The sequence below is a fragment of the Ruditapes philippinarum genome, unplaced genomic scaffold (genome assembly GCF_026571515.1).
Source record: "Ruditapes philippinarum isolate M1 unplaced genomic scaffold, ASM2657151v2 ctg3325_1_1_1_1, whole genome shotgun sequence".
In the NCBI taxonomy this organism is placed as follows: domain Eukaryota; kingdom Metazoa; phylum Mollusca; class Bivalvia; order Venerida; family Veneridae; genus Ruditapes; species Ruditapes philippinarum.
Genome location: NW_026861347.1, coordinates 3837 through 75925, shown reverse-complemented (window position 1 = coordinate 75925; position 72089 = coordinate 3837). Strand labels below are relative to the sequence as shown.

General features: G+C 32.2%; 3 protein-coding genes across 3 annotated transcripts; 2 read left to right on the top strand and 1 right to left on the bottom strand.

The window, feature by feature from the left end:
* The first annotated feature begins 1094 nt into the window (after window positions 1–1094).
* LOC132715324 (26S proteasome non-ATPase regulatory subunit 4-like) lies at window positions 1095–26522 on the top strand. Its single transcript, XM_060698317.1, has 9 exons — window positions 1095–1233; window positions 4544–4684; window positions 5756–5867; window positions 12076–12162; window positions 16317–16385; window positions 17808–17869; window positions 22521–22924; window positions 25364–25449; window positions 26008–26522. Exons 1-9 carry the CDS (start codon window positions 1208–1210, stop codon window positions 26173–26175), a joined length of 1155 nt encoding a protein of 384 aa, XP_060554300.1. The 5' UTR covers window positions 1095–1207; the 3' UTR covers window positions 26176–26522.
* A 2453-nt stretch (window positions 26523–28975) lies between these two features.
* Window positions 28976–33356, bottom strand: LOC132715323 (uncharacterized). Its single transcript, XM_060698316.1, has 4 exons — window positions 33201–33356; window positions 31077–32068; window positions 30431–30682; window positions 28976–29484 (listed from the first exon to the last, which is right to left on the bottom strand). Exons 2-4 carry the CDS (start codon window positions 32061–32063, stop codon window positions 29095–29097), a joined length of 1629 nt encoding a protein of 542 aa, XP_060554299.1. The 5' UTR covers window positions 32064–32068; window positions 33201–33356; the 3' UTR covers window positions 28976–29094.
* An 11419-nt stretch (window positions 33357–44775) lies between these two features.
* Window positions 44776–68926, top strand: LOC132715322 (uncharacterized; the record flags this gene model as incomplete). The annotated part of the gene is given in 26 exon segments (XM_060698315.1): window positions 44776–45086; window positions 52088–53223; window positions 53531–53626; window positions 53875–53980; window positions 55138–55351; window positions 56452–56620; window positions 57516–57611; window positions 57896–58065; window positions 58359–58470; window positions 59359–59527; window positions 60207–60638; window positions 60900–61118; window positions 61481–61570; window positions 62206–62366; window positions 62617–62761; window positions 63200–63360; window positions 63831–63971; window positions 64573–64700; window positions 65001–65246; window positions 65556–65709; window positions 66046–66165; window positions 66367–66512; window positions 66915–67020; window positions 67393–67521; window positions 68232–68371; window positions 68726–68926. Coding segments are annotated over 26 exon segments (5141 nt in total), but the record flags the coding sequence as incomplete, so codon positions are not given.
* Between the last annotated feature and the right edge of the window lie 3163 nt (window positions 68927–72089).

The following is a 72089-nucleotide window of genomic DNA, read 5'->3' as shown; positions in this document are numbered from 1 at the left end:
TATTGAATGTGTTGACCATACATGTATGTTGTGCGGTAAATATATACGGTGTGCAATTAAATTTAAATCACATCATACACGAAATACATTTGTATGTTTGATAAATTCATGGAAATTGTGATTTGTGTTTAACGTCTGGTAGGATTATACGAGTATATTGTGTTTTTCTAACGGTCAATCAATCGTAGATATTTAAAAACTCATTAGATTATTACTCCAAAGCCCGGTATCTATACGTTCATGTTGTATTATCGGCAAAGATCAACTTCATTTTGCATGGAAATTCTCCGGACAGATAAACATATTCATCTAAAACATTTGAAACAGTGTTTTCTTGATTATTCTTGTTTCACAATTAAATTTCATAAAATACTGTTCAATAATAAATTTGCGATGATAAAATCCATATTCAAACTTTATTAGATCGAATTTTTATCAATTTTTAAGTTATTGGTAAATTGTTAATAAATTTTCAGCAACTTTATTCCTGGTTATATTCTTACTTGAAAAAAAATGTGGGCTATGTACACCTTAATTAATTAATATTCTCATCATGTCAGACAAATTTAGCGCGAGAACCGTCTGCATACTTATTTTTTATGTAACAGCTTAGTATTTTATATCATAAGAAAAGTCATTTTACTCATATTTTACATTAAAAATGAATTAACAAAACGTTTTCATTTTTTCTTGGTAAAAAGTTAACTTGGTGCTAGAAAACTATTGAAATACTACTGAGTTTTCTTTTTTTAAAGCAAAAAAATGAAAATCTGCTTATATTTCAAAAGTACGAAAATAAAGAACTTTCAAATGATATAAGAATCTAAAAAATCGATCCACCAATAATAAAGTTAGATCTATTAGAATTTAAAAATTCTGCTCCTAGGCCTAGCTATACTGTATAGGCTATATAATGAATATAAATATTGGTTGCTTGTGCAATGGGCTTATAATTAACAGCATGTGATTTCAAACCATGTTTTCGAATTTGCCAATGACCATATTACATGTCACAAAAACAAGTTTCATGCTAAAAATGCACATTAAAGACAACCAGTCATTTAAATACACAATAGTTACTATATCCATGAAATCCACCCTGGCCATTCGAAGTGGCTTCAATTACATTCGGAACTGCCTCGGCTATTATCTATAATTATCCGCACGGAAAGGGCCGAGTAGTTGCGATTGTAAACACCGTTTCAAGATGGTTCTCGAGAGCACAATAGTTTGGTAAATATTTTTTAACGTCCTGTACTGTGTCCATGCTATTTACATGTCACTAGTACTTAGTTTAACTAACTTAAATTGAGTTTCGATTGTAGAAACAACGTTAAACCCAAAATATTTTGCTGTAAAGTGAAAGTACTGACAACACTGATGTGACGAAGCATAAATCTCACTGTTGTAACTCAGTGGGTGGGGTACACTTTTCTCAACGACAATAATTTTATTGCTAGATCCTTGAACCAGAAGTGTATATAAGGTTTATATATTAGATATATATAATAATTATATGCCTGATTCGTGATTCGTGCCTTCCCATCGATTCGTGACCTAAATAAATGTCTGGTAAAACATTAGTTCTGGCTTCCAAAACTTTATAACGTTCACGTCATGTCATATATATAAACGGGTACGCTGAAGACCTTAAGCTAGTATAACATAGCCTAGGTCTGGCTTCCAAAACTTTATAAGCCGCTATTTAACATTTTTGTTTTTCATCTGATGCAGCATTAAAGTTTTGGATTAGACCCGTTACGAAACCTAACCAGATTAACATAAGTTGGTTTAAATGTGATTTAACCTTATTTTTCTCTTAAAAATACACTTGTCCTAATCAATTCTTGTGCATTTTACAATAAAACAATTCACGAATTCGAAAACCTAGCTAAATGCCGTTTTCCGGTACTTTCTGTACATAGCTCTGGGGAATTCACCTAATGGAGTGTAATAGCGAACTCGATGTTTTCGGCCTTTTTTAAAATTAGATTGAAATAAAACAGTTATTTCTTTATAAGAAAATAATTAAATATCATTGTATGAATAATTCCATAGAAAAAATAAAGTAAATACACAAGTTTACACCAAAAATATCCTTATTTATTATGGAAGATGCCACTACGTCTGTTTTAATTTTATTGATTTTCAATATAAACAATTTATTTTTTGAAAAATTTGTAAATGATTTTAAAGGAATATTGATAATTTTCAAATACATCAATTTTTTTCACCTTAAACGGTAGAATAAAGATAGAAAAATAGAAATATCATGTAACTGTGTTATGTACTTCTTTTGGTGTAATTCCCCAGAGCTAAATCCGTAAAGTACCGGAAAACGGTGTTTAGCAAGGTTTTCGAAAAGGTCAATTATTTTAATATTGTTCAATACCATTTAAGGTATCAAAATATTAATACCATCATTAAAATTGCCCTTCTAACTGTAAAACATCAATTAGGACGACTGTAGTCGGCCATGACATTTTGGTGCTACGCGAGACCTTGTATGAAATCAAGAAAATTTCAATTGGGAAGAGGCCTTTTTTCGGAGTCTGTTATATGAGTAGAAAAATCACTGACCATCATCTGGACGAATATAAACAACCCTCATCTGATTGGTTGATTTATTTCCCAAAAATATACCCATAAATTTCAACAAAAAAAACCTTACCAATCAGATGAAAATTCTGTCAATAAATGCTTGATTTGTGGTTGGGAATGTGTATTTTTAGCTGGCTTTATAATTTGCACAGCAACATGGTGGCTATGCTAGAAATTGCCGAGTTTGTTTCAAAAGGTTAAATAAAAAGAGAGCGATGTATGGGGAAAATTTGGAGTCAAAAGTAGTTTGTAAAGTTTGCCATCTAATTATGCTGTAGGGGTGTAACAATACAGCAAAAACCGTATTGCAATATATTGCCATTTTGCTGAAGCGTATTGCAATATATTGCAATACGTACTGTTGTGTATATGTTTTGATGGAGTAACATTCATATACTTTTATTATATGTTTATATTTTTAGTAGAAACTTAATAAAAATGTAAGGAATAAATTGAAAGTAAAGTGTCACACAATTTGATAAACAAAACTAGTCGCGTGTGACCTTTCACATCTGGGCCGCTTATGTAAATTATGCGGCCGCTTATTATTTTTAAGTGTACTAGTTGTCGAATACTTTTATCTTACGTTGGCGCCAACAAAATTCGCCAATTAAAGATTTTATGTGAAATTTGTACAAAATTAGAAGGCAATTAATTGAAAATTATGATTTTTATAAAATACCGGTTTTCCAAACATCGTACCGCGGTACGAAATTTATTTTTTCATATTGCAATATATCGGTATACCGGTAAACCGTTACACCCTTACCATACAGCAATGATTTTTTTCAGTGTATTTTACAGCCGAATAAAGGTTGTTTCCTCTAGCCCAAAATTGGTATATTTTCCCCTAAAATGCATATATTTTCCCCTACAATGCCTTGTGCTCTTCCTTACCAGAACCATGACTTAACAGCATCAGTTAGAAGACAGAAATCTGTCCATATAGATAGCCTCTGCTATGTACCAATTGAATTAATTTTTTTCCCCCATAAAATGTATGGGTAAATTCCATAAATTTGCAGTTGATGGAATTTGATTTCAGGTTTCCCCATTTTCTGATTTATCGCGCTATACTTTCCCCTTCAGAAAGCCACAGGTTGTTTTGAAAATTGGAAAAAAAATCACTGTACAGAGGCAATACTACCAGAAATTTAAGGTCACATATTGACAGAAAGCATTAGTCTGTGATGAGTCCAGTTCCCGCGAGTTATAAATAATTCTTATAGTCGTAAATTTTTTTCGGGATTATAAATAACAAGAGAACTCAAGTTTCATCTTGTTTTGTTGTACAGTTTATTTAAACCATGCATAACAAACAAAAAAAGACATTTTGGATAATTTATTCCAGTGTGTTTACATATCTAAAATTTGTTTCAGTATATCAAAGATATATACCCTTCGATATACCGATACAAAAAATTCTATCAATGACAGCCCCACAAGCAACTGTGACATTACTGTGACTATAAAAATAATTTTTACTTATAATAAGTATAAAAACCTATTGAACTTTTATGCTCCATTTCAGACTAAAATGAGATATTTATATTGTGTCACTCCATAAGAAAGGTCTTTAAATACAAAAAGTTCTTATAGTTATAACTGTTTATTCATATTATTCAGTGTCCTGACACTGTAACATATATATAACATGTCTTGCAGGCATATTTCTTTTACAGATTTATTTATATTAAAATGTGTTGAATTATTCTAGACTAATATGGCCTTGACTTTTAATTTACCTTGACCATCAAAGGCAAATTATTGAAACTGATTTTGTCATTTATTTATCTATTAACAAAAGAACATTAATTTTGACATGATGTTTAAATGTGACCTTTGAGTGACTCATATGGGAGAGGGAGGTTTATGGACATGTTTGCAGGGATGAGTATTAAATTATGTTAATATTTATGAAGCTTTTTTTCTTTCTTTTCAGTGTAGATAACAGTGATTATATGCGTAATGGAGATTTCTTACCAACACGTTTACAAGCTCAACAAGATGCTGTCAACTTAGTGTGTCATTCTAAAACAAGATCCAACCCTGAAAATAATGTTGGACTCATTGTTATGTCTAAGTAAGAACTTATTCACTTACATAAAATTAGGTACTTATTATCATGAGATTAGGGGTGTGACTGAGATTGGCATTACATTGCTTTATATGGTGATATGATAATTGTTATGTGATTTTTTAATTTGAACAGGGTGTTGAGTTTTGGTCTAAAATTGTGAAGGACTGTTAAAAGTGTTTTCGAATCAATGTGTTATTCAGTGTCCACTTATATTATAACAAAGAAAATAGCTGTAACACGAATAGCGCTTACCACAAAAGATTTTTCTTCCTTCATTAAGTTAGATTCACATGAAAGTCTTGAAAGTTATTTTCATAAAACAAAAGAAGATAGCACCTCAGATATTATATGCCATGCACATCTGCAGAAATTTGTTATATTTTGATGAATACAGTCATGTATAATGAATTTCAACAGTGGTGAATGATTTTGCAAGCTAAAATTCGAACCCTGACTGTATTCACAGTAGATTGAATTTTTTTTTTGCTGTTTGAAAGAAAGGCATTATTCTAGCTCTGAATTGTATTGTGTATATAAAAATCATATCTTTGTCACTGGAACTCTCACCACAGTGATTTTTTTTTGCAATTTTCAAAACAACTTGTGGCTTTCTGAAGGGGAAAACATAGCGCAATAAATCAGAAAATGGGGAAATCAAATACCAACAACTGAGAATGTAATTTACCCAACATTTTATAAAATTTTCAATTTCATTTCACTTTAACATGCATGGTACATAGCAGAGGATATCTATAGGAACAGCTTTATCTTCTAGCTGATATTAGTCAGATGCTTTTAAGTCATGGTTCTGGTGAAGAATGTGCACAGGGCATTTTAGGGGAAAATATTAGCATTTTTAGGGGAAAATATACCTATTTTTGGCTAGGGGAAACAGCCTTTATTCGGCCGTAAAATACACAAAAAAAATCACTCAATTTCATTAAATTACATGTTTAAAGATAATAGTATTCCACCAAGATTAAAATAATTTGAAATATGATAATGTTTAAAAGCCATCATGTGTTATAAGTCACTAAGTGATAGAATTAATGCTGATAATAAAATGTTTTACAGTGTAGAGGTATTGACCACTCTCACAGCTGATGTAGGAAGAATTTTGAGTAAGCTGCATCAGGTACAACCAAAGGGAGAAATCAAGTTCTGTACAGGTGTCAAAGTAGCACATGTAAGTATTACTTCGTAATGGAAAAAATGACATAAATTATTAAATATTGACTCATTTCGCTTATAAATCATCAGTTTTTCTTTCAAATACAGAGATTGATTAAATTGCATTTCGCTCAGCTGTGCACAAGTACTACTAAAAAAAGCTTTTTGATTGCAAGTTGTCTGTTGTTGTTACCCAAAATTTCCTTCAACAGTGTTTCCTCCATACTGGTTGGGGACCACCAAACCCGGACGGCCACCAAACCCTGACGGCCCTGAAAATGCTTAATTTAGTATTTTCTTTGTTCAGTGATTGTCTGTCACTTTTTTTATCAACATTAAATGTATGTTTCTTCTAAAATTAAGTAAATAAATTTATTTCAAGCTCCGTAAAAGGTAATATTTTATTTTAATGTCTATTTCAAGAATGTTGACATTGAAATTTGGGGGTCAAGAAAGCAATGCCTGATCTCATATACCAGCTATAATCATTTGCAGAGTAAACAATAGAATTTCCAAAACTTCAGCATTTGTTGCTGAAATAATGTACATGTATATTATATTAAAAATCAAAAATCAAAACACCCAAGCTTTGATCTGAATTAAATCACGCCATGTACATATCTGTCCGGACACATGGTACTGTAGAGTAGACAATTTAGGTAATTTTGATACCCTCCTTGACGAGCCTCAAGTGTCTATACAATTAGAAATAAACAAACTAGTTTGTTAGTTAGGATAAGAACCTAGCTGTACTGTGTCAAATTTTTAGGTCTCTGGGTTGGAAATTATGAAATCTTTATGAACAAATGTTCAAAAAGTGTCCGGTTGATGGTCTCCGACCAGTAGTGACCAGACTTCCAGACTTAAAAAAAAAAACTTGTCAGATATTTAGTCTAGCAAGCTCGAGACAGTAAAACAAATTTATTTAAAATGATTTCTAGTTAACTGATTTAATTCAGTTGTGTTTTATTTCTTAGGGGTGTCATGGTTAGTAAAAATGCTGAATGTTTATAACCATGTTAAACATTTAACCGACAGTACTAATAAAATTCTTAGATTTTTAACATTGACTTTGTTATGCTCCCGAAGGGTGAGCATATAGTCGCCGCTTTGTCTGTCCATCCGTCTGTCCATCAACAAGAGGTATCAACATGAAACTTTGTAGGTAGATAGATCTCATTGAGTAGGTGTGCAGTGCACAAGAACTGTAACTCTGCCTTGCCTAATACTTGAATTATTGCCCTTTGTTTATTTGTACACTTTGAACTTTGTGCAGGACATAACTCTAAAACAATAAGTTATCAACATGAAACTTTGCAGATAGATAGATCTCATTGAGAAGGTTTGCAGTGCACAAGAACCGTAACTCTGCTATACCTTATTTTTGAATTATTGCCCTTTGTTTATTTTTAGCTCACCTGTCACAAAGTGACAGGGTGAGCTTTTGTGATCGCTTTTCGTCCGGCGTCCTGCCGTAAACTTTTGCTTTAAATGACATCTCCTCATAAACCACTGAGCCAATTTCATCCAAACTTCACAGGAATGTTCCTTTGGTGGTCACCTTTAAAAATTGTTCAAAGAATTTAATTCCATGCAGAACTCTGGTTGCCATGGCAACCGAAAGAAAAATCTTTAAATATCTTCTTTTAAACAACCCTAAGAGCTAGAGCTTAGATATGCATATAGTAAAAACTTAAAAAATCTTCTTTTAAAGAACTGTAAGAACTAGAGCTTAGATATTTGGCATGAAACATCTTCTAGTGAATGTCTACCAAGTTTGTTCAAATAAAAGCCCTGGGGTCAAAATTGGCCCCGCCCCAGGGGGTCATTGATTTTCCCTATATGCATATAGTAAAAACTTAAAAAATCTTCTTTTAAAGAACCCAAAGAGCTAGAGCTAAGATATTTGGCATGAAACATTTTCTAGTGGGTGTCTACCAAGTTTGTTCAAGTAAAAGCCCTGGGGTCACAATTGGCCCTGCCCCAGGGGGTCATAGATTTTCCCTATATGCATATAGTAAAAAATCTTCTTTTAAAGAACCCAAAGAGCTAGAGCTAAGATATTTGGCATGAAACATCTTCTAGTGAATGTCTACCAAGTTTGTTCAAATAAAAGCCCTGGGGTCAAAATTGGCCCTGCCCCGGGGGGTCATTGATTTTCCCTATATGCATATAGTAAAAACTTAAAAAATCTTCTTTTAAAGAACTGTAAGAACTAGAGCTTAGATATTTGGCATGAAACATCTTCTAGTGAATGTCTACCAAGTTTGTTCAAATAAAAGCCCTGGGGTCAAAATTGGCCCCGCCCCAGGGGGTCATTGATTTTCCCTATATGCATATAGTAAAAACTTAAAAAATCTTCTTTTAAAGAACCCAAAGAGCTAGAGCTAAGATATTTAGCATGAAACATCTTCTAATGAGTGGCTACCAAGTTTGTTCAAATAAAAGCCCTGAGGTCAAAATTGGTCCTTCCCTATATGCATATAGTAAAAACTTAAAAAATCTTCTTTTAAAGAACCCAAAGAGCTAGAGCTAAGATATTTGGCATGAAAACATCTTTTAGTGAGTGTCTACCAAGTTTGTTCAAATAAAAGCCCTGGGGTCAAAATTGGCCCGCCGCGGGGGGTCATTGATTTTCCCTATATGCATATAGTAAAAACTTAAAAAATCTTCTTTTAAAGAACCCAAAGAGCTAGAGCTAAGATATTTAGCATGAAACATCTTCTAATGAGTGTCTTCCAAGTTTGTTCAAATAAAAGCCCTGGGGTCAAAATTGGCCCCGCCCCAGGGGGTCATTGATTTTCCCTATATGCATATAGTAAAAACTTAAAAAATCTTCTTTTAAAGAACTCAAAGAGCTAGAGCTAAGATATTTAGCATGAAACATGTTCTAATGGGTGTCTACCAAGTGTGTTCAAATAAAAGCCCTGGGGTCAAAACTGGCCCGGCCCCGGGGGTCATTGATTTTCCTTATATGTGTATAGCAAAAACTTAAAAATCTTCTTTGAAAAAACCCAAATAGCTTGATTTTAGATATTGAGCATGAAACATCTTTAAGTAAATATCTACAAAGTTTGTTCAAATAAAAGCCCGGGGGTCAAAACTGGCCCTGCCCCAGGGGTGTCATTGTTTTTAACTATATGTGTATAGTAAAAAACTTAAAAAAATCTTCTTTTAAAAAGCCCAATGAGCTAGAACTTAGATGTTTAGCATGAAACATCTTCTTATGGGTGTCTACCAAGTCTGTTCAAATAAACAAATAAAAGCCCTTGGGTAAAAATTGGCCCGGGGGGGGGGGGGTGGGGGCTATATACAGGTGAGCGACCTCAGGGCCATCATGGCCCTCTTGTTACACTTTGAACTTTGTCCGGGACATTTAACTCTAAAAGTATAAGAGATATCAACATGATACTTTTCGGGACATAACTCTGAAAGTATAAGAGATATCAAAATGAAACTTTGTAGGTAGATAGATCTCATTGAGTGGAAGTACATTGTTAAAGAACCATAACTCTGTCTTGCCTTATTTTGGAGTTATTGCCTTTTGTTCATTTTGACACTTTAAATTTGTTCGGGCCATTTCTCTAAAATTATAAGAGATATCAACATGAAACTTTGTAGGTAGATAGGTCTCATTGGGTAGAAGTGCAGTGCTAAAGAACCATAACTGTGCCATGCCTTATTTTGAAGTTATTGCCCTTTGTTTAGTTTTACTTTTGTCCGGGATATAACTATAACATTATTAGAGATATCAACATGAAACTTTGTAGGTAGATAGATTTCATTGGATAGAACTGCAATGCTAAAGAACCTAAACACAGCCTTGTCTATTTTTGGAGTTATTGCCCTTTGATTATTTTTGAATTTTCCGCGGGACATACATGTAAATCTAAAATTATAAGAGATATCAACATGAAACTTCATAGATAGATTGATCTCATTGAATAGAACAAGAAAGGATAAGTAAGAAGAAAATTACACGTCAACACCAGGGATGTTTATGTTATTTTATTATCTACCGGTTTCGACCTACCGTGAGGTCTTCATCAGGATAAATTTTGACAGAAATTTGGGCCTGAAGTATTAAAAATGTGTAGGATGGTAAGTCACATGACTGACCAAAATAGTAACAAAAAATCTAAAAATAGAATAAGATTTGGCTTATTGCCAGAATGTTGTTAAGTCCATGTGTAATAGTTAAATAAGTTAAAATATCATAGTTTTACAGAGTCCAGTGCTTTCTGATTATTGAAAAGTTCCATAAATAATAATACACAAATAAATTGTTCTTTTGTGTCACCATAAGTTTTACTATTTCTATGTTATGCACTTTTTTAATGTAAATATTTTTGGCATCAGTAGTTTTAATGTACAGTCTAGTATTGAGGTTACCATGTACATCTTTTAACTATTTAACATAAAAAGTGAGCTTCTTTCATGGCTGGCGATTTCATATGTAATTTTGATAAAGAAGTGAGAATCGTTCAAGTGGGCCAAGAAGGAATACCATTCCTCACAACGATGTGGCCAAATTGTAAAAATGTCATCAATATATCTGCACCATATGAGTGGTTCTATTTGTTGAGTGGCAAGAAATCTCTCTTCTAAGTACGCCATGGATACAATAGGATAATTCTGGGTATCAAAGTCAATATGTGCTTCTTCCCACTGTAATTGTGAAGTTGAGCTGATAACTGGTACTTTTGGTAAGAATGATTTAAGGATGGATTTTGTTCTGATGTACTTTTCTAAGTATAAAATATTATATTGTGGTCGGGTCTTTTGAACATGAAGTTTCTTTGAGAATTTAAATCTTGAGATTTTTGGTTCGTCAATTTTGCGCTGTTTCTGACCTTCCGTTGTTTGTTTTATCTTCGGATTTAATTTAGACCTTTCCTGTTCCGGAAGTGTTGCTATGGACGTTGTTGCCGAAAGTAAATGTAATTTGGTTTCTGATTGGTCGGATTGTGTGAGTGAATATATCTGGTTTCGTTTTCGATGCAATTTCCCTTTCCAAGGGCTCCGATGCTGCATTGAATAGAAGTGAAGTGCAAAAAAAACATAACTCTGCATTGCCTAATTTTGGAGTTTTTGCCCTTTGTTCATTTTTTTTTATACTTTCCCGTGTCTAAAACCTTCTCGGGGTACATCACCAGGTTCAACCCGTTCTTGTTTCTTTATGACAAGATATAACATTTTGTTCATATTTTGTTGTACTCAAAATGATTAGACACAATACATATCCGAATATGAAGTAACTATTTTCAGGGCTTTTTTTCCTTCTATAACAGGGGCCAATATAAGGCCCGCCCCTTCACAATTCAAAATTGCACCTTTTTTAGTGGCGAAAAAAAAATCACAATTTCAAAAGAAATTTCACAAAATTTTGGGACTTTGTCTTTGAAATACATTGTTTACCTTCCGGTAAAACATGATTTACGCCAATTTCAAGAACACAGAAATAGTTTTAATCAAGTTAAATGGTTTAAGCACATGTTAAGCTGGTTAAGTATGGACTTGAAGCAGATTTTCCAGTTTCATAATGTCGGTCAATGCCAAATAATATGGGTTTTTTTTCACAATTTTATGACAAATCACACTTTTTTCACAAAATGAACAGGTCCAGGCCCCTTCACAATTTTGACAAAAAATGCCCTAATTTTCCTTTAGGGCTGTCCTGTACTCGATCAGATTGGAAAAAAATACTTTGTTGAGTACAACTAAAATATGAACGAAATATCATATCTTGTTATAAAAGAAAATTTATGTATATATAATCAATTTTAATTATTTTGTTTGCCACTTTGTCAAATACTAATCTCGGTAAACGGTTATTAAATTTTATAACCTGTTTTTAGTTAAAGATGGACCAAACCCGTTTAAACGGATAAAAGTGACACCCTTATTATCTTTCATTTTCTTTTATAAAAAAATGTCAAACATGTGTTTAACAATGTTTTTATAATGGATTTAAATAGGAGCATGTTAAATGTATAATAACTGAAGAAAGTAACGCTGAATGTGCAGTACTGTGTCATAAAAAATAACAAATTGTAAACAAAGTAGTATTTTGACTTCCATACAAAATACTAGAATCTCTATAATAAAACAAAAATATCAGTCATGTTTGTGAGGAATAATGGGCCTTAAATTATTTATATCAATGTACATTCATACATTGTTAATGTAAAAGAATATACCAATATTAACATTGATAATTTCAGCTTGCTTTGAAGCATAGACAGGGTAAGAATCATCGTATGAGAATTGTTGTGTTTGTGGGTAGTCCAGTAGAGGATGATGAGAAAGAGGTAAGTTTACTAATGCAAGTTATTATGTCCAATATAGAGACAATGATGCTTTTAAACTCATCTGTCACAAATGAAGTAATGTTTTAACACATGCACTATTTCAGATACAAATATGAACTTTGTGATATCAGTTTAAGATCTAGATTTTATTTCTGCTTTTGTTTATAGTTTACCATATTACTTGTTCCTTGTCATGGAGAGATTTTATATTCAGGTGAGCGATTTTGGGGCCATCATGGCCCTTTTGTTAATGAGAATCCCTCAATATCTGTCCCCTAAAATTCAACCCTGTATGGATATATTTTACAACTTTTAGCTTGACAAAACAAAGTATATCGAGAGCTGTCCTACAGTTACTGTACCCCGGCGTCCATGTCTGCGTCCAGGTTTCAGTTTTTGTGCAGTAGAATATTTTTAACCATAATTTCTTTATTTCTTAAGGTATCAACTTAAAATATATGTTCCTTATCATCAACAATCCACCACCAACTTCCTAAATAAAGTATCTACTTCAGTTGCAACAAGTTCTAGAGGCAGTTCTCTAGAAATCATAAATTACTGGATATATTTAAAATGGAGCCTTAAGCCCAACATAATGCATTTAAACATGTTCATACAGTACAAACTTATTTCTGCTGAAAACAATGCAGTTTTTGTGTCACCTTGAAAAAGGCGACATTAAGGGGTTATTTTCATACATTATTTTTGTCCGGGCCATTTATCCTAAACTATAAAAGCTATGGACTTGAAACTTCATAGGATGATTGATCTCATTAAGAAGTGCAGTGCACAAAAACCGGTTCAGTGTACTTCTTATTTTTGAGTTATTGCCCTTTGTTTTTCATATTTCATTCTTGTCCGGGCCATTTCTCCAAGACTATAAAAGCTATGGACATGAAACTTTAAAGGATGATAGATCTCATTGAAGTGCATTGCATAAAAACTGGTACTCTGTACTTCATGATTTTAGAGTTATTGCCCTTTGTTAATTATTATACCCCCACCACAAAATGTGGGGGGGGCTATAATGGATTCGTTTTGTCGGGGTCGGCCCGGCCCGGTTCGGCCCCGGTGGGTTTCCGTCGGTCCGTCCCCATTTTCGTGCCCCGCTCTATAAGCTCCATACCAATTGAAGGATTTTCTTCAAACTTGGCTCAAATGTTCACCTCAACAAGGGATGTGCAGAACCCATGTTGCCCATGTGTCAGCTCAAGGTCAAGGTCACAATTGAAAGGTCAAATATCAAACAATCAAATATTACACAGTATGTCGTGTCCGCTCTGTAAAGTTCCTACACTAATTGAAAGATTTTCTTCAAACTTGGCTCAAATGTTCACCTCAACAAGAGGATGTGCAGAACCCATGTAGCCCATGTGTCAGTTGAAGGTCAAGGTCACAATTGAAGGTCAAATATCAAACAATCAAAATATTACACAGTATGTCCTGTCCGCTCTGTAAGTCATACACTAATTGAAGGATTTTCTTCAAACTTGGCTCAAATGTTCACCTCAACAAGGAGATGTGCAGAACCCATGTAGCCCATGTGTCAGCTCAAGGTCAGGGTCACAATTGAAGGTCAAATATCAAACAATCAAATATTACACTATATGTCGTGTCCGCTCTGTAAGTCCTACACTAATTGAAGGATTTTCTTCAAACTTGGCTCAAATGTTCACCTCAACAAGGGGATGTGCAGAACCGATGTTACCCATGTGTCAGCTGAAGGTCAAGGTCACAATTTGAAGGTCAAATATCAAACAATCAAATATTACACTATATGTCGTGTCCGCATCTGTAAGTCCTACACTAATTGAAGGATTTTCTTCAAACTTGGCTCAAATGTTCACCTCAACAAGGGATGTGCAGAACCGATGTTACCCATGGTGTCAGCTCAAGGTCAAGGTCACAATTGAAGGTCAAATATCAAACAATCAAATATTACACAGTATGTCGTGTCCGCTCTGTAAGTCCTACACTAATTGAAAGATTTTCTTCAATCTTGGCTCAAATGTTCACCTTCAACAAGGGGATGTGCAGAACCCATGTCACCCTTTTGCCGGCTTAAGGTCAAGGTCACACTTGAAGGTCAAAAATTGACTTAGAAAATATTCTGAAATTTTAACATTTAATTTGAATATTTCTGAATCTAGAAAAGGTTTGTGCTTGAAAACTTAAAATGTATTTGAAGTGTCACAATTAAGATATGCTGGTCAAAGTTTCATAATTCTGTATTGCATTTTAACAAAGTTATGCCCCTTTTTAAGTCTTCAAATTTACATACAATCAAATATAATAACAATATGTCGTGTCGGCTCTATAAATCCGATACTAATGGAAGAATTTTCTTCAAAACTTTACTCAAATGTTCACCTCAACAAGGTTATGTGCAGAATTTATGTCACTTTTTGTGCCTTCTAAAGGTCAAGGTCACACTTGAAGGTCAATAATTGACTTAGAAAATGTTTCTTAAATTTTAACATGTACTTGAATAATTCTGAAACTAGCACAGGTATTTGTTTTGAAAACTTTAAGATATATGAGATGTCGCAAATCAGATATGCAGGTCAAGTTTTCATTACTCTGTTTTGCATTTTGACAAAGTTATGCCCCTTTTTAAGTCTTCAAATTTACATACAATCAATACTAGACAGTATTTTGTGTCGGCTCTATAAATTCTATACTAATGGAAGGATTTTCTTCAAAACTTTACTCAAATGTTCACCCCAACTGGGCGATGTGCAAAACCCATGTTACCCGTGTGCCAACAGATTAAGGTCAAGGCCACACTTGAAGTCAAAAATTTGACTTAAAAATAAAATGTTTAGTACATAGGGAAAAATGAAAAGGTTTTTTGTAACTGTTTCGAACATGATTGATGATAATTATATTTATACTATTACCTGTACTGTTAGTCTTTTTTTCACCAGAGATAATTTCTTTTTATGTATTTATGCCACACAAGTTATTGCCTTAACCACCTTTCCAAGTCCTGTTCTGTCAAGGACATTGGTGGGGGTATGAATCGCATTCAGCGATAGTTCTAGTTATACTTTGTTTTTGTCCCGGCCATTTCACCTAAACTATAAAAGCTATGGACTTGAAACTTCATAGGATGATAGATTTCATTGAGAAGAAAGCAGTGCACAAGAACTGGTACTCTGTGCTTCATGATTTTAGAGTTATTGCCCTTTGTTAATTATTATACTATATTTTTGTCTGGGCCAAGTCTCCTACACAATAAAAGCTATTCAAGCTACATCAATACTGATGTAGCATTGTTACAATCAGTTCAAATGCCACTAAAGTTCAAGGAACATGTACATTGTAAGAGCTATACTGTTCACAAGACGACACATCTGACTCGCAGAGTTCTAGTTTTTTCCTAATTCTTAATTCCTTATCCTTAATTTATCTCATGCTAAATTATTACCATATTTAACCCTTTACCTCATATGTACGCGAAACAACGCACTTTCGACCCCCCCCCCCCCCCCCCTTTTTTTTTTAGACCTGAAATAGTGAAAAAATGTCCTATTTGGGCCCAAACACATGTTTTCGTTTGAGAAATGTTGCTAAAAAAAGTGAGCACTTTTTCGGCACCGCCCCCCATCCAAAAGATACATCAGGGGGTTGCCAGAAGGGGGATGTGCCCCCTTCTGTTTGGGGGGTTTGAAGGGGCCCCTCATCGCCAAGAAAATTTTGGATTTGCGAGAGGCTAAAAATGACCACAGGTCGATCATAAGGTAACATGTAACCAACGCTGAAAAGCCTTTGACTCTATCTCAATCCCTTGAGAAGTTGCAGCACATTGAAATAAATTTTAATGGAAAAAATCGAGGCAAAATAGTGATTTTTGGCAATTTTGAGATGTCCCCTTGTTGCCATGGTAACAGGAAATTTAAGACTGAGCATGTCGTTACAAAGGCAATGGTCCAGTCAACGTTTGTGCCAAGTTTCATTAGTATTGAAGCATTTTTCATAGTTTCATAGCAGTTTTTTGAACTTGTAACAGGAGGCTTTTCAGTGAAAATGGCCATGTTTCACAATATGCTCATGAGGGAAAGGGTTAAGAATTTGTATACTTCTTTATAAGTCTAAAAAGTCTTTTCTTTTTTCATTTGAGATATAACATGTAATGCATTTTTGTCTCTCAGATAGTCAAGCTTGCCAAGAAACTGAAGAAAGAAAAAGTGAATGTGGATGTTATCAACTTTGGAGAGGAGGTATATGTCATTATTTGTTTGTAAGAAATGAAATGTTTGGTTTTAGCTGTAAAGCTCTGCCAGAAGGAAAAACTGAATCATAAAACTTAATTAAGAAGTCATTAGCCCGATAACTAAGGAGCATTATGTACATGTTACTCTACATTCTTTGAAAATATCTTTAATTTAAAGTAGATGTTTTGGTAATAATGGTTGATTTGAATGGACTTTAATATGTCTGCCATTATTAATAAGTGATAAGCAAGTTACTATTCTATATTACACTATTTAATAACCATGATAGTGTGACGGGCACACATACAATGGTGAACAAATAAGAAGTACATTTATATTGCTATTTACAGAAAAATCATTAAGCACTACCAGCTATAACTACAACTCATTTGCAAGTTTATATGCCACAGCAGCATATGTGATGTATTGGAATATATCTATATTTACCTCTGTGTGTCTATTTGTGTGAATCTAATTTAATATAGTAAATAATGAATTTAGAAAATTTCCAAAAAAAACAAAGTCTGATTTCAACTTAACTTGTGAAGATTGTTCCTTGTGTGAAAGTCTTCTAAAGTTAGTCAAAGAATTTGATTCGATACAGAAATCTGTTGCCATGGCAACCATAAGGAGTAATAGGAAGAAACTTAAAATCTATTTCTATAGAACCACCAGGCCAAGGGCATAGATACTTTGCACAAGGCATTGTCTTGTGGACTTCTATCAAGATTACAACTCTTGTGTAATAACTGACCCCAACCTCTGGCATCATGTGATAGAGTAAAAAAAAATAAAATCTACAAAACTGCATGGGCTAGAGCTAAAATATTTGGCATGAAACATTGTCTTGTGTACCTGTACCAACATTGTTCAAAATATAGTTCTAGGCATCATGTGATCCTTAAATTGACTCATCCCTAGAGTAAAAATTAAAAAAAACCTTAGTAAAATTTACAAGGACTAGATCTTGGAAATTAGTCATGAGACATTTTCTAGTGGGCCTTTACCAGAATCTTCAAAATATAGCCCTTGGGTTAGAATTAGGGCTTTCCGGTAGGGGAATGAAGGAAGTAAAAGGTTTTTACCTAGTATCTATATAATTGAAAAAGAAATTTTTTGATGCAGCAAATAAACATATCTGCACATTATCTTTCATTTGACATGCTGAAATATTACCTTGACCTTCTAAATTCACTGGACGCTACTGCATTGTCACAAATTTAAATTAAATAGAAACAAAAAATTAACTATTTCCATTCCTACTATTTATTGTTGTATAATAGAAATTTTGCACAAATGCAATCTTTTATAATTAATGTATTTAAGAATAAAGGCAGCCTTTGCATATTTGAAATGTTAATCTTAAATCAATATTTCTAAAAATGAAGTGGTATGTTTTTGATTATTTCCTTTTAATTTATAATTCAGAGTCTTAACACAGAGAAACTAACAGAGTTCATCAACACTATCAATGGCAAAGATGGAACTGGGTAAGCTTTAACTTAATAATGTGTGCTGTTTTCATGATTGTTCTAAATAGCATATTTGTAAGACAGCTTTATGCATTAATGATTCTGATGCACATACTAAAATTAAATGGTATATCAAAGGTACTAATATATGTGCTGTGTGGGGTAATTCTTTCAAAGGCATTTGATACATAATACTGATCGAAGACTAGAATCAATAGAAAATGAACAAATAAAAGATATTTTGGTACTAAACTTAATTCTAGCCATTTTATTTAAAAGACAATGAAGTGATCAGTTGTTCTGAAATAGAAAATATATGTACCGGTAATGAAATTAAAAAATTAATCTCTAATACCTTAAAGCTGCACGCCTGCAGATGAGCCAAAATATTTCAAGAAAATAAATATTGAGAAAAATGTACTAAAATTTTCAAGATCCAAGTTATAATTAAAACGTTACATGCTATTTAAGAGTGATTTTTCAGTATTTTATCACCATATTTCTACTGCGTTACTAACGCAGTAAGGACTGTTTTTGCATATGTTGATCACTTCTTGGTAATTTTCGTGGATTGTAAGTGCCGATTGCAATATATAAATTACATTATTTGTTCACCTCACAATATTTTACTTTTCTTAACATTTCCAAAATTTTCATGAAAATTAACATGAATATCTTGAGGTGCGCTGCTTTAATACAAGCTATCAAGAATATTTGTTCAACTGCCATTGTGAAAATGAACTCTTATTTATAGTTTGAAAAAATCTCAGCAGTTATCACATATAAAGTTTACTGTGTTTAACCAATGTTATAGGATATGTTTTATCAATTTCCTTTGTAACATAATCCTCTCTTTGACACATTTAGCTGCAGGTCACAAATAACAAAAACTTCATAGAAAGGAATAAAGTTTAAACAGATCAAACATGTTTTTCACATAATGTGAACTGTAAGAAAATATATATATATTGACTTGTTTCCCTTTAGTTATACATCATCACTTTTTAGCTCACCTGTCACAAAGTGACAGGGTGAGCTTTTGTGATCGCTTTTCGTCCGGCGTCTGTCTGTCCATCGTCCGTCCGTCCGTAAACTTTTACTTTAAATGACATCTCCTCATAAACCACTAAGCCAATTTCGTCCAAACTTCACAGGAATGTTCCTTTGGTGGTCACCTTTAAAAATTGTTCAAAGAATTTAATTCCATGCAGAACTCTGGTTGCCATGGCAACCGAAAGAAAAAACTTTAAATATCTTCTTTTCAAAAACCATAAGAGGTAGAGCTTAGATATTTGGCATGAAAAATTTTCTAGTGAGTGTCTACCAAGTTTGTTCAAATAAAAGCCCTGGTGTCAAAATTAGCCCCGCCCCGGGGGGTCATTGATTTTCCCTATATGCATATAGTAAAAACTTAAAAAATCTTCTTTTAAAGAACTCAAAGAGCTATGGCTAAGATATTGAGCATCAAACATGTTCTAATAGGTGTCTACCAAGTTTGTTCAAATAAAAGCCCTGGGGTCAAAATTGGCCCTGCCCCAGGGGGTCATTGATTTTCCATATATGCATATAGTAAAAACTTAAAAAATCTTCTTTTAAAGATCTAAAAGAGTTAGAGCTAAGATATTTAGCATGAAACATGTTCTAATAAGTGTCTACCAAGTTTGTTAAAAAAAAAAAGCCCTGGGGTTAAAATTGGCCCCGCCCCGGGGGGTCATTGATTTTCCCTATATGCATATAGTAAAAACTTAAAAAATTTTCTTTTAAAGAAATCAAAGAGCTATGGCTAAGATATTTAGCATCAAACATGTTCTAATAGGTGTCTACCAAGTTTGTTCAAATAAAAGCCCTGGGGTCAAAATTGGCCCCGCCCCGGGGGGTCATTGATTTTCCCTATATGCATATAGTAAAAACTTAAAAAATCTTCTTTTAAAGATCCAAAAGAGTTAGAGCTAAGATATTTAGCATGAAACATGTTCTAATAAGTGTCTACCAAGTTTGTTAAAATAAAAACCCTGGGGTTAAAATTGGCCCCGCCCCGGGGGGTCATTGATTTTCCCTATATGCATATAGTAAAAACTTGAAAAATCTTCTTTTAAAGAAATCAAAGAGCTATGGCTAAGATATTTAGCATCAAACATGTTCTAATAGGTGTCTACCAAGTTTGTTCAAATAAAAGCCCTGGGGTCAAAATTGGCCCCGCCCCAGGGGGTCATTGATTTTCCCTATATGCATATAGTAAAAACTTAAAAAATCTTCTTTTAAATATCCAAAAGAGTTAGATCTAAGATATTTAGCATGAAACATGTTCTAATAAGTGTCTACCAAGTTTGTTAAAATAAAAACCCTGGGGTTAAAATTGGCCCCGCCCCGGGGGGGTCATTGATTTTCCCTATATGCATATAGTAAAAACTTAAAAAATCTTCTTTTAAAGATCCAAAAGAGCTAGAGCTAAGATATTTAGCATCAAACATGTTCTAATAGGTGTCTACCAAGTTTGTTCAAATAAAAGCCCTGGGGTCAAAATTGGCACCGCCCCGGGGATCATTGATTTTCCTTATATGTGTTTAGCAAAAACTTAAAAAATCTTCTTTGAAAAAACCCAAATAGCTAGAGTTAAGATATTAAGCATGAAACATCTTTTAGTGAGTGTCTACAAAGTTTGTTCAAATAAAAGACCTGGGGTCAAAATTAGCCCCGCCCCGGGGGTCATTGATTTTCTTTATATGTGTATAGCAAAAACTTTAAAAAAATCTTCTTTTAAAAAGCCAAATGAGCTAGAGCTTAGATGTTTAGCATGAAACATTTTCTTATGGGTGTCTACCAAGATTGTGCAAATAAAAGCCCTTGGGTTAAATTGGCCCTGCAACGTTGGGGGGGGGGGGGGGGGGGGGCCTATATACAGGTGAGCGACCTCAGGGCCATCATGGCCCTCTTGTTTCGCATTAACACATATTACATTTTGATGTATATTTTTAATATAGTTTATGGATAATCTTTTTGTACTGAAAATACTTCAGAATTATTGAATGTTAAAGAATAATCAACATAAACATCATCATTTCTAGCTGCATTATATGAAGAATAGTGTTGATATCCTAGTACTTACCTGAGTGTCAACTTAATGCAGGTTTTTGTGTGCACCCATTTGTACAACTACATATCAACTGCAGTAGATATTTGCCTTTTAATTCACACATGCCAATAAGATTATAATAAAAGGTTCCAGGGCAAATAACTCTAGCATGGGTTTTGATTGAATGATTGCCCAATGTGAACTGAAATAATTTCTGGTGCGAGTACAACATCAATCTTAAAAACTTCTAAAAGTATTCACTTTTAACTTAAAGACGTTTTCGGGAGTTTTCATATAGACATATAGATAAACGAGAACGGTGACCCATATTTTTTTTTCGCTCAAAATGTTTCTGTTCATATTCTTACAACATGCCAAGTTTAAAGAAATTCTATTGAACAGTTTTAATTTTGCCTATATGTCTATATGAAAATTCCAGAAAACGTCCTTAATACATGTCATCGTGATTATAATTTGTAGGGATGGCAACGAGTAACCGGTTAACCGAGTACTCGATCGAACGTCCGAATATCGGTTAACAAAATTGATATTCGATTACTCGGAAAAAAATATTTAATTTCTACTATTTCTGCGATTTAGAAAGATTAGTTCAGAAATTCTGAAATGTACACGTATCTGTACAAAATACTTGTTAAGTGCAATCAAAACATCCTTGCAGAGGTGTGAAAATGTTATCGTAAGTTTAACGAGGCGATCAGCAGTTCGACACGCGCATGGGATTAAACACAGTCCTGTGTCGTTTACGTCATTCGGCCTCTTATGATATTTAATCACCTTTAAATATTAGACAGTTTGTAGCCGAAACTTGACGAGACCGAAAGTCGCGCGAAATATCAATTTTCCAACATTGCGAGTAGAAAAATGCATAGGCTACAACATAATTTTCCTTATACCTTTTCGTTTGAATTATAAATGATTTTCATTATACTACACTTCTATAAGAAATTTCAGAAAATGAAATGTAGCTGTCAAGAAATAAATTTTTGACCGACGGATGAATACGTAATTTTTGCAAAACCGGCCACGCCTTTTATAATTTTGGTTTCCGTTTCCAAATGCTACGTTTATACATAGCTAAGATCGGAACCAACATCAAAAATAGTCCGGCACTTCATATATGGTACACAGGTACAGCATTTGTCACTAACATAATACGGAATTATCTATCATTTGCGCTTCAAGTTCATCCTGTATTTTAAGGAGAAAATTTGTAGGTATAAAATAAATGCTGTCATTGACATTTTTTATGTTTTTATTCTTGCAGTCCTATTTATAGTTACGAATTCTATGAATTGAAATAGAAAACGAATGTAGCATGCAGACAGTGATAAACTTCAAAAACTCATTGGAAATCATCCGAGTAACCGAGTACTCGATCGGAAAAATGACCGAGTACTCGAGTATTGATTTTGGTATTCGTTGCCATCGCTAATAATTTGAGATCATTATCACATGGATTTTGATTAATATATGGTCTTTGTGACAAATCAAAATGTGCTTGGTCACTATCCAAAAATAAAACCTGCCTCATCATTAATTGGTACATTTACCTGGCTCTTGTATATGGCATTGTAGGTCACATCTTGTCACAGTGCCTCCAGGACCACTTCTGTCTGAAGCTCTGGTCAACTCTCCTGTTATAGTTGGTGAGGATGGGGCTGGAGTTGCCATGCAGGCTACCGGGTTTGAGTTTGGTGTTGATCCTAATGAAGATCCAGAGCTCGCACTGGCTCTCCGAGTGTCCATGGAGGAACAGAGAGCACGGCAGGAGGAAGAGGCTAGGAAGGTACAGACAGAGTCGGCTGTGGAGGCTGGGAAAGTGCCTGCTGAAGCTACTAATGAAGAGGCAATGTTGGAGCAGGCAATCTCTATGTCAATGGGTGGACAGGAACAACAGACACCAAGTGTTCCAGACTTTGGTAGTATGTCAGAGGAAGATCAAATAGCTTATGCCATGCAGATGTCCATGCAGAACTCAGGTTAGTTATGTAGTGCCTACCCAAGAAAGGCTTTTATTTTATATCTAAACAGCTTTTTAGCTCGACTATACGAAGTATATGGAGAGCTGTCCTACTCGCCCCAGCGTCCGCGTCCAGATTTCAGATTAAAGTTTTGGTGCAGTAAAATATTTTTCACTTTAACTTTGTCATTTCTTAAGGTATCAACTTCAAACTTCAAATATATGTTCCTTATCATCAACCACATCTTATGTGACAAGAGTCATAACTCTAGCACCAATATTTTCAGATTTATCTCCCCTTGAACTTAGAATTTTCCTTAAAAAATACTATTTTTTACTGTAATTTCTTTATTTCTTAAGGGATCACCCTCATACTTTAAACAAATGTACCTTATCATCATCCCCCTCTTATGTGACAAGGTTCATAACTCTAGCACCAATATTTTTAAGATTTATCTCCCCTTGAACTTAGAATTTTTCTTAAAAAATATTATTTTTTACTGTTACTTCTTTATTTCTTAAGGGATCACCCTCATACTTCAAATATATGTACATTATCATCATCCCCATCTAATGGGACAAGGTTCGTAACTCTAGCACAAATAATTTCAGATTCATCTCCCCTTGAACTTAGAATTTTCCTTAAAAAATATTATTTTTTACTGTAACTTATTTATTTCTAAAGGGATCAACTTCATACTTCAAATATATGTACCTTATCATCATCCATATCTAATGTGACAAGGTTCATAACTCTAGCACCAATATTGCAAGAATTATCGCCCCATAAACTTAGATTTTTTTACTAGAAAAATGTTATTTTTTACTATAACTTTTTTAGTTTTAAAGGTATCTACTTTAAACTTCAAATACTTATTCCTTATCATCAATTACATTTTATGTGACAATGTTCATAACTCTTTAAGCAATTTTCACAGATTTATCTCTCTTTGAACTTAGGATTTTCTTTAAGAAATATTATAACTTCTTTACTTTTTAAGGTATCTACTTCAAACTTCAAATATGTATTTCTTATCATAACACACATGTTGTGTGACAAGGTTCATAACTCTAGCGTGACTATTTCTAGAATTATTTCCCTTGATCTTGGAATTTATGTTAACGAATGTTATTTTTTTACTATAACTTAATACATAATAATACATTATACATTTTCTTTCATAGTTTTGTCCTCCTTACTGGGTCCAGTATTTTATTAGTCGAGCTTTGCTGTCTCCTGTGACAGCTCTTGTTATTATTTGTTATATAGTCATAAAAAGATTACTCATTGGACAATTACCTAAACCATATTTTGCATCTGTTGCCTTTCGGCAATTTGTACAGTTTTAGAGATTTAGTTTATGATGGTCAAATTACTACTTTGTTTACATTTTTCTTACCCAAATAATTTCATATCCTTGGGGTGGGGGGAGGGGGATATAGAGGATATTTGTTTAGTTCAGTGTAAGATAGGAATATATTTCACCGAGTGAGCACCAAAAGGTATATTTCACGAGTGACGCAGCCACGAGTGAAATATGAACTTTTGGTGTTCACAAGGTGAAATATATTTGGATCTTACACTAAACTAAACAAATTTTCTTTTTATTTCATGCAAAGAAACGTTTTAAAAAGACTTTAAACCTAATACTGAGTGAAAAGCGCGCCAAATTATAATATAACGTGACATCATTCACCACGTCACGTCATTAATTTGGTACCCAGTACTGTGCACGCTGGTATTTCACTGAAACAACGTAAGGGGCTTAAATTCAAAACAGTGAAATTATCAAAGTGGTAATTTCACTGTTTCAAACAGTGAAATTACCAGTTTTATATCACTGATATATTTCTATAAACCACCGAAAAGCATGTAATAAAAGCATCTAACATGCTCTAAAACCATTATTTAAACCTTATTAAACCCATGTTTGCCCTTTCTTAAGAAGGGAAAAAATGCTAATAGTGCCTGAGGTATGATATGCATGTAATGATTATGACAATATTTAAAGTTTTAAGTTTCCCTCTCTGTGATATGTTTTGATCATAAAGTTGAGGGAGGGGAATGGAATTAAATTGAAAATCCTATTTTTGTGTAATTCTCTGTCTGATTTAACAACATTTATATCTGTATATAGACATGAACAAATATTTCCAGTACTTTCATGTCTTAAAAACCTTGGAGGGTCTCCAAGTTTCAGGAATATTTCTCCAATACAATCAGATTATTTAACACTGTGATTACAGATATTATACTGAGTACACAGCTTTACATGTTAGAACATTAACATTTATGTTAAAAGTAATTTGAACTTTAAACAGATTGAACTTTTTTAAATTCTCTATTGATAATATAAAGCTTGATACAAGCATTTTTTAGAATATTCATGTTAATGTCAAGTTAATGTTGATAAATATTTTCTATGTGACCTTCTATAAGTTATGATAATAATTTCAGCTGAGAATTCCAGTGCTAATACACCAGCTCCTATGGACACAGATGATACTATATCTAGTGCAGCTGGTAAATCTGAGGAAAATAAGGCAAGTTTATCCAATAACAAAACTTATATGTTAAACCACAGAGGAATTTATTATTGAAACATACCATTGTTTTGAATTTCTAGTGTAGGCAATTTGAAAAATGGATGTAAAGAACATAGCACTGACATTTTAATTATATTTTAAAAAGCTATTTGTTTATTTCTAAGATAACTTGTACTAATCTTATTTTTTTATATAAATCATTTTCTATGATTTAATAATATAACCTTGAACCTGCTGGATTTCATAAGTTCCAATGTTTGGGCAATTATCAAATTAGGAGATATCAATGTTAGTCAGCTAACCTTGGTAAAGACTAGTTATTTTATGTTCTAGCAGGTGAAGAGACAATTTAATGATTGGAAAAATTAGTAACTAAACCATATATTGGAGGTTATTCTTTTACTGTCAATTTTGAAAAATTATTTTTGATAACCTCAGAAGCAAAGAAATTTAACACTTGTTCTATGATACAATATTAGTGTAAATGTTAGCTGTAAATTTCTTATAAAGAGTTTCATAAGAGAATAATAGTAGATTTCATTGTTTCTTTTACAGGGTGAAGAAGATTATTCTGAAGTAATGAATGACCAAGAATTTTTACAAAACGTTTTGGAAAATTTACCTGGAGTTGACCCTAACAGCGATGCTATACGGAACGCAATGAGTACATTAACAAAAGATTCTGGCAAAAAAGATGATAAAAAAGACTCTGATAAAAAGTGACAATGATAATATTATAATCTTTAATGTTTGTGAAATTGTTCCTTACATATGTGTACTTGTATGTTAAAATTTTCTTTAGATTATCATTACTTTAGGACTCTGAATTTTTTTTCGGAAAGGAATGTCAGTTTCATTTTAGAATACATTATACATTTAAAGGCATAGTTTACAAAAATGGAAATACAGCCTGAAGAAGAAATAAAGTGAGGATTGAGTCAAATAATAAAATTACTGTTAGCAAATACATGCACAATATTATCCAATATTGTTTATTAGTTGTGTGACAAGTTGACATGTTTACCATTGTGCTTCATTCATTATAATTTGTCATAAATTATGTAAAATTACTAACATTATTTTTGTTATTACTGCATCCTTGTAGCTGTTATATTTATTTGTTGTTAGAAGTACAATGTATGTTGTACTGTAAACCAGAGTTTCAAGCGTTGGTGTATTGTTGTATATAATCTAGGTGCGATTATCTACTTAAACTGCTTTACTTGTTTTGGCTGCATTTCAGAATAGCCATGGGTGATTCGGGAAAACATACTGAATTGCTTTCAGTTTCTGATCTTGAGTAATTTAATTGGGTAAGAATGGGTTTTAATCAATTTGATCAGTATAATAATTATTTATTATATCAGTATAAACTGAAATGAAAGGAAGTATATAAATGTGTCTGCATCTTTATGAACCATCATTAGCAAGGGTTATCATTGGATCTAGTCAAGGTAAACACTTGCTACTAGAAGGTCCAAATAAATTATTGACCTTTTATATATTTATTGTATAGCTTTAATTAATATCTTAATTTCTATTTAGCTCAGCTATACATGTATATGAAGATCTGTCATACCCAGCATCTACCTCCACATAGGAAATTAAAAGGCTTTTTGCTGAATAATATGTTTTTACTATACTGTAACTAGAGGGATTTTTTTTCATACAACTTTAAATGTATGTTCCATACTTAATAATAACCCACATCATATGTTGTAAGGTTCGTAACTCTAGCACCCGTATTTTGAAAATTAACTCAAATCTTCCTTCTTTATTTAGTTCGACTTTTGAAAAAAAAATAGATGTATTGTTACAGTAATGTCGGCAAAGTGCTGCAACTTCTCAATGGATTTAGAGTTCAAGGCTTTTTAGTGTTGGTTACACGTTACCTTCAGATCGACCTGAGGCCATTTTTAGCCTCTCACAAGTCCACTGCCCCCTTCAAACCACCAAGCAGAAGAGGGAACAACCCGCTCTGGTACCCCCTTAATGTATCTTTTCGCTGAAAAAAGTGATCAATTTTTTGACAATTCTTTGCTGTTTTGGGCCTAAATAGGACATTTTATGCCCCCCCAAGGGAGGTATATTAAAATCGCACCGTCCGTCTGTCTGTGCGTCCTCACTTCATTGGTGTCCGGACTGTAACTTTGTCATACATTGAGGGAATTTGAAACAGTTTCGCACAAATGTCTACCTCATCAAGACGATGTGTTGCGTCCAAGAATTACGTACCTACCTCAAAGGTCAAGGTCACATTACATTTTGAAGTTTCACATTATCACGCTTAAGAAACCTTTTCGATGGCATTCGTCACTTGCGTGACAGCTCGTGTTCACTATTTGATGCCTCAAAGTGGGCGCGGGGGCTTGAAAACAGTCTACATGAGGTTAAGAGTTACGACCATTACTACCCAGCCCCGACTTCGGAATAACCGACCGTTCTCGATTGATAGCCCTTGCTCTGACCCTTTTCTGTTTAAAAGTTTCATAGACGCTGCCTATAGACAGACTGACTAAAAATAAAATAAGGTACTATACATGTTTCTTAATTGCGATTTAACATCATATTTGCCAGTAATCAGACATGATATGTAATGAAATTTAAGGACGTTTTCGGGAGTTTTCATATAGACATTTTCGGGAGTTTTCATATAGACATACAGGCAGAATTAAAACTTCAATACAATTTCCTAAAACTTGGCATGTTGTAAGAATTTGATGGATAGTTTAAGCGAAAAAAAATCTTAGTGTCAACGAATTTAATTTTGCGTTCTCTGCCCTTCAAAGTTGAGGACATGTCAATGGAAGATAACTAAACATTCCTTTACAAAATCTTTTGTTTACTTCTGGATTATTTTTTCTTTTAATTGATGATCACAATGCATAATAATTACATACACTTCAATAATTCATTTCTGTTACAATTTTTCACTGTGAATAAAGGCACTTAAAATTCTTAAAAGTAATATGCCACAGAAAACGAGAACGTTCACCCCATTGTTTTCGCTTTAAATTATATTTTCTAACAACATGCCAAGTTTAAAAAAAATACCATGGAACAGGTAAAATTTGTCTTTATGAAAACTTCCGAAAACGTCTTTAAATTATTATTGATCGTTTATGATCAAACGTCGATTAGTAAAATTATGTATTCGATTAGTATAACCAATATGTAACTCTAAGAGTAGAATTGAAAGGCAAATCTGAATACTAGTACATGTACTTGTAAGCAAGTGGTGAATAACCAAAGAACGGCGTGAGTTCAAACCCGTCAGGACAAGCCGTTATTTTCTTAAGCAAGAAACTTTACACACGTTGCTTAGCACTGGTTGGTTCGAGAGTGTTTCAATACGCTTATAAATAGCTTCCAACACAATCGAACTAAAATAAATTGGTATAAATTAACTATAAACAGGACCAAGGTCTTCTCAAGTATAAAAACTACAGTCTTGATGGTGAGAGGATGTAAGAAACCATATAAGATTTGGATATTTTTTTGTAAATAAACATAATGCAGTGCATTTCAAGTTGTTTGTTTTTTTTATTTCAGTACAGCGAGCTTTAATGTTACGGTATATCACATTTACAAAAGCTAAATCTTTCATGCAGCAGATTTCAGTTGTTCATAAATACACAAAGTTTACGTGTCTTCTACGCTCAGGTTGCTACTTGACCTTGAAACAGTTCCGCTTTTATTAGTCAACGCTCTTAAATATTCAACCAACCCACTTAATTGATAATACTCCGCTTCATTTAAAAGTTCTCCCCATAAAACTTCGTTGCTAGGCAACGTTCCTTCTTTAATACACCCGTCTCTAAGATAGTTCAGAATATAACGAAAGTGGGCGCCGTCACGATCAATGAAGTAACTTCCGTCACTTTCCTGACGTAATTTATGACGTCCGCTAAACATGGCTGCAAACATCGAGTTCGAATCTTTCATCAATGTAAGAAGTGATGTCGTGAACTGTTGACCGCCAATATCCAGCTTAATTCTATTCTCTTGTATTTTATACACCTCCGACATTCGCTGAAAACGTAAATAAAGCTATGTAGAACAAAAATATATGTATGGTAATAAAAAAAAAGTAGAACAAAATATATGTTTGGTTATTTATTTTATTCTAAACTGAATCATAGGTAATGTATATCATAAAGGGTGTGAATTTAATGTAATGTTACATTTCATATAAAAGTTATTTTGAATATTTTCACTGTCAGTCACAAACATCTGCTTTGACATTAAATGTCAAACAATAATTAAACAATATCTTATTCACTAAATAATATGCATGCACATTAGTACATATATCTAATATATACAGAACTAAAAAATAAGTATTACAAGTTACTAGCAATTTTTGAAATGGATTTGAAAGTATATGTTTGTTAATTTAGACGGGAACGTTAGCGACCGGAGAATTTTCTAATTTCTGTAGAACAGCTACAGATGAATACTAACATTCTTAGTGGCAAGCTTTATATAGCTGGACACACAATTCTATGGTGGCTGATTTGGTACGTTTTTGTGCTTCGCGTTTGCGCTAGCGACAAAGCGCCAAACGGCACGTTGTCGCGCTGTCGTCTTGTCTCTAGCGCGGCATGCTAAACGGCGCGTTGTCCAGCGGCGTGTTGTCGTGATGTCACATTGTCGCTCGGTTCAAATTGAAGGATTGGCTTAAAAGTCAAGCGACGTCGCGACAACGCGCCGTTTGGCGTGCCGCGCTAGAGACAAGACGACAGCGCGACAACGCGCCGTTTGGCGCTTTGTCGTGTTGTCGCTAGCGTCAGGACGACAGGACGAAAGTCCGACAACGCGCCGTTTGGCGCTTTGTCGTGTTGTCGCTAGCGTCAACTAGACGCATAAAACCGTACCAAATCAGCCACCATACAATTCAGTCATCTGCAGCTTTTACTGAAGACAACAATGGTATAACATTTACAAAAAAAAAAAATAAATAAATGAACACTCTTACCTTTAATTCTGTGTCGAAATTGTCTTTAGCTTTTTGAAAGTTTGCACACTCTCTGTCTAATTCTTCTTTACGTTTTCTAGCCTGTTCTTCAAGCTCTAATTTCTTCTGATCATACTCCTGGTCTAGTTTTATCTCTTTCTGTTCATACACAAGTCTCCGTCTAGTGTAAGCTTCTACCTCGAGCTCAAGATTATCACGTTGATCCTCAAGGTCTTCCCTTACATTATCAAGGTGCGCTTCCTTACTTGAAACCTATAAAATAACGTCATAACACGTTTTTAGTACGATATAAGTTCTTAATAAAATATACATATTTCTTGAACTTGAACGGAATAGCTGATTTCATAATACCGGTTACTTTCATTTCTATTATTCATTTAGCTGTAATCCATTCTTTAAGATCACGCATGCTAACGTAAAGTCACCGGTCTGTGCAAAATTATTAACAGGACGGTCTTGCTTACATATCTTTTGCTTAAAATTCATGTTGATGCTCGAATATTTTAGGCAGTCCATTTATACATACCATTTACAAATTCTTCATAATATCTGCACTATACAATTTGAATTTGCTCTTTAGGTTAGAATTCTTTCTCACGGTAAAAATAGATTGCATAGACATGTCATGGATCCCGAGTTTTGTTACCTTTCTTTCACGTTCACGTAGAATCGCATCTCTCTCTTCAACATAATCTTTCGCTTTCTGTACAAAACTTCCAAAGTTGATATGAAGTCTGTCGATAAAATCTCTGCCAATATGATCAATCTGATCATGTATGTCTAGTTCCCATGTACTCGTTACGTCTTCAAATATATCATGATCATATAGCACACCTATAGGAACATCTTGTGTTTCTTTAGCGCCTTCCGGTTCATTCTTCCACTGTCCACTCGAGTCCAGCACCTCGAGAGCGAAAAATGGTCTTATAAAATCAGAGTCTATGTTTAAAACTTTTCCGATCGCTTTATCTCGAACAAGTAACGGTCGCCAACTTCCGTCTGTATCCGGTTTTGCCCAAAGTCGGGATTTTGTTGGAACTGCAATGTTATATAACTGACGTAATTTCCATTCAATGTGTCCAACTTTCTCCATTTTACTGTATTTTAGATTATGAAAGTCTTCAATGGCTGATTTTGTCATCATCATTTTGCAGTTATTTAAGTTATGTTCTATTTCCGGTGCACGTGAATAGTTGTAAACAACAAGTTTAAGAGATTTATGTCCTTCCGCTATTCCATACCATTGTATGAGCAACTTCCAAGCGTCTTCATGAACCATTTCCACGGTGTGTGCGTAGTCCCTACGTGATATGATAGGTCCTGGATGCACGCGCTGGTGATACATTTTCCTCGTGTTCGGGACACCAAGATATTTCTTTAGTTGCTCGAGCCATTCTGCCACCACTACGTACCAAAACTCTCCCTCCACAAGGCGTCGTTCAAACAAACCCTCTAGCACAGCTCTTTGTGTTAGAGGGTCGGGAGTTGCGGTCCCGAGGTTCGACGCCATTTTGCTAGCACTAGAAAGTCTGTGCACACCCGCGGTTTGAGGTAAACATCCTCCTTTAGCTACAGACTGGCTCAAAGTGAGTGACGAAACATCACTTGAAATACTGGATCTGTTACTTGGCATATTTCCTGGAATATAAAATGAATATAAACCATACTATGTTAATTGATAACTATTTTTGTCTGAGATAATTTGTTCATGCACGCTGCAATTTCAGTACGTGCTTATCAGATGCTGGGTTATTTTTGCGCCAAGAAATCATTCAGAAACAGCGTGGAGCTTTCTACGCAGAAGTATAAAATTCTAGTTTGTTTACGTTCTATTTTTAGATCCGAAATAGCACGTGCGTCTGTTTTTTTGTTTTTGTTTTTCATTCCATTTGTTTTTGTTGAGAATTTTTCTAAAGGTGACATTGCAGCCGATGCTGAAAATGTCTTGAATTACTGAAAAGTACAGTTGACTTGAAAAATACATTTTAAAGCGCTTTTTTCTAAATGAAATACACTTTTATGTTCCAATAAATTTGTTTTATGACTTGAACAGCTGAGAACAGTTGGGAACTGTCAAAATAAATCAGTCAATTACAAATTAACTGTAATTTAGGTTTTAATTATGCTACTTTATTTAGATCTAATATGACCTAGTAATCTGAAGTATTTAACTTGGATTTTGAAAATGAATGATTAAAGGTGTTTTGTCACTCTTTATTTTATAAAATATAAAAGATCTGTGTTTCTTTATTCCGAACGAAGTAATTTTTATATATATTTTAAAGTTAATATATCTCCACAAAAAAACATGAAAAATTACATCCCATTTAAATTTTAGTGAAATTAAACTGTACATGATTGGTATTGAAAACTTGACTGGGAGTGTGACATTTAGAATAGTAACTCATCTAAAATTAACATTTAATTACTTCAATAAACTGTCCTGATCTATTATTGTAAATTTTACATACTTAGATAGAACAGTAGAGAAGTTACTGAGTCATTTTACTTACATTTATTTCACCATTTCTTTAAAGTTATATCTTTAACATCAGTTTATTTAGAGGCTATTCCTGTTGATAAATAGAAAACCTTTAATTCTTTTTACGACTCAAATTAAGAATAAAAAATCTTAAGACAAGGTGATATAGTGCAGAACATAAAAAGGCATAAATAATTATGTAACATTTTATATTTTTATTAACAATCTATTTTCTTTAAATTTTATTAGTTTTGTAAAAAAAATAATTAAACAAATTAAAATGCGTACCTATGTTTGGTATTTTAACTGATCCATATAATTTCCTTTGCAGAAGACAACACTATTCTTCTTTGTTTACATCCGGCACGTGCGATTCACTTTTATACCCAGTCTGTCTCGCGCCGATACAATCACGTGCCTTTCTCTTTGTAAACATTGCAACAGGTAATACCCAGACTTGGCACAATCCTGACAGTTCTGAAAATATTCCCATTACATTCATTATATTTAGATCATGCAAAGATAAGACAAAGTATGAACAAACTACGCAGTATTCTTTTAAAAGTAACATAAAGGAAGGAAAACACCTGTTTAGCCTGAATAAAAACCTTCTCACCTGACATTACAGTAATATTTGATAATTTTGTAATTTTATATCTCATTTCTTGAACAATATAAAGAAAATACATTAATTTTGATTTACTACTAACTTAACGCTTTCCACACATGTCTGGTGCCTTCATTCATACATTTTAATTTCGATATGAATATCATTTGCAAAAACCGTTTTCCAAATATTTTACGTCAAAAAAGGTCAATGACCGTGCTTAGTCTGTTCATATTTTCTTAAAGAAATAGTGGAATGATAATAATACATGTAAAACCTTTTATATGATAGATGAAATAGAATGACCGCATAAGATAATAATAAGTATCTTTAAAAAAAATACTAGTACTTGGCCGAAGTAAAACTGGGTAACTTGCATTATGTTAGTTCTTTGTTTTCCATGGAAAGTCACACAGAAATGTTAACATAGCTTGCATAACAATCACATAATATTTTCTTGTAGGGTTATTTTATTTATCTTGAAAAAATGGATAGCTTTAAGATGTATGTGTTGATAAACAAACCTGTAGCGTTCGGTTAAGTGAACTCAATTTCTAACACCAACATCTATGCAGTCGGTAAGGCAATTTTTTTTAATAAATACTTGTTTAATATGCAAAAGTATATAAAAATTATAAACATTATATCAATTGAACACATCAATAATAATAATAATATAATGTAATAGACACTTACTGTATTGAACATCATAAACTAAGGGTACCTGATAAGTTCTGATATTACATTTGTATTCTCGTTATTGTGGACACACTATAAACAAAATAAACTCAGTAAGTTCTTACGTATGATAAGGGTTGGCAATTAAGTCAGCTCAAATGTCTCTTTGCAACTAAACTTGATATAAATATTCAAAGCACTTTGAAATTGGACTTTTGAATTTTCAAAATAATCCAAATGATAAAGATTTATTAAAATTATTAAATCCGCAATTGATGCGAAGGGACCTTCAACTTTTTAGGATATGTCTATGAATTAAAAATTAATTAACATGCAACAATTTTGCATTGCCGGTTCATGGTATGTATGTTTTTGTATGCATGTACATGTATATGTGTGTATGTATGTGTATATGCATATATAAGTTAGTGGTTTAAAGATCAATTTTGATATCAAAATGTTCATTATGTAACTGCTTAAGAAAATTTCGGCTGGTTTTTACTTTATCTATCAAAATTGATCTTCACCAAACGTTTTCATGATTGTTGATATTATGTATATATGTTTATGTCATACACTGTTCGTTATTGTGCATGATTTATGTCCGCATGGGCTTTAAAGCCTATTGGAATAAAATAGAATGTCTATAGTCTACTATTACAGGGACAATCCGTAAAATTAACTGTTCACTAAAAATGTAATGATATCTGAAATAACAGAGGTTGTCACAAAGTTTCGACAATTATTGGTAATGCATATTCCAGAGGGCTTCAGAGGGCTCATACCCGTTCACGATATACCGTTCAAAACTACAGTATTTACATAGAAAAGCTAGAAATTATATCAAAAACTAGAGCTCTCGTTTTTCTATCACACTGGATTCGTGGTGCCGCACCACTTTAAAACGCACATAGTTCTTGGTTTAATATTATATTCCATACATATTCTAAAAACATGATGACCAAATCCCAGAGGAGGACTTATCCCCACCCTTAATACGCACGTATATTATACGTTCAACTTGTTCTTACAACAAACTAATGCTCTAATAACTTGACATACATACTTTGCGAATGAAACAAGTCAACAGTCAGACGAAATAAATGAATAGCATATTAAAGTGGCTGGCATGTATTTTATTTCATTTTTCCTCTCAATGATATAATATTACAATAGTGCTATTGTTTTCATTTTATTTTCCTTTGTTTCCAACAGTCAAATTAGGTAGACATACATGTTAAATGTCTAAATGAATAATTTGAAGACTCAGAAAAAAATCTCAAAAACAAAACAAAACGCATGGCTTTATTAAAGCTCGAATTAGATATTCCATACAAATAATACAAGTCCATATGGATTATTAGATTCTTTCATTTTCTTGAGGAAGGTATTGTTTTAAAATATTACATTTTCATTTTTATTCGTGGCAAATTATTTATGCCAGTAGACCTATAAATCAAATTTCTAAGTGTCAGTTTTATTCCCAAATTTTGTGATAGACGTTAATATGCTGTTATCTTTCCTTTCATCTGTACAACCTTGAACATTATCAATAATACCGCTTCATTGAACCAATATTTCAACCAATAGCATGTCTGTTAACTCTCTAGTTGAAATATTGAGACAAAAATAGTTTTTAATCGTAAAACTTAACGCAAATAGCCGATATTTGTATTTGTTATTGAATGATAATAGTTAAAAACTGATTTTTTCAGAATGTCTGTATTTTCGGCTTTCAAAGATATGAAAATGTCTTATCAATCGCTTACCATTCAATTTTTATAACTAAAAGTCGATTCATGCCAGCATTTTAGAAACAAATTTGAAATGCCTTCATTTGCAACTGTAAGACAATATCAATATTTATACACCGGATAGTTGTATACGATTTCACTTTCCTGGAATTGTTATACTCTTTACACCAATTAGATTTAACAAAGTATCGAAAGTGGGAAATGTATCTGTCTACCTAAATACTGATTTATATATATATATTTATTTTAATATGGGCACTCCCTGTTATTAATGGAAAGTTCTACGAAAATATCTTAAGGGTATTTCATAGAAGCGTTACTCTCCAACACCGTTAGTTTGCCTACATGTTATCTATTTCTGTAGGTAAATAAATTCAGCTCACTGTAAAACAAAGGCTTATAAGCTCAACTGTTATGTGTTCTTCATGTGTTCCGCCTTAATTTCAAAATAAACCCGTTCATCCCATTACAATTTATCTAACATCAAGACAGTAATTATCTAAGTCTTTTTTTTTTCTTCATTTATTTCTTTTACATTTTGTTTACATAACAGCCGAACAACTGCTTGCAACAAATGTTGTGATACTAGTAATCTTTCGCAACACTGGGAATTGTGTACTATCTTGTTTTAATGTTGTCTTCCTGTTTAATGCATGTAGGCTTTGCGGCGTCAAGAAATAAATAAGATAATAAGAATAATATACATTTGTTTTGCCAAAAATATTTTTATATAAATAGAGGATATTCAAGTTTTTTCTATAAATACATGATTTAAAAGAAAGTAGTCCGGCAAGACACCAGTGAAAATACGGAAAATATGTTTCACTGCAGTGAAAAATAAATTTTTACAGTGAAAATACGGAAAATGAAAATACACATTTTATTTCATCAATATTTCTCAATATTTCATTTCAAAGTATATAATAAAATCTTATCTTAATCTCATATTGGTTAAGATCTATTTTCATTTGTTAAATGGTTATCGGTTGAAAAAAGAGTATAGACTTTGAAAGTCTATGTCATATGTTATGTCATATGTTCGAAATTCATTCTAGAGAATTCCCCCTTATTGGAGTGAATATTTCATTCCAGCATTTTCTGTTCACAATTGTAGCACGAGATTTAGGGTTAGGTCTTCAATTTCAAGTGATCACTCGAGTACAGTGGTCGCTACTGTATTTCGAGGGATCTAGGTTTTGCTTAAAATCATTCGTTTATATGCTTTGTGGAATAAGTTTCCTTAAAACATAAGATATCTTAAGTCCCTCAGTGTTATTATAAAACAATATCTTTTCAACTCAGTTCAGATTTAATCTATTTTATTCGTATTTGGCCGCTTGTTTTGTGTTTTTATTTACTTTTTCAATTGGAATTTATGTATCATATTCATTTTAAGTTTGCAGTTGAGCCGCGCCACGGCAAAACCAACATAGTGCGTTTGCGACCAGCATGGATCCAGACCAGCCTGCGCATCCACGCAGTCTGATTAGGATCCATGCTGTTCAGTGTCAGTTCCTCCACTTGTAATAGAGTTGGTAAGCGATCGAACTGCATGGATCCTGATCAGACTGCGCGGATGCGCAGGCTGGTCTGGATCCATGCTGGTCGCAAATGCACTATGTGTGTTTTGTCATGACGCGGCTCATTTGTGCATTTTCTGTGATATACGAGATTTCGTATATAAACTTTGTGATACTCAATATCTTAAGGACCACAATGAATAAACGACAGTAGAAGTTTGTTTATTATTATTTTGTAACACACTTTGCACTTTAGCAACCATTGACGTTTTTCAGAACTTTGTTTTTACCTGGTAATGTCATTGGTAACCACAGCCCCCACCTCATCCCCAGGGGAAGTGTGGGGATAGCAGGGAGCACCGTTTTAGTTGCAGGGATAATAGCATGGCAATGTCATAATTACAGTGCTGATGCATTAAATGGTGATTTTACCACCAGACCGCTTACAATATGTCTCCTTTTGTCATGTCATGCCATATATCATTTCAAACGTTTTTTATAGAAAGATCCATTGGTTTGGTTTATATTTAAACTGGTCTTATTAAATCTTTGGCAGAATTAACGTTTCTCTACGTCTCGTCCAAAGCTTGGTCAAGTGAACACAACAACAACAACAACAGGTTACTAGTATGTCCGATCTTGTTGAAACGTTTTGCAGAAAAATCATTTGGGTTGGTTTAAATATAAACTGGTCTTATCAAAGCTTTAACAGACTTAAAGTTTCTATACGATTCTTGCAATGCTTGGTCAAGTAAACACAACAACAATAACAACAACAACAGACTAGGTCCGATCTTGTTGAAAATGTATCGAAATAACTACAGTATCGTATGTGTTCTAACTGGTTTTATCTATGCGACGAAAGTGTGCTTTTTGCCTCATTATCATGGTTTATGCTTTGAAATTCAGCAAGTGAACGACGCCAACCATGTTAATGCGACAGTACTTTTTTTAGCGTAGTTATTCTGTGTTACAATACATACTGTACATGTCAAGTCAACACATTAAGTTTGCTTTTAATTTGTCTTCGCAAGTACCTTAATTTTCAGGTAATATTATTTTCAAAAACAATTTTCAGACTTGCACACTTTTGTAGTCTTCGTTCGCTGCGACGGTTTATTTCATTATAATTTTTTAAGTAAGGGCGAAAGATTCGTCGCGAATGTAAATTAAGATATTATTGATGTTCACGTACTACCCTGGAAATATCTTTTTAAACTGCATTTCTCAAATAAAACGTTAATTTTAAAGTTCAAATTTGCGAAAACGTAACAATCAATCAATCAACAGAATAAAATTTAAAAAAGGGAAAGAATCAAGCGCTACACATAAAAGCGAGTGAAACCAAATACAGGAAAATTTATATTCCTGGAATGATGTTAAAATTTAATATAGAAACAGGAACTTTGTAAATTTAAAATATAATTTCACTATTTATAACAGGGTTGTATATATTACATCCATGTAGATATCAAATTATATTTACATAATTATATAAAGACTAAGTATTTATTTTGCGAATTATTTGCATATTACAAGTTTACAAATTCGGGTGTATAAATTACAGTGTATAATTTTATATTTAAAAAACAAAACAAATAAAAACTTTTTTTAAATAAAAGTAATTTTAAACTGTGGAATAATTTAGAAAACATGATAGTACTTAACATAATTTGCAGCCTCATTGCAAATAAATTTACAAGTAAGGTCATCGCGGCATCCCGCGGTATTTCGCGACGATAATTCACAAAACGAAAAGCGTGGGATTTTCGTGTCCAATAGTATGATATAGATTTATACATAGTAAAAATATAGAAATGCCGTTCGTACTTTCAATACAAAGCGGGAAATGTATCAGTTTGCTGTAACATAACTTTGGTCAGTTCTTCAATTCATTGGGCATCGCCCCTTATATACGACCAGGGTTTCCGCCCCTTGGCACACCTACTGACGATTTTACTCAGGAAACCTTTGACAGGTCTTTAATCTATCTTAGCCTTTACTATAAAATATGAATGTATTACTTTTTGCATTGAACCTAAACAGATACTTTCACCTTAAGCTGTCGGAGGACAGAGATGGTTATATACTTTATATACCATACCGAGGTAAACAACGGATGTGATATGTCGGATATGAAAGAGCACCGACACACGAGGCTATCTGATTTGTACGAGGGGGCGTAGCCCCAGAGTATAAATCAGATTGCCGAGTGTTTTGGTGTTTTTTGGCGTCCGCGCCGAAGCGCGGCGCCTATTGGAATGAAATGAGATTTTGTGAAAGGGCGACAGCAACTTCTCGAGCCTTTTATAGTTGCCAATAATAAAAGCCGATCATTCCGATCGGTATGAGGGTGCTTGATTATTAATTAGTCGCGATATGTACAATGAATGGCGAACTGGAGAATTTCGCAATGCAAACATTTTCAAATGAAATAACCTTTTCCGTCAATAAATCGCGCTCTTCGGGGTATTTTTGCTTATCATTTTGTAGTACACAGTGGGTTATTATGGTATGTTATTCCGAAAGCTGTTAATAGAATGATGAGTTGATGACCTAAATATTCCGAAAATCTATTTATAGAGGGATGTACTCCTATCGGTCTCTCCCGGGATTTACTAATGACCGGCGAATAGTACCACACGTTTATTGTCCGGTCTCTCCCGGTTTTGGAGTAGATATCGTTACAGAACAGAACAAATATTTTACAGATAAATAAGCTTTTTTTCAAAATGAATGTTTGTCACTTAGTTTGGTTACAATAATTAATAAACACAGATCAACTCTCGAATTGATTGATTATTATTATACATAAACATACAATTCGAAAAAAAAACCAACAACACAAATCGCATGTTATATTTTATCTATATGAGATAAAAACAATAAATATGTACAATAATTGAGAAAAAAATGTACATTTTTATGGCATTAATATGACACTATCAACTTTAAAACATTTTATATAATTTGTTATTCGTGTTTAGTAAAGATTCCGAGGAATTATTCAAAGTTACAAATCAGATTTTATGAATTATTCAATTAATTGATAATTTAAAAAATGATAAAGAAAAATACATATGTACATGTATATGGTTTAAGAATAAACAATATTATAAATTGAAAGATTAACCATGATTTACTGACTTTTTCCAGTTAAGTTTTGACTTATAATCGTCGATCATTATGACAATTGAATTCTTAAAATAGTAGTAAACGTAAAAACTCAGTATTAAAATAGCGCATAAAACACACACAAAAAAAAGAAAAGAAAACAATATTCATAAAATCTGTATTTTTTTTTATTAAAATAGAAATTACATTTATTGTATAATAAACAATTATGCTCAACATGATCAACATGGTAATATAACAAGTGTCATATTGTTACTTAGTGTGAACAGATACCTTAAGAGGGGGTCCTCGTTAATAGCAATAACATAATAAGGGACAATTACACAAGTATGGTGTTGATCATGCGTTACACATATGGATTATAAATGATTGTATACATGTATATCCGTTGCTATTAATAACCACGATCATAAAGAAATAACAAGTAATATTCTAATTTCTAGCATGCCGATCAAAGTTATAAATAATGAACAATGTCTTTCGTCCGTTCATTCAAAAGTGATATACAATTCTGGTAAAACCCAATGAACCATTGAAAAGTTTATAAGAATAACTTGTCATCATATATCTACTAGTTCATCTGCACCTGCTGTTTGGACGCCCTTTGATGCTTTGCATCAATGTCTTTCTTGTTCTCGTTTGTATCATAGTCAAACATGACAGCACGTTCCCTGTTGTCATAATATGAAACCCCAGAAACAATTAACCAATGAACGAGCATTTGAATATGATATTTCTGCCCCTTTCCCTTTCTCTGCCGTCACAATAAGTAAACCCAAGCAAAAATGAACCAATCAACGGGCATGCTATGGAGTGCGGCTGCACTCCAGTTACCGCACTCGTGCATGTATATGTATACGATTTAACTCTTGACACTTTTTCAACAGAAAGGTCCACAAACTATGATACAATAAATAAAGTCGCATGTTTGCTGATTATATTATTAAGTTGTCGGAAACTACTCACTTTCATTGGCACTATCTATATGAAAACACTTTGATAAAATTGTAAACTAACAAGTTAGTGCTGATATGTTACACTATCCACGTGTCTATGCTGTAAAGAGAGAATACAATTTTTATAATAAAAGTGTAAACTAGCTACTTATATTACTTATGTATTTATATACTCTCGTATAAACATGCATCATTTATATATATAGAGATGTTGGTGATATATCATACCGCATTTACGCCAACCACAACCTGGTAAATAACTTTAAAACATATTTAGATTGATCATAAAAATCAACAACTCAGAAAATATTGAATGTAAGTATACATAAAACATACTGCATATTTTATAAAATAGTCGTTAAAAGTTAATTCATAAATTGAAGGTTAAAACCCAACCACAAACTTGAATCCATTAATCTATTTTATTTAAATATTTAAAGATATTTCGCAATGAAATTTCACTAGACTATTATGTCCGCATTCACTTTTCAGCAGATAAACATCGTATGATAAAATCACGTGTTCCATGTTTGTATGCGACACCCACATGTCAACTATTTTGCATTTGTGGGCTCTTACAAAAGTAAGGCATAATTAATACGGTACATGTTTTGGCGTTGAAAACTTGCGGGCTTTTTGCTTCAAGAATTTCGTCAAAGTAAATTTAAATGGGGTTTCATCACATAACACTTTCATTCGCTTCAACAATTCCTCCAAAACTAAAATTAATGATACGTATTAGGGCTTAAATATTTCAATATTCGTGATGTTTACTGTTAAATCGTTATAAAATTTGTTACCTCTATCATTCTAGTTACACTTAACTCCTTTTATCAATTGAGCTTATATATATTCTCCAGACTTAGAATGTATGTTATGTTTATTCAAACAAAACCGTGTCAAAATATTTTCAATGTTTGTTGATATGTAACGAAATACATGTAAATAATTTTTCTTCTTCTTCTTCTTCTTCTTCTTCTTCTTCTTCTCCTCGCGTTCTCTATTTCTTGTTCAAAGACGTGCTAAATGTTTGCGTTACACTGTGAGCTCGTCAATTGAAAGGTTATTCTTTTTTTATTTTTATATCTTATATGTATGCGATCGATCAAGTTTTATATTCGTAGAGCAGGGTCACTAAATTTATTGAACTCATTGAATGCTCGCCAAAGGCTCGCATAATATGATTCTATTCAACTCGTTCAATAAATTTAGAATTGAATACACTCAGTCAATATCCTCTATTTTTACAAAATGAAATATCCTAATGATACTTATGCACAATGCCATAAATGAGATAAAAGACACAAATTCTGTCCCTTCTCAAAACGTATTATAGAAAAAAGAAATTATCTCACGCAATCCTTGAATAATTTTAATTTGGCATCACATGCCGTTAATTTCCGAGAGTGAACCTAGACAGGCCGAGTACGTATTGGACAGTTAGATGTATATTTGTCCTACAACCTAATTCTGAACTAATACATTACATTTTACCATTATGATGTTTTCTTCTATAATTTATTGTAACCAATCGTATTAATTTGATATACGTAAATAAGTAGTAATAAGCTTATTTCTTATCATTTCTCACTATTTTTAAATGACATTATGCCTATCAAAGCATAAAAAGTGAGTGTGCAGGTAAAATAAAAATAATTTTACATTTTTCGATAAATGTTCAAGATTTTATAATATACTTCATGAAAATAAACAATAACCTATACGTACACACTGATTTTTATAGGTTTTAACAATATTCTTCTGAATTTATCACGATATGTGCATGTGAGAAAAGAGAGTGAGTGGGGCAATCTTTTTTTATTTAAGACAAATATTACATTTTATCTTAAAATTTTCCACCTTCAATTATTGGTTAATTATCATTTTAATTTCATTCTCCCGAAATATATAGTTAATTCAGCTCAACTTGACAGCAAGAAATAAGCAAAATGTCACCTAACTGTATTTTGAAAATGTTTTTGTAATTATTAAATTTGCTAATCTTTCTTAGAATGTCATTAATTATTACTAAGAAATAGCCTATTTATTCTGTTCGAATTTTAGCTTCTAAAATGTTAAACTAGTCAAAGTTATGAAATGAAATCAATAAGTACGTAAATAATTTAATAACTCATTTTATGTAGAAATTTATATAACTTGATATTTCGCAAAAGGCGAGAAAAAATGTGCTACAGTTAATCATACTTAACCTATAGCTCTTCAGCGCTTCTTATGTAAAATTCTTCCAAGTATAAGTATGATTAACTGTAGCACATTTTACTCGACTTCGTCGGCATAAGAAAGGTCACGTGATTATGGTATAATTTACGCAAACCCAGAAATCGTCAACGCAGCAATGGTATATCTATTACATATCATTTGGTCGACGAAGAAATATAGCCTTGTTGATGACAGCTGAACTAATGACAGACACCTTTAGTTGTCCAAGTGGACAAACATATGTGCTCCTAGCATAGATTGATTCAATATTCAGAAAAAAATGTTGTTTTTTGTAAGTATATTTTGTTCATATTGAACATTTGATTATGGGTTTATCAACCGCTGATTGCGTGATGAACGCTCTATTCGTGACAACATTTAGTGGGTGTAGATACTGATCACAACCTTCTTATTAGTATTGCGAACGCTATTTATAGATCTATAAATAATGAAAGAACATTTCTCAAAAATTAAGCTATATTAAACGTGCGATGACTTTAAGAGCATCTGTTACACATATTTAAGTCCATCCTTTAAAAATTTAAAAATTTGATAAATATTGATGTTTAAAACTATTATGAATATTTCTAATGTATTGGTATTGCGATTCGATTTAAAAAAACTGGGTTTATCCAATAATTATTTGTTATTTTTTCCTCAAATGTTCAACTGGGAAAATATTGTATTTTGAAAATTTTTATTTTAAAATTTATATAAATAATTTCTACAAAAAGAACGTTAACATAATTTATGTCATTTAAATTTTTAACCTGCTTATCTCAAAAATATTGGTGGCAATAATTTAACCGTACATATTCATTATACATGCATTTTATCAAAGTCTAACTTTTTCACATTACAAGATACAATATTCACATGCTTATTTAAACATTATTAGATTATTTCAACTATTTGTTATGTTAAACTAAATTCAGATAACGCAATATTACGATTACAGCGATAAAAATCTCCACGCTTTAAAGTTCATCGAATGTTGACAAGTGCTTTATGTACAACCCACATGATATATTTTGTCAACGTAACACGCCGTTTTGTTTGCCTCAAGTTTACAACCATAAAACACCGATAACAAACAGGAATTTAAATTTAGAAAGACAAAATTCACGTTTTGACCTGGATTAATTTTGTGATGTTGAGACTACTTGTTTTAATAACAATCATTTCCGGTGTTAGAACGAGAGGCGTTCCAACAGCAGACGACAATGCGGAATTGGTACCCAAAGGAATCAAAACGGATCGAAAGGACCACTCGAGCGAATATTCCACCTTAACGGACTGTAAAGGTATACGACGGTCTCTAAAAATATTTCATTCATATATTTATATAAATTTAGTATGATAAATCGACGACTATTAACGTTATGAATTGGTATAAATCGACAGCCAATACATGTTTATACGTGTAAATATATTAGAAATAGTATTTCGTAGATTTTTTATCCTTCTTACATAATATGGAGCTAATTTTACGCCATTAACATATTTTGAGAAGGATTCGATTTCAAATCACTATATTTCATTTACAAATTTATCGATCAAACTTACGCATTTAGTTACAAAGAATAAAGTAAGTGTATTGATCATGAAAATGCGTTCTTTTATGTTAAGTAAATAATTTTTGTTAATGTATTACTTTAACCATCGTGAAGTTAAGGTATTTGCGCGATTTTGTCACTGTCATTGCCTAAACTTTTAAATATACATTTTCAAGGGTAAATGCTCTTTACATTTATGTATTAGTTAACTTTTATTTGCTCATACAGGCGATTTTTTACCTATATATGTTTAAATTGATAATAGTAGATACTTAAAGGTTATCTTTATACAATAGGTGTTTACATTAAGGTTTAATTCATATCGTCGTGTTTCGATTTTAAAGCTAATTTTATCAAATCATATTTTTTTTTGTAAATGAAATCACATATATATGCATACGCGTGACTTAAATGCATGCTTGCACATATTAAGTTTCTTTTCATCTAGAGATGCAATCTTAATTATAAAAACAATATAATAAACTAATATAGTAAATTATACTTATGTACTTATGTATAATAAGTTTAACAAGTCGGTATGGTATTGCTTTTAACAAACAAGCTTCAATATAGTCTTTATGAATATAAAGTTACACAATCATTTAAGCATGCAAAATACATAAAACAAATAAATATATAAGTGATAGTATATGTTTTTCATACATTTTACATTTACAAAAATAACAGATGTCATGAACATTGCTGTTAACAATGAATGTCTCGAACCTACGATCACTGTGGTGAGAGGTAGACTCATCTATAATATGAGCCGCGTCATGACAAAACCAACGTCATGCGTTTGCGACCAGCATGAATCCAGACCAGCCTGCGCATCCACGCAGTCGGATCAGGATCCATGCTGTTCGCTATCAATTTCTCTACTTGTAATAGGGTTTGTAAGCGAACAACATGGATCCTGATCAGACTGCGCGGATGCCCAGGCTGGTCTGGATCCATGCTGGTCGCAAACTAGATATGAAAAATGTAAAGACTAGTTATTTTGATACAGCTAACCAGGGCAAGAATGACTACTCTACAGTGACATATATGATAAGCAATAATTATGAATAACAAGCACTATCATGTTAGACAGCATTGTGATTAATGTATCTGCATTTTTTACATGTGTACGTTACGTGACGACAAAAAAGAACGCCTGTGTAAATCGTGCAAAAACATTGCATGTAAAATGCACTATTTCTGCGTGGAATAACTTATTAAATTAGCATTTGAAGATTAAATTATATTAAATTGCCATTTTAATGAAGTGTATTATGTTTACGAATAAAAGAATTGAATTAATCTGATTAAAATAAATGACTACTAATATATAAATATTTGAAATAGCTGTCTCGAGTCAGTTTTACACACTCAATCACTGAGAAAACTAGAACAAATCTTATATTATGGTTTAACATTTATTTCACGTTCATCACTCATTAACAAACAAATAGTAGAGCTACATTTGTTTAATTGGTCAATGACATACATTTGTAATTATATCATTGTTGTGTGTAAGAATGATAATGTCTTTATCTTTGTTGTTATTCATGGCGCGTGTTCACGTCAACATTGACATTATGCATTTTAAAGCAGGATAAAACATGTAATACAAAACTATACTAAAGATGAATAATGCTGCATTATTTGCCTGTATTATCCCATTTTAAATGAAAATTAATTTATTTATTTCTTTGAGCAATCTGCTTTATTTTAAATATGATAAATTATAAATATTTGCACATGTATAAACAGGTCATTATACCGACAAAATACAGTGTAATGGTTTAGAAAATCCTTTCATTCACATTTAAATATTTGTTTAACTTCACAAGTAAAAGTTAGCGTATTGAATTGTTTGGATTTCTAGGCTGTTTAAAATGCGTTTTAGTTATTTTCATAACAGATAACATTCCATTAGTCAAAAGAATGTAAAACAGGATGGTCTAAAAGTAGATTAACACTCAAAAACCTTGATAACCATTACTGTGCATGTATACACTATCAGGTAAAATTCGCATAGAACATTAGGCGCGTTGTTACCCATATGATGATTAGTGACGATTAATTAAACACAGAAAAACTTAAAATGCAAATATACAAATGATATATAAGAATAAATTTGTTCATATCAAATTTTACATCATGTTTGATAAGATTATAGCCAATTTTTATCTTACTAGGAATTGATGTGATAAATTTTGGCTATGACCTTATCAATCATGATGTAAAATTTGATGAATAAATGTATGCTTATATATCATTTGTATATTTCAACTATAGGTTTTTCTGTATAACATAAACTTAAAATTAGTTAAATAATTTATTTCATGCATTAACATGTTTTGGCACAGTTTATCCAAATATTAATTTCTTTTTGAAATTATCTCTGGGAACAAAAAAATCAACAAATATGTTTACCTCATATATATTAGTATATTTGTACGCTTGTAAATTGGATAATAATTTAAGTACCTAGACATAACATTATGTTTCAAATGAAATACTTCATCTTGTGCAATCTAATGGTCATGACATTTATATGTCGTGAGAATATGCCAAAATATTCAAATAATTTAATCCAGTTTGTAACTAGTTTGTTTATGAAACTCGCCCAAGACAACGGTTATTTAGCTCACCAGAAGCTCGCTTTATAAAATTTTCCTGAACTCTTTTAATAAAGGTTAAATGAAATGACTACTGATGTCGAGAGGACCCTCTCTTTATTTATATACATTCTCCTCGTCACCTGCTTTACCTAATATACACTTGTTTCTATTGAACAATTACACTGATTTTATTCTCAGAAACCTTAAAAATGGTGAATATATTTTTTTCCACAATTTTAAAAAGCAAATCTCTAAATTGTTTTCCTTTTCATTTTATTACATGTCGTTATTACCTGTCGTCATTTCATAAACTCTACTATCGTACGACTTAATTCATTAAACATATATCTTGTTGTTTTTTTTTCGTCACTGGTTGCGCATGAATGTACTCGTCGTACCATATAGGGAAACTAAAATGGTATAAAATGTGTTAAGATATCAAATTACAACTATTTCAATGGGCGGTCTCAATTTTCCGTTTATTCGAACTCGTAAATTTCAGCGTATGGTCCATCGTCGAATAATGAAGTATACACGTGATTGGTGAATATAAAATGCGGAAATGTATACATGTTTACATGTCAGCACTACAGAACACTACTTCAAAGTGAAAATATGACTTATAGATCTTACGTAATATCATTGTTTATCATAGTCTATGCTACGACAGGATATGACAATGAAATACAAATTAAATAACTGACACCATGGTATTATAACATAACGTCTCATTTATAATTTGAAGAATAGGTGCAAAAGTCCTTAAGTTGTACAGCTATTATTTTGACGTTTTCAACTTTTGTAATTTTCATACTTAGTATTTCGTTCTGCTTCGAACGTTTTTTTATACTCCGTTGTCTCATCGTTCTGGTCTATACTAGATTAAAATGGTTCATATGATATTACTTTGACCTTTATAAATGTCATTGTTTCCACCAAGATTCATGTTTTCACCAAGGTGCCCGATCGTGTTTCCACCAAGGAGCCCAGTCATATTTCCATTGACATTTCAATAACATTTTTTATTCCTCCCCCCTCTAAAAATTGGAATATTACGAGTTTGGCAACTTGACTATATTAAGGTTATAGTATTAAGGTTTGTCGTGACAACACGCAATTGCGTTTCTCGCCAACTTGTCATGCTATTTCTTGGTCGAGTCAAAACGGATAATTGTAATAGGCAGTTTATTTTTGTATCAAAACTAATTTGCATACCAAATTCACAACACAAGCTTTAACTGATATGTTATTTAAATTTTGTTTTTCAAAGTCATTATCGCAACAAGTGTCTTTAAAATGTTAACGATTATTTTCATTATTTGTTAACACTGATTGAGGGAAGTTTTACAAAATATATAATATAAATTTACTCATAATGGTGATATATATGGTGTAGTGAAAAGTGAATAATAGTTTTTCTGTGAAGTAAAATCATTAAGTGTATGAATGTATGGGTTATTCATTGGTACTGCGTCACTGCTGGTTATTTATTTGCATACAGTTGTTATGTTACGCCGATGTATATCTCGGCATGGGGTGGGTTAAACGTTTACCCTATATCTTACGGCATAGTTCATGCAATATAATCATAATATGAATATTTCAATATCAAATAACATTTACAATTTGCCGTGAGTATTATTTTCGTCAACATGAAACAGTTTCAAATATTTCTGAAATAAGTTTGATGTATTTGACATTTATTCGTAGGAATTAGAAAAGCAAACCCCTTTTTTGTATTTCTTCATTAGGAAGATTTAGGAGTAAATGAAGTTGATTACAAATAGACAGTTTCATATTAAATTTCTGAATCGTGAAAATCACAGTTTCTTGATCGTGTAATCGTCTATTTGACTTATTTGAGACAATTATAAGAGAGTGTCATGTATCATTATCATTATTCGACGACAAACGCTATCATCAAAAAGAAGAGAAACAAGTATATAAAGCATAAACACATAATTTAAGAAAACTTATATGATATACAGTGATTCAGTATTTTACCCGCCTCATAAATAGCGTTTGTTTGCTTCCATAACAAAATTTAATATAACGAATTATATATGACACCTTTGATTTGATATTTTGAAATGTAAGCTCGTTGATTTGTTTTGTGCAGGTGGACAAAGTAGCGTAAGGTTGTTTGAACCCGCCCCTCCAAATCTGTATTGTGTAAAGTTTAAACGTTCCACCACAAAAAAACAAAAACAAAAAAGCAACCAAACAAACATATATAAAACGACCTTTAGTCGTATATCCGCTTGCACTGGCAAAGCAGGACAAAATAGAAGTCAGTTCAGAACCACGATTATACTACGTAACAACGTATCTGAACATTTGCAATGGATTGGTACACGAAACCAAACTCCAAGTTTTAAAGATCCTGTAACACAATTTTTTCATGGTTTTATTTCATAAATATGATGCTAAAATTAAGATTGGTCCATATTGTAAGTTCCAATAAGCATTATTTATAAAGATATTACCCAATTTAACATTTCATGTAAATTTAGGGAGGTAATAAGAAATTTATTTCTATAAAATCTAAGTCAAATTTTCCAATAAGAAATGAATGCATGTAATTTATTGATTAAATATAATGTGCACAAACATTTGCAGTACACATTTTACATATTCTTCAATGTTTGAAAATTGTTTTATTTGCATAATTATACACATATATAACTTTTTGCAAGTGCGGTATACACACAGTAACAATATCAATCACAAAACATACATGATCTTTCATTCATATGAGGTGATTTTAAAATAAGTTATCGTAAATACGATATCATACTATATTGGGTCATACGTGACGGAAAGTTAGCTTTGAATAACATAAACACTTTGATGTTAAAATCAACAGCAGTTTAAATTTCATTCTCTGCACTTCCATATATAAATCCATTAAGTGATACTTCACGGTCATTTTTTTACAACTGATTGAATTTACATTTTAATTCACAATATTCAACAGCACGTTGCAGTTTATGCAAAAAAGGTTTTTTATAATCAACCATCAAAATGAGTTCTTGTTGCGAAGGGAATTAGGTTGAATAAAAACTGCAAAAGGTAGAGGCATTTCACAACGAATGAGATCTTTTATAAAGTTTTTTTTCTAGAATGATAATAAGGGTGCATAGTCTATAACATAATTTTACAAAAGAAAAATTAACTGGTGCCCTTGAGCACGTGATTTTCATTAAGATTCGATATGGAAATTCTTGTTTTGTCTGACCATCTAAATTTATGGTGCCTGTTTTATTCATATAAAGAACCTAAGTTGAACATTATTTTACATTACTGTACATGTGCATTGTTTTTTACTCCTGTAAATGCTCCGAAATACTATTTCGTAATACACGCATATTTACTTATTTGCGATTTATTTCAAAGATTAATCATGAATATTGTCATGTCTCCATCTGAAATATAAACCGAAATAAAAGTACGACTAAAAACAATTGTCCACACGTTGAACATTATAACTATTCTAATAATCTCATTTTATTGAAATTGAAAGAACGACGGCATATAATGATGCATAATTTAAACCTATAAATCATTGAATACAACCCCATTAACTTGTCTATGTTCAAAATCAACCATGTTTTTTTTTCTTTACAAGATATATCATTTACTTATATTGCGTCATCGTCACTATTCATTAGGATAAAGTTGTCATGCAACAGCGATGTTTATTGATACAAAACCAATGTGGGCTGGTTATACTGTTCAGTTTCTATAACTATGATAGATCTAATAAATCAGATATAGCACTTGTCGGCTAATTAAGAAAGTGGGATATCGTTACGAAACTAACTTATTTAACCAAAATTTCAATGAATTAAAGAAATATCACGATGCATTATTTTTCCACATTTCACAACATTTAAGGATGTTTTGAAATCTTATCTAAGCTGAAATAATTCTAACAATATATAAATAGAACTCATCGAAAACATTTAAACAAGTACATAACATTATTTTTTAAATGATAAATGAATTATAAGAACAATGTTAAGCTTTTTAACTTCTCTGAAAAAAAGAAAAAGCCGGACCTACATTTTGTATATTTTTTGTACTAGGAAGGGATATTAGTATGTCTACAAATATATTGACCTTATATTTAAATTTCAGACTGTCTTCAGAACACAGATGGAAAAAATGGTGAAGGTAAAATTTTACTTGAAGATGAAAGTGACAAAAATGATGTTGGTAAAGATACTGAAAACATTTTGCTCTCAAGACCGAAACCTCAGAGAAGTAGGGCAGTTAAACCTTCCCTTACATTCCATAGGATAAATATTAATGTGAATAGAAACAGAAACACTTACAGAAAAGATTATCGTAATAGCAACAACAGTAAACAGCGACATGCATCTAGACTGAAAGGACATAAGGAAGGAAAGTTTAACAATGCACATCATAATACAACAGTTAATGCTCATACAAGAAGGAGCAATGCTAAAGCTGATAGTAATAAAAGTGTAGGACAAACAACAACGCTTTCCCAAAAAATAAAAACCAAGAATACCAAAGACGTCACAATATATAACGCAAAGGAGGAAAACTCCAAAACCAGTAAAGCTCAAAGTATAGCAGGGAAAGACAGAGATAGCAATCATCGTACAGAAAGCGACAACAATCACCGTGCTAAGAACAGAGACAGGACAGATGTCAGCTCGAAAAACAATGCACATGCAGTGAACACCGAAAATGCTTATGTTAAAACTGACGAAACTTTTATTGCAAAATCGATTGATGACAAAAATGACGAGTTATCACTTCATAAACAAGAAATAAACTCAAAATCAAAACAGAAAAAGTTGTCTGACAGTAAAGGTCTTATAGATAAAAGTCAATTATCGAAAAATCAAGAACTGATAAAACTAAACCCGACTGGCATTACTAATTTGAAATCAAATGGTAACACTTTAGATAAAACATCAACTGATTTTGGAGACAAAACATTTAAAGATACTAATTATAAGCTTATTGATCACGATGTAGCAGCAGGAAATGAGACATATAGTGAACAAACAACTGTTTTAAGCTCTGGTAAGAAATCGAAAAGTGGCAAAAATGACCAAAAAGAAACAGCCAAAAGAAAATCAGAAAGTGGTTATAATGAAAGAGAAAATAAAAAGTATTCGTTGTATATTTCCACTGAGAAGCCAAACGATGAGAAAAATGTAGATTATGTACTGCCGAGGAGGTTGAAAGATCGATGGTCCAGAAAAGGTTTAAGTCAGGTTCCGGACGTGGAACGACTGGTAAGTTCTTAAACTGTTGTAATTATCTATTCTTACTCAAACCAGAACTTCATTCCTACCAACAACATGAATATCAAATAGTGTATATCAACGAGGTTATATATAAGTGTAGAGTAATCATAACACTATTGCAGTGAAAAATGATGCCCAAAGAATACGAATATCAGAAAGATTTTTCATTCGATATTTTGTAGAAATGTTCATCTTCCTACGTGAAAATTAAGAATATTGTTATAGCAAATAAAGACGTGAATGGGGTAATGTTTCAAACTACTTTCAGAGTAAGTTTAATGTTTATTGTTTACAGGAACGACGTCTTCATCCAACTGTAGATGCCCCAGTCAACGATATTATACGTTCAATGAAGAACATGCTCCGTCTTATTCAGTCAACTCTCTCCAAGGTAACTCGCATTCTGTTTTTATGCAAAATAGCTTAATATCATATACAATGTATATGGTTGTACCATTGACCCTGAAATGATATATCGCGAGTTGATACATTATTTACAAACTATATATTTCCTACTTTTATCCAATTTAAGCAGACATTTTCAGCTATATTTTTTAATTACAACGTGTCATTTTATAAGAATAATTTACATTTGTATTATGAAAAGAAATAAATGTTATTTCTAATCATTTTGTTCAGGTTGATAAGGACTTTGTGATGATCCAGAATACAACAAGATGGAAGTATATGTTAGGAGTTAGAAACCAGCTGAGTGAGTTAGCACAGGAAAACGACGGGATTTATGGTATATACAAAGACAGAAATTACTTGCAATCAACAATTCAATTTTATCCATATACTTTAAAATGTTGTCACCGTATGCCTTAATGGTCCATATGTTCTTGCAAATATACGAGGGACGGTCAGAAAATATCCGGACTTTTCATGCTCCTCTCTTTCCACGTGCAGCTATATACACATATTATATATTTGTGAAAATTACATTCATTTGCCAATAACGTGGTCAGTTTATTTTCAATGATAGTTGTGTATACACAGTATTTTGCCCTCTGATATATGATAGGTGTTTCGTCTATCATGGACTCTTTGTTAGAGGAATAACGCTCTGTAATAAAGTTTCTGGTTGCAGAAGGTGAAAAGCCCTGCCACATCTTTCAGATGCTTAAAAAGATTTTCTGATAAATGTGTATCACGTTCAACCTTCTACAACTGGGTTTCTCAGTTTCGTGAAGGCAGAACAAGTGTTTGTGACAGGCCTAGGACTGGGCGGCCAGCTGAGGCGGTGACCCCAACAATGGTAGCAAAAGCTTTTGTCAACAAAAGTCGTCGAGTAACTTTGGAGGAGGTAGCCAACAAGTTTAGCATCGGTAAGGCATCGACACACAAGATTTTACACGAACACCTAGACATGAGCAACGTAAGTGCCAGGTGGGTGTCTAGACAGCTGTCCGCAGATCAAAAGGCAACCAGAGTAACCAATGCAAAAGAACATTTAAGTCGTTTTAATCGTGAAGGAGATAAGGTTTCGAACCGCATTATCACTGGAGATGAGATGTGGGTTCATTATTCCGAACCTGAGACAAAAGCTCAGTCAAAGCAGTGGAAACGAGCTGGTTCCCCACCTCCTAAAAAGTTTAAGCAGTCTCCTTCGGCTGGCAAAGTCATGCTTGTTGCCTTTTGGGATTCACGAGGAATGATGCTTACTCATTTCATGCCAAAAGGTCAAACTGTCACCGCCAAGTATATTCTGAAGTAATTCATTTTTTTTTAAATGTTGAATGGTTTTCAAGAACGAGTCAAAAGTCCGGATATTTTCTGACTTCCCCTCGTACCTTCCCTTTTTGTGTTGACATAAACAAAAAATTTCACATCTCATCTTAACGACACGTATAGTAATGTGTTGGCATTTAAACAATAATTATATCATAATAATGTTTACAGATATAGTTATGGAATCATCATTGCTGACTAAGCAGATATACCGACAAGCACACGAGCGGAAACATCCTAGGTCAGACATTGAAGCCGTGGCTGTAGCATATAGATCCAGGCTTAATACAAACATGAACCCTCAAATACGGGAAAACTTCAACGCTGCACAAACAGAACTCGAACTGGCAAAACAACTTATTGATCAGATCAATAGCATACAGAAGTATGTAGGTTCTTTAAGAATGAGAGAGAATTAATTTCTTTTGAACATATATTATCTAATTGGTGTTTGCGAACTTTAATAAAAACTAGTAAATTTCAACCACAAAATACGTGTTTGATAAGTTAACTTGTATGTCCCTTTTTATTTTAAAGGAACTCCACTGAGGTTTGTAAGGCTAAAAACATAAAATTTTAATTTTTCATACAGATCAACATGAGCACTTAAAACAGAAATATAAATAAAATATTACTAAGAAATATACAAGAAATACATTGAAAATTGTATGTGTGTGCTATTCTCAGTCCGATTTGAGTGAAAAGCGTTTAAACGCTTTTCAATTTTGGGTCAATTTTCACTATTATAATAATTATTCTGGAAAAACGGAGCGAGCTAATGATCTAAAATTTTGCACATAAGTTATTAGTATAAATGTTCATCAAATGGAATAATAATCTCAAAAAATTATTTCCAGTCCCGCCATGTCAAAAAACCTCAGTGGAATCCCTTTAACATATTTGTAATGAAGAGAGATATAATATTTTGATATCTAAATCGATGTGAACTGCTCAACTTATTCGTGAAAAAGTTAGTAAATTACATATATCTCTCGGGGCGTCAAATACTTTTTATTCGGCAATTAATGTGTTTTTATCAATTCATATGTTTGTATAGGTGAATACTTTTTCACCTCCTTTTAACTTCTTTATAATGACGTTTATTTTCCAAACTTTCCCCCGGACGATCACATGATATACGTCTTTATGTTTTGCAGTTTTGTGCGTTCTTTAGGGATTCTGTTCTTTCTTTTTTATGTTTGTTTAATTTTGCTTATTTTATTTGTAAAACCCTATTACTAGTAATTATAATCAAATAATAGTTCCTATTCAAAGTATTCTGTAATAATATTACGTTACTTAACAAAGTTATTGTCCTAAAAACGTTGTACAATATTCATTCATCTTCATTTAATGTTATGAACTTATTTTCACGGATCGATTTTCTTTGTCATAATGCATAAAACATATATATTTTAACCAAATATGACCGGCTAAGTTCCGAAATGTCTATGAGTATGGGTAACATAATGTTTAATGTTACAGACAGAAAGACCTTTTGTATGAAGAAGAGATGCGAATACAGCAACTTGCAAGGGACAGACTACCAATGCGGACGTTGCATGATCTACATAGGAGAGCCGATCAAACTATCAGAGTACTGACTGCAGCACAACCACTGTCAAGATATGGGGACAGAAATAAACTTTATATGGTAAATAATTATTTTCAGCAAATGAATATTTAAGTCCTGCGTTTATACTCATCATGTTTAACTTAGTTTACTACATGCATCCGGGTCGTATGAACATAACTGCGGATGTTTCTAAATTCAAAAATTCACATATTCATGATTAAATGTCGAATTCTGATTTGGGCGGTGATGGGGGCGTGGACGGTAAATTGCATTTTCCAGTACCGTTCATCAAACCGAGCCTACAAAAGTTTCAATATTGTCGCTTTGGGCGTTCTTCAGCGATTCTGTTTTTCCTGTTTTATCAAAATGCCGTAAAATATCGTGCTATCTGAAACATATTTAAAAAGGATATTACTTGAAGTATTTAAGATTATTCATAGTACCATTACAATTCACATACAAACACTTTGATAAAGATATCATTCAACTACAAAAACATTTAACACCAGGGAATTGAAAGGTTCATATCGTTACTTTGCAAATAATTAAAGCACGTATTATTTTGATTGCATAATGCAGTTTCTGTATTTTTCCTAATGTTTGCATCTTTTTGGTCAATGCCCTTTTATAGTCAACGGTGTTATATATGTTATGTATGACACGTGATTAAAATACTTATTTTCTTTAACTTTGAGCCTGCTAGTTGCAATAGCTAATAACTATGCGACCAGTGCAGTTCTAGATTTGTCGGCACATCCGCTGTCTGATTTCGTTACACACTCGGCACATATTTTAAAATATAAAATAGAAACAGAACAGAATATATCAATGAATAGTTTTGTCAAAACTGAAATAAATAGGCAAGTCAATTTAAGATATTTAGCGCGGACGAACGAATATAATGTTGTATGATCGTGTATGTTTCTGTAATTTCCTTTGTATTTTATAAATGTTGTCATCTTTTCCGTTTCAGCACATGAGAAATGACAGTACTTTAAATATGAGAAGAGCAAACGAACTTATCGTGGAAGGATTCGACTTATTGATGCATGCAAAACGTGTCTTACTGGTATGACAATATTTTTACTTCATATATTGATATTTGTCAACAAATATACGAAAGTGATCTGTTTGAAATTAAGACAGATAGGAATTTGAAATATATTTTACGTTTGGGAAGGAATAATCAAACAAATTTAGGAAGAGCTAAATGCAATCTGTTTTGACTCTTTTATCCGTACAGTTTTCCTCTTATTTATCAATTCATGTGTTTTTCGTCTCGCATATAACTTCTTTGTAGGGCTAATCTAATTTGTCAAATTTTGTTGACTCGTGTAATATGATACAATTTAGGACAACCGTAAAAAAGTACAAGATCATTCTCGTCTAATGCGGAATAGACTACCTGCAAGTTCAGTCTCTGATATGCCGTTTAATTCTGGTAGGATGGAACTGTTTGTGGCGTCTGATACGGCCAATCATCATGCAAACAGTTTGGCAGAAACCGCAGCTGAAATCCACATGTGAGTGATGCTATGTAGTGTTTTCTTTTGTCGTTGATTGTATTGTTTTTGTTATCTGTAGCTACCTCCATTATAGATTAAATAGATTAAATAAAGAGGAGAACATTTCGACATACTGATTTACTGTCGATAGCATCTTTTGATTAATAGAAGTACTAAGTTTATTATGACGATACTTATACACAAATTAACTGAACTAGGCAAGTACTTTTTCTTATGTTGGCTTCTTAGATATATTATTTACTAACAATAATGTATTTTTATATTGATTTGATTTTTGTTTTAAATTCAAGGAAAATCGTGCCACTAATGAAAAAAGCAAAAGAAGTAATTGCCAATAATTCAGGACTTAAATTCAAGAAGCGACTAGAACAATCTATGGATGAAATGAAAGAAACGGTGAAGGTATATCACTCGTTTACAAGAAATATATTTCAATATTTCGTAATTTTGTAACTGAAAATATATCAAACTTGTTTTCTCAGACAGTAACCCTTGCAGGCAGTCAATTTATTTATCTATTCTTTAATACTGTCTAGTATTGATTTAACTGTCTTTTTATAACAGGATGTCCTTAAGAATTACTTACGCACTAAAATGTCTTAATTTGACAAATAAGAAAGTTCTTTTCTTTATTGTACCACCTATTATCTATTTTAGATTATTCTTGTGAAAACAAATCATCATCTTGTTAATTACAATTGTATATGTGACTTATTTCGTGTTTGTCAATAACAAAATTGTACGCGTATTTTATTTGGAATAAATATCATATTTACATCAAAAATATCAAAACGGCACTTTTCTAATAGTTACTACATAGCATATATGTATGTTCTACAGCTAGTTAGCGGACATTTTATATCCATATAGATCTAAGAATATCTTATGATTTTCAAAATGAATAGATAAAATATAAATGTTTCAATATTAAGCAATTGACTATAATAATTTGTAAGTTCTGTGTACAGTGTGTACTTTTGCGTCTAGCACATTTGAGACGCGTCATGACAAAACCTACATAGTGCGTTTGCGACCAGCATGGATCCAGACCAGCCTGCGCATCCGCGCAGTCTGATCAGGATCCATGCTGTTCGCTTACAAACCCTATTACAAGTAGAGAAACTGATAGCGAACAGCATGGATCCTGATCAGACTGCGCGGATGCGCAGGCTGGTCTGGATCAATGCTGGTCGCAAACCCATTATGTTGGTTTTGTCATGACGCGGCTCATTTTCTCAAGCGGAGTATAAGAAATAGTTCAGATACATGTATATTAACATTTAATTACAGAAACTTGTTGTTACTCTTGATGAGATAAGACTAGTGATTGGAGTCGAAGAAATTATTGAAGATCGATGTGAACATATATTGTCGGGTGATGGAAGATTTGAATTTGATAGAGATAGCTCAATCAACTGTGTACCGTATATTACTGTCCAGAGTAGTGGAGATTATATAGGTATTTTCCTACTTTATTAGCGGTTTATTATGGTTAATACAATTTTTATCGACGACGGATGTTCTCTTTTAAGAACTTATATAATCATGTTTATCATACTCGATGTGTATGCTATGCTTGCTGCACTACGGATGTAAAATCTTGCCCGAACTCTTTTCAGTGTCTTATCTTTCATCTCAGTGAGTGTATTGCATTTCTGGTCGTTTTGTTCAATCAATAACATTATTTCCGATGACTCGCTCCTTATATTTTCTTTTTTTCTCTGAATGCGTTTTTAAATTCAGATACCTTATTTGAAACAATTCTGTTAACTATCATATAAATAAGACAAAAGAAATATGTAGTATTCACCTATATCAAAAGCCCTTTATTGACATACTAAAATACTGAAATAATTTTAAATTTCAAATCTTTTTTTATGCACTCTTTGTTTTGAGAGTATTGATGAATCAATTTGTTATGTACTCATCAACATGCGTAAAATGCTATAACGAAAGCAATTCGTCCTAGTAATTGTTATAAGTTTTCGGCAGTGGTGGTATTAGGTCTATACATGCACCATTCTATAGTACAAAGAAACGTTTACTCTATATATGTTGTCATATAAGTCTGGAGTTTTGATTTTTGAAAATGACAGAAAATAAAGTTCTTAGATTACTTTATTTACATTTTTTTCCAGATGGATCAGGAGACGACGACGATACATTTATCGACTTGGAAGCGAATATCACAACATTGTATAAAAACATTACTAACACTAATGCTACTCTTGATGAAACTTTTATTGACATCGATGAGCCAATTCCAACAGACACAGTTGTAGATATTGACATAACTGAATCTAAAGAATCGTCTATTGATATTGGCAAAGAACTTTCATCAGTTGATATTAAAGCAGACATAGTAAATGAAACTGCAAAAGTCTCCCCTATTGATGTAGATATATCAAAACCTAATAACAATATAAGCGACAGTGAAATACCAAAACAAACCACAGAAAGTCCAAAGTCGTCAACAGGCAAAGTCCTAACAAAACAAGCCAGCAAGTTTGAAATTAAAACTACACCAGTTAGTAATTTTGTCGATACCGATGACGAAGACATTGCTCAAGGTTTTATTTATTTACTTTCAATACTTAGCAGAATTTTAGAATTAAATCTCGGACAATTAAATTATGATAAAAATTATATTACGAACAACACCGTAAACAACTGTTTATTTGAAGATACTAATCAAAATTGGCTTTAATGTTGCAAATGAGTAAACACAATCTTAATATACTTTGTTGATGATATTTCATTTCAAGAGAACTGGTAGACTTATAACAAAACGTTCCGATGTTTTTAATTCTTCATTATTTTCATTCAATTAGAGTTAAAGCGTAAGACGACAAAGACAACACTTGCCACCACTACAACAACTCCCGCTACTACAACTGATGCAACAAAAAAGCCTGCAGAAGGATCGGATGAAGATCTGTTCTTTGATCCTTTTGGTTGGTTTAACGATGAACCGGATGGAAATTCAGTAGTAGTTGATTCTGAATATGACAAAATTGGTTTAACTTCTGTCCTAGTGAACATGACATTAAGTACGTAGCGATTCTTGTTTTGACTAAGTTTTGAACTAATGAATCTCTTGATGTTTTACTCTTAATTTTAAGGTCCTATTAATTTCTTAGTAATAAGAATTATCATATATATAAATCAACTGCGACAACAAAGTAATTAAATAGGTAAAGTGTTTACAACAGACGTTGGGTGTGACTGTAGTTTTTACCAGTTACAATTCCCATTTTGAATAAAGAGTATTCGAATTGCCTTATACCTTTTCCCAAATGTTAGAAGTGAACTGACAGAAACGTAGTTCAGGAATACAATTCAACCCTTTCTCCTGACTTATTATTACATTGGAATAACGATATTCTAAGGTAATGTTTCTCCTAATTTTCAGATGAACATATTCGCCAGCGCCTGTATAACTATTCACAGGACAGTAAAATGTTATTTGATCAGGCAAAGGGAAATAAATCAAAGATCGATGGTAAATAACTTATTTGGTAACTGTTAGCAAATTTTAAGTATTAACCGTTTGAATTCAATTATGGATTCACCCTACTTTTAGATTTGAAGCAGTACATTTGAAAATATCAAAAACAAAAATAAATGGAGCTACTAACAATATAAAAAGAAAAACAACGGAATCGCTAAAGAAAGTCCAAAACGGAAAAAATGAACATATTGCAGGCTCGGTTTGATTGCGCCTGTCATGGGCAGTAGTGGTAATGGATGCTACCGTCCACGCCCTCTAGTCTATCTAGTTTGTCTATAATGATGAGTAAAGTAACACGAAATTTAATTGTTATATTTACTGCATGTCAATGAAAACATGATTCTCTTATCTTTGAACTTTTATCTGAGGAACTACTATGGGGTAAATAGAATGCCATATTCGTACATGTATATCTAAATCTTTTTAACGCACGAGATAAATCAAAGACTCTTGATTATTTTTAAGAATGTACCTACACCCATTAAGTATTCTATATTTCCTGAGCAATTTAGTTTGTTTATCTTAAAGTTTTTTTTAAAAATAATTTAATAACTCATTTATATAATCAATACACGTAATCATTTGTAGCTTCTTGTAAGATAATCGGTTCCAACTTATATCTTTAGAAATAAGTCTAACATGGCAGAAGGTTCAGACCAGATTTGGACATCTAGAAAACAAGACGCAAAGCGCTAAATCTCTTATAATCGAATGGAAGGCAAATAAGGCGTACTTCAGATCTGTGCACAGCAGAGTTAAAGACGCTAAAAAGGACTTGAGGTTGAAGGTACGTATTATTTGTTGCTATTCCGATTTGATTAAACATCACGTTATGCATACCTTTAAGTTTTCTGATTATAATTATAAACGTAAGCGTAGATAGTATTTTAAAATATATTATGATGTATTAGTTGATGTGTTCACAATAAAACTAAAAGAAGCAAATGTGATGTTGAATTGATCGAATGTTATTAAGATTTTCCTTTCCTACTTATGATAAATTCACAATATAAGAAATGACCGTTTTTTGTAATTAGAAAGAAGTTATAGAAAAGCAATGTAAAGATGCAGTAGATGTTGCTGATAAGAAGCATAAAGATATGACAAAACTACATAAGAAACGAACAGAGAAAGCACAAAACGCTCCTGACATTAAAGTCGTCAACGAAACATTTACTCAAGGTATCAGATCTATGTAGTTTTTTAGCAATTAGTTTTGGTTGTAAAAACATTTAACATAGAGTTGACTATAATTTACATTATACATTCCAGAAAATCGGAATTTTTATGTATGTTTAATATAAGATTGCTGATTATCTAAACTATTATCATTCATATAGGTGTACAAACGTAAATGAAATATTTTTCAAAACAAAATACTCCAGGTTGTTGTGTTTGTTAGTTGGCTGTAATGTCGATTATGAAAATTTGAGAATATAATACACTATTATGACTGGGAATTCAGCCATTTAGTAAATTATTCTAATGGAAGCCAAACATTCCCAACGTTTTAATGTAAGATCAACATATTTTACAATGTGATTCATTTCGAGTCATATGTACTCAAAATAGCTTTAAAACAATTTGCTTTACGTTAATCATAAGGTGATTGAATTTTAGTTAAAGTTGTTTTGGACAATGTGAAGGAAATCAACCGTTTGAAACAGCTGTATCCTAATCCCTGTAATATACTGGAACGACTCGATAAAAAAATCCGGACGAATATCACAGAACTTCGGCAGAAAATAGAGAGAGCAAAATTAATTGCTTCTACGCTACAGGTAAGAAGTTCACGTCTTTTGCATAAAAAATTTTGTCAAAATATCAAGCAATTCTCACACGAAACACAAGTAACGTTATAAGAAGTGACCGAAGAACGCGAATATGTTGATATGATTTTTTTCAAATTTTGATCCGCCGGCTTGTCACTAAATTATTGTAACCGCGGGTTTTTGTTGACATGATTTTCACTTATTCATAATTTTGTTACGTATACCGCATCTTGTTATCTTGTTTTGTTCAGTTCGTTTTTAATTGAAAATATTATGTTAAAAATTAAACAAATAAAAGTTTAAAGTTGGAATAAGAGTTGTATTGATTCCAGCGTAGTAACGAATGCTTCAAGAAATGAGTATTCAAAGTAAATGACTAACAGCTTCGTTATATACTGATAAACATGCACCTTAAGAGAACAGAAATTCATGTCACCATTTTGTAAATGTACATCTGATTTATAATAATAATCTTAAAGGTTGCAGTAGCGGTACCGAAAAAAGAATATCTCGAATTTCCAATTACTAGTGAGAACCAACCATTGACGTCTGAGGTACAAATGATGTTTAAACATTCCGGATCTGATGGCAGACTTATGTCTTTACATGTCGGGGAATATGTGAGTTTTTTAATAAAATACATATAAATAATTTCATGTTTGATAATATAGATAAGACAAAATTTCCGTAACTAAGCATAATTTATATAGCGGTATGCACATTGACATTGAAATGGGTATGATGCATGGGTAAATTGAAATATACAAAGTATACAAATATGTACATCAGCACATCAAGCTGCATATACTTGTTTAAGTTTAACACTATTAAATGCAAGATACAATTTTTAAATGCACATGTTCCTTCACTTATTTAATATGTATATTTATCTGTTGCAACCCCATCGTGGATATGCATTCTAAGTAATATGTTATGTCATCAGGTAAACATACAGAACATTATTCACTACTAGTTATTTTAAACAACTGTAAAACATTCAAGCAGCTTACCCACCTTACCAATATTTGTTACATTTTTGTTTGGGAGTGCCTTTCCTGTCCAGTGTTGCTGGTAGCTTGCAAATACCGTTACCGCCCATGGGCTGGGTCAATGCAACATTTCCAAATTTGCGTCTGTATTTTGATATTGTTGGCTACTGCGTCGTATTTTATAGTTGATATTTGTATCAATATACTCAAAAAGTGTACATTGTGACTTCAGGAGTCATTGTCGTTAGATGTGGAGTCAGATACGCTCAAAGTGGTTCAAACGCTTGATGGGGATGAAAGTAGTCATACTCTGTATGAGGAAGAAATTCCAGATAAATGGTATCTTATTCAATTACAAAGGTAATATATTGTGGCCCTGTTTCTTTAAAATACAATATGGAATGTTTGATTTCTTTGATAATGTAAACTTAAGTTTACGATATTATCGAGTTAAATAGCACCAGTGTTAATGCATCCAGTGCTACCGTCTTAAATTTTGGTAAAATCTAATGTTCAAATTTCAGTTTTACTGAAATATGTATTTGCAGTTTACAACTATCAAAGACGATATTGTTTCATAGCTTTATCTAGTTTAAAATAAAATCATTTGCGATAAAGTTATGAGTACCGTTTGGAAAATAACTATTAAATTTCCAACAGATTTGCAGCCAGCTATAATTTCACAATGTATGGAGAGAATGGTTTGCTTCGACAAGTAGGATTCCCAAGTTCTTCAGATAGCCAAAGGACATTTACGCCTGATCTTCAACCAACGACAGTTCGCCTAGGAGCTACAGGAAATGATCTGACTGCTTGCGCTTTAGGATTTGAAATAAAAGGCAGGAGAATTAATATGTTTGACATGGCTGATAATTATAGCCTTTTGACTCCGTGTTCATCTCAAGGGTAATGAAATTATTCATTGTTTATTGTACTACTAGTATTAAAATGCATGTTGGACACATATTAAATCTTTTTGAAGATGATCTAATTTGTGATAATGTGATATTACATGTGTAGTGAAATACAATGTTTGAGATGAAGCAATCGATTTTGTTATAACCAAATGTATTTTAAATCTACCATTATGTTTTAGTATTTTTTTATTTAAGCGGATGACGGGTAAATGTGTGTGTGTGCGTAGTCCTAAAATCCACTAAATCTAAGATAGCCAAAACATGTAAAGACGTTGTAGTTTTACAATCAATTTTTCAGAAAATGGAAGGAACAGCAACTTCTGCTGGATGGATCTGGATATGCTGTAGTTAGGTTAAGAGATATAAAGACATTAAGATCATTACAGTCAATAAAAATAGCATTTAATCCACGTTCAGATGGAACGGTTATTTACCTTCAGCCTGAAGGAATGGTAAGTTGATTTTGATTTTACGCAAGTAAGACTCGAGGCTAAAATTATTCATGCTCATTACAAATGGCAGGCCCCCCAAGAGACCCATCGAACTGACAGAAATATTATCAGTTTCCCAAGTTACAAGCCTATATTACTGAAGAACGTTAAATAAAATGCTTAGAACACTCGACGATTGATATGCATTTCATTTTTTTTTTTCAACTGATTTTAATTCCTTGGAGTATTTTTTTGTTACATTCAAAGAAAGTACTAATAAAATGAATAATGTGTTTACTACTGTATATGACGCTGTTACAGAATATTTAAATCATGAATGAATACATTTGTTTACAGTCTACGTCAGTTGATGTGTATGTTGAGAATGGGTTCCTTGTGGTATTTGTACATTATCGTGGTTTCGAGACTAAGCTTAAAAGCACTCTGCAAGTTTACAGTCAAAATCATGCTCTTGAGGTAAAGTTATATATAATCTTCAATTATATAAAACTATTGATAATTATACACATAATAATAGTAGACGTGATTATTTGATAATTATTACTATATTGCGGACACCGTCTGTTGACAATTACCGTCGATGAAACAATACCATTTACAAACAGTAATATGAAAATAAGTGATAATTATAAAAGAACTGTCTGTCGTTATTTTTAGATAAAATTCACAAGTGGAAGAACAAAACAAGCTAACGTTATTTTAAACGGAGTCTCAAACACATTTAAAACGGCAAAAGGAGGTAAACGCAAGCATGCGGAAGATATTACAAATATTCTTCTTGGTGGTCTCCGTGAAGAGAATAGGTACGTACACAATTTGTGCATGGCCTGTAGACATATATTTATCTATACAAACACTTGTATTTAATCAAGTTCTAGGTTAAAGTTGTTATACGAAGTCTCACGACTGTCCTCTGTCGGGTTTAGAGAAATGCGTATGGAGAGATAACTATGTTACACATAATTAATCTATTTAGATACTGTGAAAATGGATGTGTACCAGAATAAAATGCTACTACAGTACAATTTCGTTCAATATTTAAATCTACATTTTTGTGGAAGACAAATAATAAAAAGAACAATTCTACTTTAAGCTATGCGGTAGTATAACATACATGCATATATATTATATTAGGCCGATGTTGTTTCTTTAGCAATATTCGGTACTTACTGAACATGAAACCTAATGATAACGTTCTTTTCAAGTTCTATGGTTGGCTGCATCAAGTCATTAGAAGTGAACAATGATATTGTTCCATTCCATTACATATCTGAAGCAGAGGGCCATACCTATGGGTCGTGTCCAGAAACGGTATATAGCATCCGCATAATAAGTCCTGCTTTTTCTTTTCTTTTAAAATCAACCAATATTTATGTTTATTTATTTTTGTCGAACATTTGTGGCAAATGAAATAAATCATTTGACCCATTCGTTTACGGCTTATAGCTATTTAAATATTGAAAGATTGGTGTGTAAGTCAATTGTTTTATTTTATTTATATGTAATCCAAATTATTTTAATCGCTTGCAGGAATGTGTGATATTTGACGGTAACAACATTTTTTTTCTGATCATTTGTGGCCCATTCGTCTAAAGCATATAGGTATTAAATTATTGATAGAATACTGCAAGTTAAGGTTAGTATTTCTTTTTATGTAATCCAAGTTATTTTAATCGTTTGCAGGAATGTGTGATATTCGACGCTAACAGCATGCCAATAGAGATAACGAACCTTTCATCAGTTCAGATGATACATGTATCAATTGCACGAGGTTCTCTAGGACCTGTTCTACAATTTTCAAAACACAAAGAGGTATAAACCAATGTTCGTTATAAGAAATAAGGTCAAGTCGGTGTCTTTTCCAAGTTTTCCAAGCGACTGAAAATAGGGCTTGTATCAATTATTATTATTATTATTATTATTATTATTAGGAGTCAATAGATCTGTGCAAGAAATGTATTGCATATCATTTAATACGCGTGTGTTTCTTCTGGTCCTTCGAGATCATTGATCCCAATAGTGTAACTATTACTCAGTTCGATAGAAAAAAATGTTAAGGCCAGTGATAGTTGTATAAGAGAACACAATCAAACAAGGTCTGTGATTTTCAGCCATCAATAGCGCTATAATTGCTTTCAAAAGATTTCCTGTTCGAAATATCATACATAATTATTCGGTGTACTATTTATTGTACCTTTCTTGTTCCTTCTGGTATAAAAATCGCCACAAACAATTCTGGTCCGGATTCTACATATCATGTTGTTGTAGAAATACATTAAAAATAAAAAAATAAATCTATTTAGATTCCATTTAAACAGATACAAACATTATATTGACCTCATTATCGTGTTCGGATTTTTGTAATACAATTAACGTTACTTTGCAAATTATAATGTAAATTTATTTTAACCTTATTTAATTCAGCGCACCGACGATTTTTTATATTTAATAAAAACATATATACTTTTTTTATAGGCGGCGGTTTTTTATGATAAATATGTTCATATGTCTTTTAATTTCAGAAATTTAACTTGGAAATATCATTAAACACAGACGGCATACATGTAGAAGAAACTGTCAATGACAATTCAGAAGATTTCTCATTAAATGAAGACTCGGAATTCATTACTATTGCAATAAAGAATGACTTGAAGTCTAAAAGGTTTACCTTAATTTTAAAAGGATGTTAGTTTTTGTGTTTTCCAGGGAAGTCAACAATTTAAATACTAAAATTTTTCCCCTAATTGGTTTAAAAATTAAATTTTTTTAAAAATTTGCAAAAATCTTTTCAAATAATAATCTCTAGAACCATATTACTCATCATTATCATGTTTTAATAAACCATTCATGAACGTTTAAAACGAAAAGTTTTTTACTACACAGGATAATTATATTACTTGACAAATGTCGGTTCAAAATGCATGATTGCTATTTACAATATCTTAACTGACCACTTTGTAAAGTTGGTAAAAAAATTTCAGTATATAATATATACATGTTTTTTTAACTATTTTAGTCTTGAAGTAACAATTGAAGATGAAAGTGAAGACTTTTCATACAAGAAAGGAGGTGGTGCATGGGGTGGTTGGGGAGGTGGTGATAAGGATAATAAGAAGGGCGACGATGGTCCAGTATGGTACAGTGTTTCTGTAGCAACAGCATCAGAAGATTCGCCTGAGTTTCTGGGAAGAGTACAGAACCTTATTATAGATGGAAGGTTTGTCTTTACGTATTAGTAGATTATCTATGATAAGCATATGAGAAAGAACTTCGTTAACATTTACATTTTTATTCACCATTTACATTCATGTAGAATATTTTCAAATTTAAGCTCATACCGAAGTGTTTCAGAAAAATCAAGGTCCTACGATCACACATATGAAATTATCTTTTTTTAAAAATCAGGCCGATGAATTACTGAAGTTTGTGACCAACAAGCTTGGAATCACTGTAAATCCAATTCCTAGAAAAAAATTTAAAGAATCAACTACGAAGGAATAACATGCAAAGAAATTTTCATATAATTTTAAAAAATTTTGGTCAAAAAAAAACCTATTTAAAATTCCTTTTCACTAGGAAACCCCTTTTTGAGCCACGACTTTATCATTATAAACCCCGGTTTTTTTTTAAATTTAGTTCCCTACAGATACAAAAAAGTTTGGTTTTTTCTTTACATTTAAAAAATTGACTTTTTTTTAATTATACCAACTGCTTGGACCTATTTTTAAAATTGTTTTACAAGAAAAAAATAAATATATCCTCTCTTTTCATTTTTTTTTGTTATAAAAAATTTCCCCACTCGGGATAAAATTTTTCCAAGATTTTGAAATTATTTCATGCTCTAAAAGGGAATATCTGGGTAGTGTTTTATGTTTTGTCATTAATCGTGCTTGATGGTTCATACCGTTATCTCATTTGTGTAAATACTCAGGAACAAGAAAGATCAATTGAAAATTTCATTTTTGTAGCCTCATCTATGCTTTTATATTATTTTCATTTTCGTTTTCACTAATGTTTTCATTAAGCGAGAAAACGGTCTAATGCTGCCTTGTATTTATCTACATAGACTTTCTATCTTATAAAGTACATTTTGCAAAATATTTTTTTAAATGCATGATCTAATCATTTATTTTTTTGTCTATGTAATCGTAATGTTTCGTTTGAATATCGAATAGACCAGGCTGATATTTTTAATACTAAAGTCACGAGTGTATATGCTGTCGTAATTTCAATTTTAACCGTGTATAACACTGGTCCTATATTATCCAAAGGATTCATACCATGGTTAACCTTATATCTTTACGACTCAAGTTATCTTTCATACAGTCTACCATGTTCATCTATTTAAAAGAAAATGAAATTGATTAGATAATATGTAACGATTACAGTGATTCAGCTAATTTTATCATTGTGTGATAGAAATATTAAGATACTTTTGGATTGTATGTGTATTGGCATTATTTGGTGCTATCATTATATTTATGCATGCTTTTAACTTTATTTGTCATACAGATCATTTTATCGCTGCCATTGATCAATTTAAAATGGGTAAATAAATATAAGAATTAACGATATAGAATTTACTTACAAAAAATATTGTGTGTTTCAAATGAACTGCTAAACTTTAAACATATGTTACATGAAATTTCAAATTGGTACTATATACTACTTATATGAAATGCTTTTACAATTTCGGTAAGATATGACTATACGATGTATTTTGTATTTACCTCAGAACAATTGCTAAAATCGTAATAATGAAAATGCAATAAATCGGAATCCTAATAAGATGTTTTAAATGAGCTGTTAATTAAAAGTTATATAACATAGCAAATGTTTTCAGACAAAGATAAAAAAATATCTTTGACATTTAACGCAGGAAGTACCGTTCTTGTAATTTAATTATGACTTTTTTGCTCAATAAATTTATATTTTATTCATAATTGTGTGTTTTATTTTCTTCTCTTTACATACTTCTCAGTCACAATTAAATAAGAGATCCTGTGCGTAAAGCATATTAAAATTTCTGTAAACTTTTGTCAATTTCAATAAAACAATAAATATTGCAACATGAAAAGCATTCGCCTCGTTTTTACCAGACCTTTTTATACATCTTACACGGGTTATTAAAGTCTTTTAAATTCGTCTACTGTATGCATCAACTTATTTTTGTACAAATGTATGAGTAAACGTAGATATCGGGAAAAGGAAAATAAGATACATGAGTGTGTGTAAGTGAGGAAGTCACGGAAATAACATTTCTTTACTTATAAAAAATATTCCCGTCAACTATATGATGGCTAAAATACTATATTGTTTGTGTTAATTCATTAAACATTGTTTTTATTTGTTGATATCTTTAGAAAAATAAACACACAGCTAAGATCGGAACTTTCAAACAAAATGTTACAGCATCATTTCAAATGTATTAGTAAACACTCGTTTTCGTCTTTATGTGACCCTAAAAAGCCCAGATTTAATTGATTGATTTTAGGGATCGAAGTGTGTGCAAAGTCACATATAGAAAGTGTTGCGGAAATATGCGTTGAAAAAATAAAGAAAGCAGATATAAAATACAATTGTGTCTTACTTGCACATTGAAATAACTCTAGATAAAAAAATCAAATGCTTTTGCTTGAGCTACAAATAAGTTACTCATCTCCTTGTCCTACAACTTGTTTGGTAAGTATTTGGATATTCACGCTTGCCCCATAAACGTTGTTGTTTTTGCGTTGTGTGCATATATTTTTCAGTAATTTATTTTCATCACACAGTGCATTCTTTTTTCACTTTCTTATAGCACCGGAAAACGCACACCTGAATTTAAAGGGAAGCACAATGTCGATAAAAGTGTGTGTTGAGTACTCGTGAGACTAGATGAACAGTTCTACATGTTATAATGAAGGGTATGATGTCTTACAGGCATACATCATATTTTAAAAATACGACAAATAATATTTAGTCACTATTTATTACATAAGAACTATCTGATAATATTTTTCATGACTTTAACATGTCTAAATGGGAGATAACAACTATAATAAATCACCGCTTTCATGAATCGAAACTATCGTTGTAAACATGACTTATACGTATATATGAAAACAAGCAAACGCTAAGTGCTTCATTTAAAACACTGCATTATAAAATGTCAATGTGAAATAAATAATGCTTTTAGCTTTTTGATATCTCAACACAGGTCGTTCAAATTTAAATCTCTCTTTTGATAAAATGAATATTTCGTAAAACATTAAAAGAATTCTGTCTTAACAAAGGTGTTTAAATGTTTCAACATTAGCACCATTCATTTCCAACCCACACACAATATCACCATGTTGTTCTATCTTTAAAATTCGTCTGACTTGCATTTAACCGCCTTT

Excerpts from the sequence above, each read along its gene's own strand:
- LOC132715324 (XM_060698317.1), top strand. The coding sequence starts at position 1,208 with ATGGTTCTCGAGAGCACAATAGTTTG. Across the intron at positions 16,386-17,807 it reads TTATCAACTTTGGAGAGGAG|AGTCTTAACACAGAGAAACT; the intron begins GTATATGTCATT and ends TTTATAATTCAG. Across the intron at positions 17,870-22,520 it reads AATGGCAAAGATGGAACTGG|GTCACATCTTGTCACAGTGC; the intron begins GTAAGCTTTAAC and ends ATGGCATTGTAG.
- LOC132715323 (XM_060698316.1), bottom strand. The coding sequence starts at position 32,063 with ATGCCAAGTAACAGATCCAGTATTTCAAGTGATGTTTCGTCACTCACT. Across the intron at positions 30,683-31,076 it reads TACGTGAACGTGAAAGAAAG|GTTTCAAGTAAGGAAGCGCA; the intron begins GTAACAAAACTC and ends GTTATTTTATAG. Across the intron at positions 29,485-30,430 it reads ATTTCGACACAGAATTAAAG|CGAATGTCGGAGGTGTATAA; the intron begins GTAAGAGTGTTC and ends TTACGTTTTCAG.